The sequence below is a fragment of the Callorhinchus milii genome, unplaced genomic scaffold, assembly GCF_018977255.1.
Source record: "Callorhinchus milii isolate IMCB2004 unplaced genomic scaffold, IMCB_Cmil_1.0 Scaffold1, whole genome shotgun sequence".
Taxonomy (NCBI): Eukaryota; Metazoa; Chordata; class Chondrichthyes; order Chimaeriformes; family Callorhinchidae; genus Callorhinchus; species Callorhinchus milii.
Window position 1 is genome coordinate 31165978 of NW_024704742.1, and position 72089 is coordinate 31238066.

The 72089-nt window shown below is 42.5% G+C and overlaps 1 protein-coding gene and 1 non-coding gene across 3 annotated transcripts; one reads left to right on the forward strand and one right to left on the reverse strand.

Moving 5' to 3' along the window:
• Window positions 1–1549: 1549 nt before the first annotated feature.
• Window positions 1550–36082, forward strand: LOC103187954 (glycerol-3-phosphate acyltransferase 3-like; the record flags this gene model as incomplete). 2 transcript variants are annotated; one of them, XM_042339393.1, is given in 11 exon segments in its annotated part: window positions 1550–1616; window positions 6013–6316; window positions 7108–7182; window positions 8614–8703; window positions 14090–14183; window positions 22893–23008; window positions 25130–25185; window positions 27407–27492; window positions 28931–29059; window positions 32071–32150; window positions 35173–36082. In XM_042339393.1, coding segments are annotated over 11 exon segments (1194 nt in total), but the record flags the coding sequence as incomplete, so codon positions are not given.
• Window positions 20756–20827, reverse strand: trnaa-ugc. Its single transcript has one exon. It is a non-coding gene; the product is annotated as a tRNA-Ala (tRNA).
• Window positions 36083–72089: the final 36007 nt, after the last annotated feature.

Here is a 72089-nt window from a genome sequence, read left to right on the forward strand (position 1 = left end):
GTGGGTCACATCCAAGTTTCAGCACCAGAGCAACAGCTGATGATGTGCGTCCCACAGATACCACTGAATGCAAGGATGCTTCAGTAAAAGTAATCAATATTTTTGAATCTCCCTAATTGATTGAGAGTATTTTGCAACTACTCTGGTGTCCATTTCGGTATACATACATTAACTTGATCAGGAAACACACATGTTACATGGAAACGTATGTGGCCACTCAAATATCTCAGTTCCAATGTGTGCCGGACTAATAAATAATACTGTACCTCAATATTTGTTCTGCCTCTCCAACTGCTGCTATATAATGTACCACTTTTAGCACTTATGTACTATGCCAAAGGCATTGGCTGTACTCTGCTTAAAGGTGATAAACTGGACATACATAGGCTGTTTCCACTTGTTAGCAAGTTCATCACGGAGGAGTGTGGGGAGGCACCAGAAAATCTAAAAGAAAGTTTAGGAGACACTTCTCTATATAGACGGCGGTGAGAATGACAAACTCATTGCCAGAAGCCGTAGTTGAACAATAACTTAATAATAATTCTTCCATTTGGTACAGCGCCTTATCAAGTTGGAAGGATGTTACAAAGTGCTTCACAGGGTTTACTGTGAAATGGAGTGATTGTAGGCAAACACAGCAGCACAATTGCACACAGCAATGTTCCACAAATAGCCATGAAACGAATGATCAATTTTATTTGTGCATTTAAGAGGAAACGAGATACATGTATGAGGAAGAAGAGAATAGAGGGATATAGGAGGGGACTAGGGTTTGGAAAACACTGACTAGTATGGCTGAGTGGCCTGTTTCAGGCTGAAATCGGTAGTCAATTTGCATGGAGCAGTATTCCACAAACAGCCAAGAAGTGAATGATCAATTTTATCTCGGGGAATTGCTGGGTATGGATTCCATTCAATCCATTATTCAACTGTGCTCCTGTGAGGTGGTGCCGTAATGAGGAAGTGCAGTTGTTAATGTGTAGGGTAGCAATCAGCACCGGCTGCTTTTCCACTGAATGAATAGCTTTTAATTCTGAAATCTAAATGACTATTATCAATTTACACATTTACACACAGGCTTTAAAAGTAGCAAGTAAAATGAATTAGACAAAAGTAGACAAAAACGTTTTAGTGATGATTTTGTTTTTCTTCACGGTACAGAAATAAACAAAACGTTAAGATGATCAGGCAGGTCTGCTCTATTATAATATTCCTTGCATTTGATATAGCACCTTATCACATTGTTGAGGCATCTCAAAGAGCTTCACATACTGTAAATTGAATTTGTTGTTGTTGAATTGACTATATATTTTGTGGGAGAAACGCTTTCTCTCTCTCTCTCTCTCTATTGGCCTGATTTTGCTCTCTTTGTGGGTGTGGAGGGGGAGAGAAGAAATAATCACTTATTAAAAAAAATCCAACTGGTATGCTTCCCATGCGTTGTATTGCAGTCAGGATATGAAAATGCTGCGACAGCTTTGCAATGGGAATTTGTATTTCAGCACTTATTAATTCTTTCAAGTTTATAATAGGATCTGCTTTCTTATAGTGGGCGACTCAAAAGATTAAAAACAGAGTCCAGGAACAGGAAAAGGTTACTTACTCGACCTTTAATGGTAGGTGTATTTTGTATCACAAACCTATGTTTCTTATTTTGTGCCTCAAAGGAACCAGATTATTCAAAGTGTGACATATTCCAGGCCATCTGATCTCTTCTTCCTGGAATGTTAGATTACTGCGATCACACAAGTCTCTCAGATTCCTTAATCACTCACAAAACACACAGTCACACCATTTGACCTGTGAAGTGCTTTGAGACGTCTCGATGACGTGATAAGGCGCTAAATCAAATGCAAAGTATATTATTTATTACCTACCCCTACAGTAATGTAAGCAGAAAGTGTCCCTCCGGGGAGAGAGCGCGCATTCCATTCCAACAATTTCTCTCTGGGATTTCCATGTGTAGTTGGGATGCATAGAATTCTAAGCTTGTTTTGGATACTCTTAAGCATGGTTCTGCATGTGCCAGACATCTGGCTGACCCCAAAAATGTAAACGGGACAATTCCTGTCGCTGCAACATCTCAGGTCTGTTTTGGAGAAAGATTGGAGATCACAAGATTGGTTTGGATGAAGGAGGCCCTTTGGCCCATCCAATCTCATCCTTCCAGAACATCCACCCTACTATTCTCCCCCATCAAATCAAACATTTTTTTTATAAATGTGACCAGTGTCCTGTTCTCAACCACCCTTCCTGACAAACCTGTTCTCGTCTTTAAATATGCTCTGGGTAAAGAAAAAATTCTCACCGTCTATGCTGAAATTGCCCTTTGCAACTTTGAACCCATGATCTCTTGCTCTGTTGTCTTGGTGAATCCTAATGTAGCTAATTTGCCTCAGGCTAAAATGAAAAGTCATTCTGAGTGTCTTTAACACATCTTGTTTCATCGTGCAAGCAGTGTGATGGTGTTGGATGGGTTGCACATATTTAAAAATGTTAGCAGATTATTTTCCCCATCGCCATTACCAAACAACAATAGCGGAATCAGGTAAAACGGATGGAACCAAAGTTGCCTTACATTCAGGCATAGCTCCCAAACCCTCCTTTGCCTCTTGTTTGGTAGCAGTAATCACGAAAATAAATATCTAAGTGCTCTTGCAATGCATCTGATGTCATCGCACCACTTACTTACTTGCTTCCCCACTGGATGTGAGGCCAAGTCTACAAGTGTAAAAGGGTGGGTGCAGAAAAAAATGTTCCCTGTACTTTGGTGTGCTAACCCTTGCCTACCAGTCTTTGCCTGCCAGCAGACAATTGTAGAGGTTGTTTCAGGTCTAACTCCTGTATCTGCTGATGTAGTAAAATACAAGAGGGCTAAGCCAAGTTTCTGTTTACATATGTCATACACAAGAGATTGCATATGGGGGAAAAAAAGAGGTTTGCAAAATGAATAACGCAATAGGATGCAACAGAACTGTAGCAAGGACTTGCATCACAAAGGTGATTGGGGTCAGACAGTTGTGGAGGTTAGTGCTAGGCTATAATAATAATAATCCTTGCATTTGATATGGTGCTTTTACACCTTCTAGATGTCTCAAAGCACTTCACAGAATATACTGTAAAGTGAATTGACTGTATTTGTGGGTGAAATGTGGTAGCCAATTGCGCACAGCAGTGTCCCACAAACAGTCGTGGATTGAAATGACCAATTTATTATTGTTTTTTTTTCTTGAGGGATTATTATTAGGTGTGTGGAGTAAGGAAACTTGCCCAAGATTTTGCCCTCCCGGGAATCAAACCCAGGTCTCTCGCTTGCGAGGCGAGTGCACTAACCACTGAGAAGCGCTTTGAGATGTCTCGAGAAGTGATTAGGCACCATATCAAATGCAAGTTTAGTATTATATGTTGAGGTCAAAGAGTTCCAGGTGATGGAGGGGGATGAGAGCAAGAGAATGGTATTGGGCAAACAAAATTTTTGAAAGATGAATGAATATCAAAATCCTTAAAGTTCTTTAATTTTTAAACTACAGAGAATTTTTCATGCAATCCACCACAAGGAAATTATCATAGACCCTATTGCAATATTTCACTCGCCTTGCAAGTCCCTCATCATGAAATTGGCAATGCTCTTGCATGCAATATTTTCTGGCATTATTTTGACCTTCAAATACCTCAGAAAACCACTGCCTCTTTCGCTCTTTTAGTCCCACCTGAAAACCTACCTTTTTGACTACGCCTATGATCACCACCTCTCCCCTTCTCAGCGTCCAAACCCTCTACTGTACAGCATTCCAAGACATTATCCTATATGAAGTGCATTACTACATAAATGTTTTTGTTTTTCAAATATCCTTGTGAAGCGTCCTGTCTTTTATATTTGCTGACTGGAATCTTGTTTTTCTTATCCAGTGGAGGAGTTGTCAACATATTTTTAGCAGGCATGTTGCTTCATGCATGCTGCTCTTCATGAGTGTTCTTCAATGACAGATGGGGTGTAAAACGTAGAAAACTCAGCAGGATTTCAGTTAATTTATTAATTTGAGTTGATTTGGGATGATGCAGAATTTGTAACTATTGAATCCTACAAGCAACTGACCATTTTAGATCACAGCATGTTATAAAGTCAACCTATGAGGGAGTAGTGCACAAGACACCTTAAGTATTTACTGAAAAGGCCCTTCTCTCAACCCATTTAGTGTCAGCATGAAACACCTATTGGTAGTTTGCCAGCAAAACTGATTTACACACTTCCCAGGAAGAGACATAATGCAACATAAAGCAACTTAGGACAAAAAAATTGACCCGTGTCTTGACCTGCATGAGGACATCTCTTCAATAATTCCTAATTGTTCTTTTGGTGTTTGAAGCTGTGTAGTAAAGCCTGCAGTATCTATTATTACAAAAAAACTCTGCTCTTTCAGCTCGTTATCATTGTCATTACCTCAAAGTGCTTCACAAGCACAGGAGAGCCCCTTTAATGTGGGAGCTGAGGCCCATAAAATTGATTGGCCGACTTCCTGCTGAAGAGGTCACACCTGACATCAACTTCTGTGTGGGAGTGCCATTGGTATAACCTAATGACCTGAAAGTTTGCTTTTTTTTTTAAACGAGTAGCAAGCTGGATGTGGGAATATTTAAGTGTTTGCTATTGATAGCACTGTCTAGCAAGCCTCTGTGCTTGGCCAGCTGGGAGCATTGTACCTTGTTAGGGCTTTGGCTTGCATGGTCAACAGGCGCCAAGTGGGAAGAATCCCAGTGTCCCAAGTGACTGTTTTGCCCTTTGTAAGTCGTGCCAATGAGCCAGACTGGCTGGTCTGTCATCAGTAGTGCCCAGGAGTATTGCGGACCCACCCTGGCTCAGGAATTGGCCACAGAGGATTGACTCAATTCTGACATTGGTTGCCAAGCTCGACACCTTGGGAACAATGCAGCTGTGAGGAAACGCTTCATCCTGTCCCACACCTCACCACCATTACCCACTCCAGAAGTAGATGGCTTTGGAGAAGGAATTACCAAGGTTTGCCTGAATATACTAACGATTAGAGAAAGGAGTCCCCATTTGCGAGATTCAGATTCCTTATTATGAAAATGAAAGACCGTTGATTATTGTAAAGCAGACCCACTGTGCTGTTCCTGAAACCTGTATTAGAAATCGACTTATGGTTGGTGTAGCTGCTGATTAGTGCTTAACTTTTCTCTCAGTGACTCTTTTTAAAGCAGGTTTAGGCTCAATATCCTCTTTTCCCCCTATCTTTTTCTTTTTATAGGCCCTTTAGGAATTGACTTGAGTTATGGAGTCCGGTGATATAAGGAAAGCAAACTAACACCAGCGAGTAAAATCATTAACTCTGTGAGTGAGACATTTGAACTGTAGATGGTTAAAAAAAACTCAGCGACTATTCTCAGTGTAGAATTAATGACCAAACTAGTATCGGGAGGGCAGGATTGTGAAGTTTATTGCTTAATTGCACAGAACATTAGCCATTGTGCCAGAAAGTCTTGTGCAACCCTTTGTTTCTTTAAATGCCATTTTGTAAGATTGGAATATATGGATTCTTAAGAATCCTACAGCTTAGAAAATCTGACAAATTCTCCCCATTCGCTATATTTAGAATCACTTGAAAACAGGTTTAAGCTATGGATAGCTCAATAGTTTCTAATGCTTGCATTAGGCTGGGTCTTTCTTTGTGTTCTTATGCACAGCCAGCAACTATCAGGAAGGCAGTGCTAAACTATACATTTTATTGGTGTTGAATGCCTTTTCTCAGTATACATTCCTAACATGCATTGCATCCAAAATCTGCTTTAGTCCTTAATGCTTTGATATTAGCTTCCAAACCATTGTCTAAAAGTTTAAGATCATGCATAATTTTCAAAGTGTGTGTTTGAGCCAGTGTGTGTGAGTAATTGTGTGCATGTGTGTGAGTGAGTGTGTGATTGCATATGTTTGCTTGTGCCAATGCCAAGCCACTACTTTACTGAAATGTAATGGTAATTGCTATTGTCTTAAAGAAATTATCGAGAAGAGTGATAAAGTTACTCTGGAAGAAGAAATCAAGGATTTGAGGCGGCATTCCAACAGGAACAAATCTCTCCAGGATGGAGACTTTGAACTCTCCGATGCATTCTACTTCTCCAAGAAAGGATTTGAAGCTATCGTCGAGGATGATGTGACCATTAGATTTAGTTCAGAAGAGATGGTCAAGTGGAACCTGCTAACGAGGACAAACAGAAACTTCCAACACATCAGCGTCCGTCTGACCATTCTATGGGGGGTGGGCCTCTGTATTCGATATGTTTTCCTCCTTCCTTTACGGTAAATATGAAAAATGAGCAGTCAAAACACAAAGTGCTGCAGTTATTGTCCATCAAATTTAGTTTTACAATTTAGTTTCCCCCCCCCCCCGCCGTGCAGTTCAACAGAATGTTGTCATATGTGGAGGCTTGTTGGTTAACAGCCATTTGGCGGCTTGCGAGTGCCTGTAAAAAGCACATCCGGCAATACGCTCATGAGTTGAAAATATCATGAGGAGTGGGGGGAGAAAAATAACAATAATAATAATAACCCTTGCATTTGATATAGCGCTTTTCACGTCGGGAGGACATCCCAAAACGCTTCACAGAACACACTGTAAAGTGAATTGACTGTATATTTGTGGGCGAACGCGGCAGCCAATTGCGCACGGCAATGTCCCACAAACAGTCGTAGATTGAAAATGACCAATTTATTATTGTTTTTGGTTTTGGAGGGGTTATTATTAGGCGTGTGGAGTAAGGAAACTTGCCCAAGGTTTCGCCCTCTGCCTGGAATTGAACTCAGGTCTCTCACTTGCAAAGCGAGTGCTCTAACCACTGAGCTACAGGACTCCACAAATGGTTAAATGGTACTTCAATTTAACAGCTCCTCCATAGGACGTCACCTTCGACAATGCAATGCTCCGCCAGCACTGAACTGGAGTATCAGTCTACATTATAAGCTCAAAGTCCTGATATGGTGCTTGAACGCACAACCTTTTGACTAGGAGACAAGAGTGCTACCAGCTGAGCCAGATTGATGCATTTGTTAATGTACTGTGTTCATTTACCTTCATGCAACTTCATCTGCAGGCTCACTTTGGCGGTGATCGGCCTCAGCTGGCTTGTGACTGGGACATCCCTAGTAGGACAGTTACCAAACAGCGGGTAAGAAATGGGAATATTTGAAAGTGGGAGAGGGAGGGGGGAGCACATTGTGTCCTGGGGATGGACACCTTGTGTCCTGAGGACAAGAAGGTTTTGCTGCATCTACAGTCCCAGGTGAGAGTCTGGCACGTTGGGTAATATCTGGTGAGCAGAAAAAATGAATCTGCAGATACCCAGCTCAGATACCCAGGAGTCCTGTAGCTCAAGGCGCACTCGCCTTGCAAGCGAGAGACCTGGGTTTGATTCCCGGCAGGGTGAAACTTTGGGCAAATTTCTTTACTCCACATGCCTGATAATAAACCCTCAGGAAAAAGAAAATAATAAAAAAAAGGTCACTTCAATCCATTTCAATGTTTGTGGGACACTGCTGTGGGTAATTGGCTGCCACTTTTTGCCCTCAAAATATACAGTCAATTCACTTACAGTCTATTCTATAAAGCGCTTTGAGGTGTCTAGAAGACTTGAAAAAGCGCTATATCAAATGCAAGGATTATTATATATATTATATTATTTTGCTCAGAACAGTACACATTATAACAATGTGCTCACCTCTGATACTCCATGACTTATGCAAGTGTAACTTCAAATTTGTGTTCCCTGTGTGCTTTTAGTGTATTGGGATGTCTCAGCTCCTGGCCACCTTAGGATTTAGAACATTTTCAGCTCTTGCTGTTTGGAACATAACTACTGTGTGCCTGTCCTTTGCTATTTTGTACCTAAACAAAGCAATCTAACAGATTTCTCAGAGGATCGTGCCTATCTATAGGGTGAATCCTGATTATCACTACCAGGGAGATTAAAGTGGTGGAAGCAGTATTGATATTTAGTATTAGATGAGACATTAAGCCACAGTCCCATGCCTGTTCAGGGGATCTTAAAGATACCATGGCCCTATTCGAAAAGAGAAAGGAGTTTCTTCTGGTGTCATGTTCAACAATCCCTCCCCAAATAAAATTGATCATTTGTTTCATATCTGTTTATGGGACATTGCTGTGGGGAATTGTGCTGCTGCATTTGCCTACAAATAGTCACTTTATTTCACAGTAAATCTTGTAAAACGCTTTGAGACGTCCTCCCAACGTGGTAAGGCGCTATACCAAATGCAAGGATTATTATATCATTATTGGGATATTCCCTGCTTCTAGAGGTGGTTTTACCTGGGGATGGTCATAGGAGGAAGAGGGTGTGGGGTGGAGTTGCATGAGGAGATTGTTTTGTGTTGACATTTAGCTTGTCTTTATCTGGCTTTATGTTATGTGCAATTAGCTGTCATGTTTCGCCCACAAAATATACAGTCAATTTACTTTACAGTTTATCCCGTGAAGCGCTTTAAGACGTCTCTACGAGGTGATCGGCGCTATATCAAATGCAAGGATTATTATTTATTGGAAATTGCAGAGAAAGAGAGTTAAAGTGTTTGTCTCCCCACAGCTTGAAGACGTGGCTAAGTGAACTTGTCCACCTGATGTGCTACAGAATATGTGCCAGAGGACTGTCAGCAACTATTCACTACCACAACAAGTGAGTCAATGCACAAAGCTGTGCTTTTTGCAAACCATTAATTTTTTTAAAAAATGTTTCTGACAGGTAAGCATAATCGATGTAAAACCACAAGACAGTGGGACTGGAAGCATTCCTCTCCAATAAGAAAACCACAGCACAAATGGCAAAAAGTGATGGAAAAATAGGCCTCTGATGTAGAGTGTGTTCTTGTGCAGGTACACTCTGTGTACGTCACACTTACGTACACACAGGGTCCCTGCTCTGAAGGAGGGCTCTGCTCCAAGGTGATCTTGTGTCAAACCCGAGTTCTTGCAAGTCAGGGTGGCATACCTCACCTCACCCAGAGCTTGTGAGGGTTTCTGCTGCGCTAATGTCATGCTAATGCAGTGGGGAGTGGAGGACTACATTTTCAAGATTGGGATTAAAACATGTTGCAGAGACTGACTGTAAGGAGTTTGGCTTAGGCCTTGAACCATTCCATGCTCTCCTTCACTATTCACCCTAAACGTTGATTTCCCCAGAGTTGAATTTGATCCCAAAATTGCTATCAAGGCACCTGATGCACCAGGCTTATGTGGTTGTGTTATTTTCCCCTCCTTTAGCCAGTGGAGGATTGTGATAAATGTGAAAACAACATGGTCAACAAACAGTACTGCATTAGCAAAGTCTTCTTCAGGATTAAACGCTCGGAGACACTGCCCTGAGTGAAGGACACTATTATAAATGGAAGTTGTTGTTATATTGAGGCATATTTGGGAGGGATCTTGCTGTGTAACACTTAAGTGAAGGCTGTGTCGTGGCCACTCATACGTGTATCTCTTTATCTGAATGAATGAAATTGTGCCATTGAATACGTTTATTTTACGTTATTATCTTTTAGAAAGTCTGTACATCTGGGCACTTGGTGTACTAACCAGTTCATATTGTGTGAGCGATTTGACTTTAGGGGTGCAGTGATTAGGAGCTCTGCTAACCAGTGCCAAACCCTAGTTACTTTTTAAAAAGAAAGTTATTGTTACAGAGCCGATCAAGTGACCAGATCTTTAAAACATTAAAAAAGGCACTTTTAAAGTACTTAATGAATTGCTTTTGAGAAGAGATTTGAAATGGATTTACACTGCTGATGCTAAGATTGAAGCAATGAGAATTGCATGGGAAGGGAATTGACCAGTCCATGCTGGAAGCTGGAAGTGTACCACACTTCAGTAACCGAGGGTTCACAGGACACCCACATTATAAGCGGTGTTGCGTTCCAGAGTTATCCTTTATGACTGGGTCACCTTGTGTGTATTTATATAAGTTTTAAATGTATCAAACATCATTAGTTTTTTTAAATAGAAAAAGCTAGTCAGCATCTGGTTGTACAAGGTTTCAGATGACTCAAGTGTCTGACAGTTAATTGCTCCTCCTCAATTTAATGAAACTGTGTCAAATGGTCATATGATGACCAACAAATGACAATGTAATAGGAAAGTGTTTTCCTTGGTACCTCCCTATTGTAATATTGCAACCGTGTTTTTTTTAAACCACGGAAATATTTGTACAGAGGAAACGCCATGATTAAGACAACGACTAACTTATATATGTTGTAATATATTAGTCAACTTTAGGTGTCAACATAGTTCAGCTGGTAGCACTCACGCTCTGAGTCAGCGGATGTGGGTTTGAGCCACACGTGAGCAATGGAATTCATAGAGTCTACACTGATATTCCAATGCAGAGCTGGGAATGCACTGCATTATTGGAGGTCCTGTTCTTTGGATGAGATGTTAAACCAAGGCCCCGTCTGCCTGTAGAGGAGGATGTTAACAATCCCATGGTACTAATTGAAAAGAGAATGGAGTTTCTCCTGGTGTCCTGGCCAGCAGTCTTCCCAAATAAATTGGTCACTCACTTCGTGGCTGTTTGTGGGACATTGCTTTGTACAAATTGGCTGCTGTGTTAACCCACAAAACCCTCAGTCACTCCACTTTACAGTAATTAGTGTAACATGTTCTGGTTCCGGCTGAAGATCTCCTCTGAGCCGAGGTTCTTGTAGTTGGTGTGATCTTTAGGGGTTGTCTCTCAGAGGATACAGTTCATGATGCAAATCGGATTTGCTATCAATGAGGTAACATTACTACTACTACTAATAATAATCCTTGCATTTGATATAGCACTTTTCACGTCTTCTAGATGTCCCAAAGCGCTTCACAGAATATACTGTAAAGTGAATTGACTGTATATTTGTGGACGAACGCGGCAGCCAATTGCGCACAGCAATGTCCCACAAACAGTCGTGGATTGAAAATGACCAATTTATTATTGTTTTGTTTTTTGGAGGGATTATTATTAGGCGTGTGGAGTAAGGAAACTTGCCCAAGGTTTCGTCCTGCCTGGAATTGAACTCAGGTCTCTCACTTGCAAAGCGAGTGCTCTAACCACTGAGCTACAGGACTCCACGTTTCACTGTCCCAGTGTAATGGTTTAAACACCGAAGGGCTAGATGGTATCTTACTGCAGGCCGTGTCCCATTGTACCTTTCACAGCACTATTTAAATAATTCTATTTATTTTGTTAATTTTCCATCATTTCATATTGAACAAGGGCTAAGAAGACTTTGATATCAAACTATGAATGCCTCACCCTTTTCTTCACAGGTGTTTTGTCACCACTTATCAATTGGCCTGGAGGGAGGAGGGGTTGGATGAATGAGGGAGCAGGGAGGAAAGGAAAGGAAGTTTAGTGAAATGTTATTGGGAAGAGATGCAGCACAAGATGTTCCTGACAGGTTATGTAGATAGTTTACATTTCTAACCTGTGTTACTCTTCTAATGTTATAAGAGCCCCACAATTATACCATTTTGCTCCTGTTCTGTTACCTGTATAAACAGCTGAGTGAAGCTTTGCTGTTCACGCCACAGAGTGTGTTCTTGCTGATTCACATCAGAGGTAGAAACAGCATTCCTGCAGGGCTGGATTAAGGGATCTGACGGCTATAAACCAAATCACTTTTGGGAGCCCTTCATGAAAAAAGCATGTGACGATTCATGAGGGATGCCAGCGCCGAAAAACATAAAACAACCCACAGTCCCATTATTGGTATCATTTCCCAATTTCCTGAGTAGCCTGTCCACCCTGCTGGTTTCATATCTGGGGCCCCTCAATCCTCGGGGACATAAATCATGGTTTATAGGCTAATCCGGCTTTGCGATGCTGGTGAAGTCAGTTGTTGTGTGCAGTCAGGACAGTGAAACCATCAATGCACATATAACATACACAACACTCACACACAGAAATATCAAAAAGTATCCCAGGGTTATTGCCCTTTATAAATTTTGAATGTAATTTTCCTTAAACCTAAAATAAATATTTTTTTGAAAAATGTCTTTTTTTAACATACAGAATTTGTGAAAGATCTAATGACCTGCACTAATTCACTACTGAAATTAAATTTTCCTTCCAAATAGCAGTGAGTCTTGTTTCCCCATAGTGTTGCACTTTTGATTAGGGAACTTAGTAGATATAGCTGGCTGCCGTCATAATGTGGTGCTTTGGATCCATAAGCCCAGATCCCAAATTGTAACAGGGCCCATTATAAAATAGCCATCATTCTGGACACTGTTATCTGTTATTCTGGTTGCAGATGCAATATATAATTTGCTAATTGTCACCGGTGATACTTCGCACACAATCTAAGAATCCTTACATTTGATATAGCACTTTTACGTTGGGATGATACCTCAAAGCACTTGACAGGATATATTGTAAAGTGTAGTGACTGTGTATTTTGTGGGCGAATGTGGCAGCTGAATTGCACACAACAATGTCCCAGAAACAGCCATGAGATGAATGAACAATTTTGTTTGGTGGATTATTGGGTAGGACACCGGGAGAAATGTCCTTCTCTTTTTGACTAGAGTCATGGGATCTATAACGTCTACAGACTCGGTTTCATGTCTAATGTGAAGGACGTCACCTTCAGCATTGCAGCGCACCCCCAGCACTGCATCAGGATGTCAGACAGTTATGAGTTCCAAGTTTCAACGTGGAACTTGAACCCACGTCTGACTCTGGAGTGAGAGTGTTACCAACTAAGCTGGGCTGAACCACGATATTTATAATAATAATAATAGCAATGCTTGAGTTTGATATAGCGCTTTTCACATCTTCTCGATGTCTCAAAGCGCTTCACAGAACAGACAGTAAAGTGAATTGACCGTATTTTGCTGTAATTTAGTTAAATGTAGGTTTAAAGCGAAGGGAGTCGCAAACAGATTTCAATTTGACTTTCTAATTGTGATGGGTCTGAAGGAACTCTGACCTGTTTGGGTTTGCTAATCATAGGGGTGTGTTTGTTTCCAATGGCGGAATTCCAGGGCTCCTTATCTTCACTGGCTGAACCTAGGATGCGGATAGCTTTTGAAATAATCTGCACCCTTTGCCTTCGCAAACTTTGCCCCAATCCTAACAGCTTTAATTCTTTAGTTAATTACATGAAACACGAACTGCTTTGTCCAGAATTAATTCCAACAATATTTTAATCCATTGCAGAGCAAACGTCAGGCAAGATAAAATGTGTGAGGCCAAATCTGTAACTTAATCTGTCCGGCATTTCCCTGTTCAGTTACAAAATGCTCCAGTATTCCCCTGAGGTCAGGTTGTCCCATGGATTCCTTGGAGCAATCTTGGCCGTGCATCTGATCAAGATATTGATCGCTAAGCACTTATGGCTATGTCAGCTCGGTTTGCCTGTGTGATCACGTCTCCATCATAAAAGGTCTGTTCAGTGACTGGCACAGTTTTATGTTATTTAGGACATGCTGCTTCCTTGTTATTCCAAGGAGGATGTTTTTCACCCAAATTCCAATGTTTGAGTGAAAAATGTATTGTGTAATTTGAGCACTTGAAAGCTATCATGTCAAAAACTGCAGTCCAATTAAATCACTATTTAATTGTCATTTAGTTTTGGGTATGAACACCCTCTCTCTCAATTTTGCCACAATCTTTTAGCCTGAAGTCACCAGTTGTTACCATTGTTTATTGCTGCTTGCAGAGATTTCAGTGCTGGAGCAGCCAACATCATCCACATGGTTTGGACTGCATGTTTCACCCAACTGATAGAGATAGGATGAAAGTCAATTAACTGTCTTTGACAAAAGAATATTAAGATTGTGGTGCACCAGTGGGTACCGTGATAATTCTGTCGTGATAATCTCAACAGAAAAGTGAGACCACGTTAAATGGGTTTGTGTTTGTGCAATATCTATGTGTAACTGCATACATACGCAAAACATGGTGTAAAGAATAGCAGAGATATTTGCCGATATGTACTTGTGTAGATTGATCCCTGTGTTACCAGGATTTGTTAACTACTGTACTGTTAGTGTTACAGTAATCCTAACAAAATACTTTCTGATTTCAGGGAAAACAGACCCAAAAAGGGAGGCATATGTGTGGCAAACCACACCTCACCAATAGACATCGTTATACTAGCCAATGATGGATGTTATGCAATGGTAAGGAAAGTAACTTTTGAATCCCAATGTGCCTTACAAGGTGTATTTTGTTTTTGTTTGCAAGATTTGTGGAACAAAATGTCTTACACTATGTTCCTGCTGCACATTTGTGCAGTAATGTTGCCTGTAATTTGATGGGAAGTAACCAAGGACTACAACTGGGGGTGAAGACACTGTGATTGAAGCCCCCTTATATCACCACCTGGAGGAGATGGTTTTAGGAGCAATCCAATTTGGATATCATGGAATACTAATGCAGTGCTACTGGGCGTAGGGATTCTCAGCTCCTATTAACCCTGCAAGCCCAAACCCTAACTGTTATGGTGGTCCTAGCTGAACAAGCAGCGGGAAAGCTTGCCAGACATTATCAGTGCCAAGCTATGTGGTTTTAGCTGGTTATACTCCAACAGTACCTCAGCCCACACTCCGGGGTACCCAAACCTTGGCACTTTCCAACCTATACCTATTACTTTCTGGAATTAGGTAAGCAGGGTGCATTCAACAACAACAAAATTACATTTGTATAGGGCCTTTTGTTCCAAGGGGCTGGACAATCAATGTTTTGGACCTGAGCTGTGGGTCGGGATTGGGAGGATGGAGGGCAGTGGGGGAAGGAAGGTGACCGAAGGCAAGGTCAAAGAGGAGGGTCTTGAGACTGGTCTTGAAGGCGACATGGGAGAGGCGAGGCGGGGATCTGTGGGATGAAGTTCCAGAGGGTGGGGGCAGAAGGCCCACCAACCAATGGTGGGGTGGGCGAGGCGGGGGATGTGAAGCAGGCCGGAGCCTGCTGAACGGAGGGAGCGGGCAGGTTGGTAGGGGGTTAGAAGGTCGCAGAGATAGGGGGGAGCATGGAGGGCTTTGAAGGTGAGGACCAGGATCTTGAACTGTATCCTCTGTGTGATGGGAAGCCAGTGAAGTCAGGCGAGTATGGGGGTGATAGGGTCGCAGAGCCTGGAGCAGTAGAGGACACAGGCTGCAGAGATCTGGATGATTTGCAGCCTATGGAGGGAGGAATTGGGGAGCCCAATAAAAAGGAAGTTTGCGCAGTCGAGCCTAGATGTTATTAATGTGTATATGAGGGTCTCGGCAGTCTGTAATGTGAGGTAGTGGCAGACTCGAGCGATGTTCCCGAGGTGGGGGAGGCAACAACAACAACAAGATTCCATTTATAGAGCACCTTTCACGTCAGGAGGACGTCCCAAGGCGCTGTACAGTTGGGTCAGGACCCGAGCAGAGGGGAAATGGTCAGGGTGAGGGAAGGGAAGGGAGGGAGCGAGGAGGGGGTAGAGAGTCGAGAGGGGAGCCGAGGGCTCGGTCAAAGAGAAAGGTCTTGAGACCAGCCTTGAAGGAGGAAAGGGAGGAGGCGGCGAAGGCACTGGGGGATAGAGTTCCAGAGCCTAGGGGCTGAGAGGCTGAAGGCCCGGCCACCGATGGTAGGGCGGTTGGGGCGGGGGATGTGGAGCAGACCAGAGCCAGAGGAACGGAGGGTACGGGCAGGTAGGTAGGGAGATAGTAGGTCAGAGAGGTAGGGGGGACCAAGGCCGTGAATGGCCTTGTAGGTGAGGATGAGGATCTTGAATTTGATCCTCTGGGGGATGGGGAGCCAGTGGAGGCGAGCGAGGGTGGGAGTGATGTGGTCGCGAAGCCTGGTGCGGGACAGTACACGAGCTGCAGAGTTCTGAATGACCTGCAGCTTGTGGAGGGAGGAGCCGGGAGGGCCGGCGAGTAGAGAGTTCCCATAGTCCAGCCTTGAGGCGATAAAGGCGTGGACCAGGGTTTCAGCAGCGTGAGGGGTGAGGTAGTGCCGTAGTCTGGCGATATTCTGGAGGTGATGGAAGGCAGTGCCAGTTGTGGCGCGGATATGAGGGAGAAAGGACAGCTCAGGGTCGAACAGAACACCGAGATTCCTGACCGGCTTTGAGAGGTGGAGAGTACAGCCTTGGATGCCGATGCTGTCAGAGCCTGAGGTGCGGAGGCGCTGACGCGAGCCAATCAGGAGGGCCTCAGTTTTACGCACGTTGAGCTGAAGAAAGTTGTCTCTCGTCCAGGACTCGATGTCGGACAGGCAGGCTGTCAGGACATCGGTGGTCGTGGAGTTGAGGGTAGAGGAAGAAAGGTAGAGTTGGGTTTCATCTGCATACATGTGGAAGTTAACCCCATGTCTGCAGATGATGTCACCAAGGGGGAGCATATAGAGGGTGAAAAGGAGGGGACCGAGGACAGAGCCTCAGAGCAGAGTGGAACATGGCATGGATGTGATGTAGGAAGGATAGTTGAGGGTCAAACAAGACATCAAGGTTTCGGTCTGATCAGTGCGGTGATACTGTCAGTACCTGAGGTGTGAAGGCGCTGACAAGAGCCAAGCAGGAGGATCTCAGTCTTGTTGACGCTCAACTGCAGAAAGTTAGCTCTCATCAGGACTTGATGTCTGACAGACATTCTGTCAGGACAGCAGTGGTCCTGAAGTCAAGGGTGGAGGCAGAGAGATGAGAGTTGGGTGTCATCTGCATCCGCAGGTGGAAATTGACCCCATGTCTGCAGATGATGTGACCAAGAGGGAGCATATAGGTATTGAAAAGAAGGGAACCAAGGACAGAGCCCTGAGGAAGTCTGCACAAGATGGTTTGCGGGCTAGAGGAGAAGCCATTTGTGGAGATGAAGTGGAGACGGTGTGAGAAGTAGGATCTGAACCATTTAAGGCAGAACCTTGAAGGTTGAGGTGAGAGGAGAGGTGGTGGAGGAGGATAGAATGGTCAATGGTATTGAGGCAGCAGAGAAGTCAAAGAGGATGAGGAGGCAGGGGGAGCCCTGTTTGCAGATGGACAAAATGTCATTTGTCACTGCGACCAAAACTGTTTCTGTGCTGTGGGCAGCACTGAAACTCGATTGGAGGGGTTGTTGAAGGGAGTGGTGGGAGAGGAAGGAGCAAAGCTGGGACGCAACGATTCATTCCAGGAATTTGGAAAGGGAGGTTGGAGGTGGGCTGGTAGTTTGAGAGCAGGGACAGGACCAGGGAGGGTTTTTTTAAGGATAGGAATGATGATGGACGTTTTTAGAGTGGTGGGAACTGTGCCAGTGGACAGGGATTGTCTGAGTAGGGGAGAAAGGAGATGCTGCAGGGAGGTAAGAAGAGGTGTAGGAATGGGGTAGAGGAAGCAGGTGGTCGGTTTCATATTGGTTATGGTGGTGATGAGAGAGAAGTCGAAGACAGGTTCGAAGATGTGGAGGGAGGGATGGGTTGGAGCTGCGATGTGAGGGGGAGATGGGGAGGGGGTAGTAGACGGAAGGGCAGCTGAGTGGATCCTCTTGACTTTGGTATAGAGGAAGTCCAGCATCTCCTCGCAGTTGGTGTTGGAGGAAAGGATGGGTGACGTGTGAGAGGGTTGGTGGCGGAGCCGGTTGGTGATGGAGAAGAGAAGCCTGAGCTTGTCCTTGGCCTCCAAGATTGTCTTGGGCGTAGAAGGATTATTTAGTGAAAGTGAGTAGGCACGGTAAGATTTAATAAGGTCCAGCCATTTCTGTCGATTCACTGTTAAGTTGCATTTGAGCTAGGTGCGTTCAGCGGCACGCAACTGAGCCTTAAGGAAGTGGAGGTGGCTGGTATATCTGGATGACTTCCGTGAGTAGGAGACAGTTCGGGAAATGAAGGGGGCAAGGGCATCAAGAGTGGTGGAGAGGGAGTTGTGGATGAGAGTGACCTAGGAGAATAGGTCATTGCAGGAAGAAGCCCAGAGGGGGAGGAGTTCAGCTGATTCCAAGGTAGTGGAGTGAGAGAGGGTGGGTCATTTTTTTTTCAGGGGGTGGTAGGAGATGGGTTGGGTGGCTGTAGGGAGAGGAATTGAGAAGTTAAGGGAGATGATGTAATGGTCCGAGATGGCTTTGTTGGTGATGGTGAGGTCTGAGATGTTGAGACCCAGGGTAACCACCAGGTCAAGCGGGTGGATGTGGTGGGTGGAAGTGGAGGGAGAGGTTATGAGAAGAGAGAGGAGAAGTCAGCAGAGAGGCTTCTCCTCCAGCGGAAAGAGAAGAAGTCAGCATTCCTACCAGAAGAGCGCACACGTTCCAGACACCAAGAAATTTCCATTTGTAAGTGGCACATATATGTGGAACTCTCAGTAAAAGCACACTCTGGGGATACCAAACCTTGGCTCTTATCAACTTATGCTTAGAATTAGGTAAGCAGAGTGCTCCCCTTCAGACACAGGGAAATTACCATACGCAGATAATATACATATGTGGAATTATCAGTTTGGTTTGGATACTATTAAGCATGGTGATAGGTTTCCCTACATGTCAGACATGTGGTTGAACCAAAAACAATTGAATGCGGTGGGTGTAAGCTGAACAACCCTTTGAAATCTTTTCAGACCAAAATTAGAGTTTATTTTGACAGTCTATTCCAAGTGATGGCGAGCCAGAAAAAAAAAAGTAGGGTTTCCCAGTGCCTGCTTCCAGCAGTATTAACCTTTCTGAATAAGAGTCCACTTTTCACCTATGTTTCACGTGAATGTTTCAGTGAGAAGTAAAATTGCTGTTTTGGCCACCTTTGTTTTGTCTCGTTTACAATAAAGTTATGCACCAAAGTAATGCACATTTTTACAGAGTATTATTATCCCCTCTTCCTCTCTTTACCTTGTTTTAAATGTGGTTGATCCAAGGCCTTTGCTGCTTTGAGCTGGTCACTGCATGGTGTGCAGGACCAGAATGGTTGGCTCTTCCTTGCCCTCCTTCCTGTCCCCGTCCTGTGGAATCCACATTACCTCGCCTGGTGGGGTGGATATCTGAGCGGGACTGATTGAGAGCCCTGTGCTGATACCACAAGTTTGGCTCTCGTTTCCTAGCACCATGGAAATGCTAACTATGAAATGCAACTTGTGCGTGTCGAAAGGAATGGCTGGATTGGTCTCTAGGAGATTCTGCTGAATGCCTTCAACATTAGGATGGGGGAGGAATTTGCAAGAGCTTTGTCTTGGTTTCACCTGAGGTTGGTGACGTCCCTCAGTAGTGCGAGTGCATTTGACAGATGCCGTAGTGAAGCCTTTAACAGCATATACGTAGCCTTTGGAGCGAATGAACTTGAAGGGTCACGTATTCTTTTCCCATTACAGACAGTCTTCATATTCAGCCTCCTTCACGCCACCCCCACTCCCCCAGGTTTTCAGCCTTTCTGCCACCACTCTCTGGAACTCCATCCCTTCAACTCCCTCTCTCCCCTTGTTCAAGGTCTGTCTCAAAATTTACTTCTTTGATTGGGTTTTTGGTCTTCTCCCTACTCACTCCCCTCAGCTCCTAACCCCAGCTTGTGTGTCATGCCATTAGACGCTGTATAAATTCACATGTACACAGCGCCTTTCACATCAGAAGCAGAGAGAGAGCATCCCAAAACACTTAACAGTAATTGTATTTTCTGACCTGTCTGAGTTGCTATGGCGTGCCCCCAATTGATTTAATCTGAAATAAACGAATAATCACTGGTGAAACTTCTTTAAAAAAAACATCAGAATATGTCAGGCGAGTAAACATTCCTCTCTTAAAATTATTCCATCACTGGATAATTGGATTCAAACTCTAGGCTGCGTTGGACATTCCAACCCACATTATTCGAGCTGGACTAGTTGCACAACACAGGTGAATCTTCAATCCTCACAGGATTGGAGCCATCGCAGTGTGTCTAAATTTATTTTTCCCTTCAATCTTGTTGATCAGCTTTTTTTTTAAAAAAGGAAGCAGTTCCACAAGCCCTTTAGTTTTGTGTGAGTGTGTAGTTTGTTTAATTTTTATGCCTACGGCCTCTATTTACGTTCTGGATTAAATAATTCCAGGTGAAACAATTTGGTTACATTTATACGTCCTGCCCCTCTTGGAGTTTTAAGAACATTTTAACAATCCTTGTATTTGGTGTAGCAGCAATAACCCTCAAAATGGCTGGAATCCCTTCAAAGGGAATTGCTGTCAAGTGCAGTAACTGTATAATTTGTAATCAACATGATCTTTCCCGCCTCAATCTTTCCACTGGTGAGAAACAATTAATTTTGAATTGAATTGTTTTAAGTTGTAGGATCATGCTCACCTCCTCTGACTCCAGTGTGAAGTCATACTCTACATATCTGACCTATACTTACTTGCATTGTGGATTCCTAAGACAAATTTGCTCCAATTCATCTTCAGTCTTCATTTATGCATTGCACAATTTAATAGATCTCCCATTTCCTTATTCTCTCACACATTTCTGCCACGTCAAGACTTAAAGGACCTATCTAGCTTTCAGTAGTCTGTCTGCTTATTACACACCTGAATATTTCTGTGGAGTTTGACTCCTTTGACCAAACTACAATCATTTTTTTCTATTGCCTTCATTTCCCTTTTAGAAAGATTACAAAGAATGTACAGTACAGAAACAAGCCACTTGGTCAAACCAGTCCATGCCAGTGTTTTCACTCCACACAAGTTTATACTCCATCCTTACTCCTGTCATACTCTTCTATTCCCCTCTCCCTCATGTAAAGGTCCAGCTTCCTGCTGAATGCACCTACACTGTCTGATTCAAAACGTTGCTTCAGGCAGAAAATCTGTGGAGATGCCGGGGATTGAACCCGGGACCTCATACATGCAAAGCATGCGCTCTACCACTGAGCTACATCCCCATTTAGTTCTCTGTAGGACTGAAGTTCTGAGCTTTAAGGACTATTTTGCCTTAAAATTAAGTTGTGCGGAACGGCAGAAAATGTTTTAATCCAGTCTTAATTCAGAAAAGTTTTTTTTAAGAACTGCAGAAAAACAGCTTTCAAACTTTAAAAATGTAGTGTAGTGACTACATTTTTGTAGGTGAAGTTTGTGTGCAGCAGTGTCCCACAAACAGCCAAAATGTGAATGACCGATTTTATCTGGGGGATTGTTGGCCAGGAAACAGGGAGAAATTTCCTTCTCTTTTCAAATGGTGACACGGGATCTATAATGTTCACCTGAACTGAGCGAGAGAATATTATGTAAAACTGGATTAGAATCTGTTAAGGAATAGGACTGAGAGCTTGTAAACATAATAATAGATGATTGAATGCTTACTTTGCAAGTGAGAGACCTGGGTTCGATTCCCAGCAGGGTGAAACCTTGGGCAAGTTTATTTACTCCACACGCCTGATGATAATCCCTCAAATAAAAAACAATAATAAATTGGTCATTTCAATCCACGACTGTTTGTGGGACACTGCTGTGCGCAATTGGCTGCCGTGTTCGCCCACAAATATACAGTCAATTCACTTTACAGTGTTTTCTGTGAAGCGCTTTGGGACGTCCTCCCGACGTGAAAAGCGCTATATCAAATGCAAGGATTATTATTATTCTGTGAAGTGCTTTGAGACGTCGAGAAGATGTGAAAAGCACTATATCAAATGCAAGGATTATTATTATTACTCCAAGTATAGCATACCATTGATGGATCGTATCAGTTAAGTTTATGCAGGATTTCCTAAAGGAAACAGACTTAATGAGAGACATTTTGATGCCTTACTAATGTTCTGATGAAGTATTTTCATAGCACATGTTAACTTTGCTAAAGAGTTGTATGTATGGATTGCTTTTGCCCTTAGCATGTATTACTATATCGAATGCGTCTATGCAGTGTTCACTGGAATCATAAGGGATAATATTCCCTCACCATTTAGTTGAACGATTTTAAGGATGTGCTCATAATGGGAAAATTGCACATTGTGAAAATCACTGAACTTGGTGTCAGTGCTGAATATCTTGTCCTGCATGTTCATTCTGAGATTAATAATCTTTTCTGGTGGCCAGGAAAATACTAAATACAATCCAGCATCTGCTCCTGTGCTCTGCTTCACACAGTGTGCTGCGAAGTACAGAATTAGTGGTGCTTTCACTTCTCCCTTTGCCTTGCACTTCATTATTGGTGTATTACAATTCCTGAGATTGCTAAAATCCCTAGGGATTATAACATGATGATTACCTGCCACTCCTTCCTTGCCTAAACAGCTTCCCAAACAGCTCCTGCCTCTTTTTCTCTCAATCTAGTCTTAATTTGGAAATGGTTCTTTTTTTAAGAACTGCAGAAAAACAGCTTTAAATTTTAAAAATGTAGTGTAGTGACTACATTTTTGTAGGCACTACATTACAAATGTAGTGGATGGATATCTCTTTCTAGTCCTTCAATTGACCGTGACCATATAAACTGGCTGTACAGAGCAGATAACAGTTACCATTTTGCACATGCTATATTTCTAGTTTCTCGCCAGCATACTGCCATATTCCTTATTTTGTAGGTTGCATAAACATTTAATCCTCTAAAATTAAATTCTCATTCTTTTTCTCCTTTCTCCCCAAAAGGGAAAAACACCTCCGTTCACTCATGTCAATCTTGTACTCACACTCGGAAATAGAATCATAATATTGAGCCCGGTGTTTTTTTTGTGTGTTGTTTCTTTATTCAGAGCCATTATAGTGAGATATGTTGCTGGTGTTTGATAAATTACAGTAATAAATGTGACTATATTGTGTAAATGTTTGCACGGATTGCCTGAACTGGTGGGACGAGTTGCTTGGGTGGGAGGATGCTTTGCGGGCTGAATGCAACCTGTTGTTTGCAAGTTGAAACATGTTTTAAGAGACATTCCCTGATTTTTAATGTATATTAATATTGATAAAGTTGTTTTGGTCATGGAGAATTATGACCTGTTGGTGTCCTTGCTTGAACAGGTTGGACAGGTGCATGGCGGATTGATGGGAATTATTCAGAGGTCTATGGTGAAAGCCTGCCCACATGTCTGGTTTGAACGAAATGAGATGAAAGACCGCCATCTGGTAATGAAAAGGTTAGCCGCGGCATTGCTGCTTGTCAAAGCTCCTGAAACACTCCAGTCTTTTCGCATTCCCGCATCCCACTTCCAGAAGAAATGTTGAATTCAAGTCCGAGAACATTGTCGCAGTGTGATGAGTTTCATTGATGTATTTGATGGGTTTTGGTATGAGTTAGCATTTCAAGAATACAGCTTCAACCCATTATAACACACCTCAGTACACTGAGGATCTGCTTATAGCACGGACGGATCTACAGTACTCTGGAAGTGAGGTATGCTTCCAGTATTGACTGGTTGGCTATTAGCATTGACTGGAGGCTTCCTGTTCATAAAGGCAGACTCAGAAGGCCAGTGTCCTAGCAACCATTTGTGTGACGTCAGCCTGATAACCTGGAAATATCATTTGTATAGTGCAAGGTGTGGTTTTATAGATCCATTCATGGGTTGGACCCATTAATCTTGTTTCATTTTAGGACATTTGCAAATAGGGTTTCTTGTGTTAATCACAACTTCCGGTTTGTCAACCTTGAGTCAGTAAAGTCAAAAAAAAAAGGTTGGGCACAACTCAAAACTACCCTTGATTATTTATCCCAAACAAAGGTGTTCAATTTGCGTGTGAAGCTTAACTGTATAAACTGGTAACTGTTGCGTTACAACCATCCTTCCTTCATTGTGGCTGTTATCATACTCTGGTATCTCCTCTGCTTCACCATTGGTAGCCGCACTTTAAGTCACTGCACCTGAGACTCTGGAGCTCTGCCTCAATCCCTCTTCCTTGCCTCGTGGATGAAGATCATCCAGAACTCTGCAGCCTGTGTCCTCTCCCGCATGAGGCTCCGCAACCCTATCACCCTCATCCTTGTGAAACTCCACTGGCTTCCCATCACACAAAGGCTACAGTGCAAGATCCTAGTTCTCACCTTCAAAGCCCTCCATGGTCTTGCTCCCCCGTACCTCTGCGACCTCCTAATCCCCTACCATCCTGCTCACTCCCTCCACTCAATGGCCTCTGGCCTCCTCACCTCAGGCGCTGACAGCATCACCATCCATGGAAGCACACTCCACTTTGCTAAGACAGTCCGGAATCTTGGGGTCTTGTTTGACCCTCAGCTATCCTTTCTACTCCACATCTGCGCCATGACCCGCTCTGCCTTCCCCCACCTCCGCAATGTCGCCTGGCTCCGCCACTCACATCGCAGGCCGCCAAAACCCTCATCCACACCTTCATACATCCAGGCTCGACTACGCAAACTCACTGCTTGTCGGCCTCCCCAACTCTTCCCTCCACAGGCTGCAGATCATCCAGAACTCTGCAGCCGGGTCCTCTTCCGCACCAGGCTCCATGACCCTATCACCCCCATCCTCGTCCAACTCCATTGGCTTCCCATCACACAGAGGATACAGTTCAAGATCCTGGTCCTCACCTTCAAAGCCCTCCATGGTCTTGCTCCCCCCTACCGCTCCGACCTCCTAACCCCCTATCATCCTGCTCCTCCCTCCGCTCAGCGGGCTCCGGCCTGCTTCACGTCCGCCGCCTCACTCGGCCCACTATTGACAAGCGGGCCTTCCGCCACTCTTCCCTCACCCTCTGGAACTCCATCCCATTGTCCCTCCACCTCGCTCCCTCCCTTACCCCCTTCAAGACCCATCTCAAGACCCTCCTCTTCGACCGTGCTTTCGATCACCCTGCTTCATCCCCTGCCCTCCACCCTTCCCGACTCCCAGCTTGGGTCCATAACTCTCTCTGTCCAGCACCTTGGGATGTCCTCCTGACGTGAAAGGCGCTTTACAAATGTAATTTTGTTGTTGTTGCCTGTCTTCAGATCACACCTGAAGACATTCCTCTTCGATCGTGCCTATGGTCACCTCCCCTCTCTCCCGGCTGATGTCAAGCTGTTGACAGCTCTGTGACGCTGCCTCGTATGAAGGCGCTATATGAATGCAAGTTGTTGATGTTGTGGTTACTGTATGTATCATTACATCTTACAGACACAGGGAGATTTCCATGTGTAGGTAGCATGCATATGTGGAACTCTTATTTGATTTTGATCATCTTAAACATGGTGAAGGGTTTCCCAGCCAGACCTGGCTGACCAAAAAACATTGTCCTTTCTTTTATATTTCTTCTCTTCACAGATTAAAAAATCATGTTGCAGATAAGACAAAATTGCCGATTTTAATATTTCCGGAAGGTAACTGAGATTTTTTTAAACTATTCCAACCAAATTGTTGATCACAGTATAATTACCCCAAATAACAACAACTTATATTTATATAGCACCTTTCACATTGGGAGGACATATCAAAAGCGCATCACACAACTGACTAGAAGAACTGAGGGTAGAATGTGTCCAAAAGCACAGTTGAAGACATAGGTCTTAAGGCGGGTTTTGAAGGTGGTGAGAAGGTGTAGGGATTCTGGGATAGAGTTGCAGACAGTAGAGACACTGTGGACACAGTGGTTCGTGGTTAGCTCGCTCTCCTCACAAGCGAGAGGAATAGGGTTCGATTCCTGGGCAGGGCGACACCTTAGACATGTTTCCTTACTTCACACTCTTGTTTACCTCGCAGTAAGTAGGAACACGGTTGAAATCTGACTGGCAGATCTCTTTCTGGGGGTAATAATCCCTCAAAAAAAATCCACAGTTGTTTGTGGGACACTACTGTGCGCAATTGGCTACCGTGTTTCGCCCACTAAATACATAGTCACTCCACTCTACAATAGTTTCTATGAAGTGCTTTGAGATATCTTATAAGTGTGATAAGGCACTGTATCAAATGCAAGAATTAGTATTATTATTGTTGTTATAAAAGCTTGCCCACTGATGATAGGGTGGAATGGGTGGGGATATGAAGCTGACTGGTGTTGGCTGACTGGGGCAGTAGGATTACAGAACTAGGGTGGGACAAGACCATGGAGTACTTGAAAGCGAGGACAAGAATCTTAAATTCAATCTGCTGGGTAATGGGGAGGCAGTGGAGCCGTGTGAGAATAATCGATAAGGTGCCGCATTAAAGGTTAGTCCAAAAGATAAGGGCCCATGGAATTGGGGGGAGCATATTAACGTGGATTTGGGAATGGTTAACAGGTAGGAAACAAAGAGTAGGGATAAACAGGTCCTTTTCAGATTGGTGGGATGTGACTACTGGAGTGCCACAAGGATCAGTCCTTGGGCCTCAGCTACTTACCATCTACATCAACGATCTAGATGAGGACATCAAAGTTAATATATCCAAATTCGCGGATGACACAAAACTAGGAGGAAGTGTCAACACAGAGGATGACATTAAAAAAATGCAGCGAGACATAGATAGGTTAGGTGATTGGCAGGTAGGTGGCAGATGAAGTATAACGTAGGGAAGTGCGAAGTCATCCACCTAGGTAGCAAAAACAGTAGAGTGGATTCTTTTTTAGAAAGGGAGAGATTGGAATGTGTTAGCGTCCAGAGGGACTTGGGTGTCCTTGTACACCAATCACAGAAAGTTAGTCTGCAGGTGCAGCAAACAATTAGGAGGTCGAACGGTATGTTAGCATTCATTATGAAAGAATTAGAGTACAAGAGTAGGGAAGTCTTGTTGCAACTGTATATGGCCCTGGTGAGACCACACCTGGAATACTGTCTCCAGTTTTGGTCTCCTTATTTAAGGAAGGATGTACTTGCCTTGGAGGGGGTGCAGCGTAGATTTACTTGGTTAGCACCAGGGATGAAGGAGATGAGTTACGAGGATAGGCTGACCAATTTGGGCCTATATTCTCTAGAAAATAGAAGAATTAGAGGGGATATTATAGAAACCTATAAGATCATCAAACAGTACATAGTGGGAGATTGTTTCCCCTGGTTGGAGAAACTAAAATCAGGGGTCACAAACTTAAAATCAGATACCAGCCCTTTCGCACTGAGTTGAGGAAGAACTTCTTCACTTAAAGGGTGGTGAATGTATGAAACTCACTACCCCAAAGGGCTGTTGGCGCTCAGTCCTTGAACTTATTCAAGACTGAGATAGATATATTTCTTATTGCAAAAGGGATTAAGGGATATGGGAATAAGGCAGGGTTAGGTTATTAGCTGTAGTTAGATTAGAAGATCAGCCATGATTGAATGGCGGGGCAGGCTCGAAGGGCCGAATGGCCTGCTCCTGCATGTTATGTTAACTGCATTTTCGATTTGAGTAAATATGGTAATTCATAACTAGAAGAGTGGAGTAATTTATATTGAATATTTACATAACCATTCATTCCTTCTTCAACCAATATGCCTTATGCTGCAATTTAATAGGATTGATTTTGTTCATGGAATTATGTTGGCTATTGAATAGTGTTTGACATTCAGGGATATGTTAAGTAGGGTTGTGTGGTCTTGTCTTATTTACCCCTGAAGTAAGGCACTGCGTAACTGTGTAACTCTCTTGTAGGTACCTGCATTAACAATACCTCTGTCATGATGTTTAAGAAAGGAAGTTTTGAAATAGGAGGAACTTTTTACCCGGTTGCGATCAAGGTAACGCGATAAATGTTCTGTGTGTGATTCTTGCATACTGTCGACTTTAATAAGTTTTGCCCTTGAATTATTTGACACTGTATGTTGAAGATGGCACATATTTCTGAAAGAATTGCATGTATGAGGGAGAACACTATTCATTGTGGAATCCTGTAGTTCAGGGGTTAGAGCACTCACCTCGCAAGCGAAAGACCTGAGTTCGATTCTCAATAGGGCAAAACCTTGGCCAAGTTTCCTTACTCCACACACCTGATAATAATCCCTCAAGAAAAATAGAACAATAATAAACTGGTCACGTCAATCCACGACTGTTTGTGGGACACCCCTGTGGGCAATTGGCTACCACATTTCACCCACAAGTATACAGTCAATTCACTTTACAGTAGATTCTGTGAAGAGTTTCGAGATCTTTGGAAGACGTGAAAATCCTACATCAAATACAAGGATTATTATTATATATTATAAGGGAATAGGGTTTATGGGAGAGGGGATTAGGGGGGTGGAGGCTCATGTGGAGTATAAACACAGCATTGACTGCTTGGGCCGAACGGTGTGTTTCTGTGCTTATCTTTCTATGTATCCACGTAGAACTCATCCTATCTTAGTTTACATAGATGTACATTAATTGAAGAGCATGGAAACAGGCCATGTGTCCCAGCCCGTCAGTGCTGGTGTTTCTACCCACACATGAGTCTCCACCCACTTCTTACTCTCTCCCATAATCCTTCATCCCCTTCTCCCTTATGTGAATAATAGTAATAATCCTTGCATTTGATATAGCGCTTTTCACGTCGGGAGGACGACCCAAAGCGCTTCTAACTTCCTCTTAAATCATATGTATCTGTACTATCTGCTAACTGCTGCTATGGGCAGCCAGTTGCACATTCTCACTGTCCTATACTTGAAGACATTCCTCCTAATTTCTAGTTTCATCAATCCATTTAAATTCCCAAGATATACGTGACGGAAGAGTTCGCCATAAATACTCCTCAATGCCAAAAAGATAATCAAAAAAAAATCAGAAAATTCATTCAACCTGGCCCCATTGGTGCAAAAAGACCTGATCATCTCAGTCTAGACCTATTCCTGTAATGAGCGATGCTGTTCTTCATTTGGGTGAAGAAGATGTGTGCAGTTCTTGTCGCTCGGGATGGGATGATCAGACTCCTTAAAGCAGTTGCAGGTTGGTTTTGTGCGTTCCCTTTTTTCTCATCCTCCCCACCTTGTTTTTTTCTATTTTTTTCTCTTCGTACTGATGGTCATAGTACACAGATGCCATTCAAGAGCAGAGCATCCTCTTGACTTGCACCTTTAGGCCTTTGCGACTCCCATGTTTAACATGCAGATTCTTGGGATCTTTGAATAAGTATTTTTGAGTGCAATGCATATTCTCTTATTGCTGCCCTTGCTTGACCCTGTGCCCTGTGCTTTGTTGCAGTATGACCCTCAGTTTGGTGATGCTTTCTGGAACAGCAGTAAGTATGGAATGGTGACATATCTGCTCCAAATGATGACCAGTTGGGCCATCGTCTGCAACGTGTGGTACTTGCCCCCAATGACTAAGCAGGTTTGCAAAGATCCTAATATCCATGTATTATACTAATATCTGCCATGTATATCCTAATACCAGTGTATATCTTAAAGTCCATGTAACAGCTAACCCTCAGTGGTGATGTCATTTGCTCTTCGCAGTGTTAAAGGGGCTGTGCTGTTCTGTTGGCAAAAATAGTAGTTATGTTGTGGCCACAAGCACTTGTTAATAGTGAAGGCGCATTCGCAATGACCTAGCTTTGAAATAAAGCAAACTTCACTAGGAAGGTCATGCACTTGATGCTCTTCAGAATTAACAGTGGTTATTAAGGGATATGTGATATGTTATTATGGGGCAGCAGGTAGCGGCTACAATTGGTCTCAGTGTCCCTGGGTAAGGGAGGGGTGATAACCGGCCAGGACTCTCACTCCTGATCACCATCCAGACACTCATGAAAGGGGTGTGTGTGGGTGTGCAATGTACAATATAGAGATGGAGTCTTAGCAGGAAGAAGTGGATGGAAGCCTAATTGTAATGAAGAGCAAGTCTTGACTTCCCACCCAACCAGCCATCCCTGCCCTCAGTAACTAAGCACTTCTGTCCATCTCATTTTGGTGCAAGGTGCTTGTCTACATAGGTTATTCTGGATAGCTAGAAATTGTTCAAGCATCTTAACTGCATCGTGTACTGAATGTACTTGCAGTCCAGAGTGACACTTCAGTGCTGAGCTGGGGAGCACTGCTTTGTCAGAGGTGAGTGGGCTGAATGCCTTTGCTTGTGTGTGTGGCTCAGACTTGAACTGGGGAATGAGCCCACTTAACAGCTGTTGAGTGGAGCTCTTCAACTCAGCCCTTCAACATAAGGTTTCAAAGTATCCTCATGTAGCAGTGGTGAAAAAAAATTGAACTTTGGATCTTGGTAATATATTAACCCTCAATCGATTAGTCGCTGGCTTTGTGAACTATACAGAGTGGCTGTATAATAGTCAAACTATGAGCTGAGAAGTATTTATAGTTTAATATGTTATTAAACTTTTAAGACAGCACAGTCATAGAATTTGAACCCCAGCCTCCTGCATAAACAGGAAATCTAGCTGTAGGTGCTTCGAGGACAATGATTGTTGGTTAAATATTTTCTATTAACCAGCAATGAGAAACGAAACACTGCAGGAGGTTGTGTAAAAGTTGTCTTATAAACAAAAAGTTGCAAATATATTAATGCCTGCAAAAGAGTCTTCAGTATAATCCACATGAAACTGACCACCTACTCACTCAACCCCATCCCTACCCCTCTCCTTACCTCCTTCCTTCCTTGTCCCTCTACTGACAGACATCATAAACCTCTCCCTGTCCACTATCACCATTTCCAACCCTTTAAAAATAGTTGCAATCACTCCTATTCTTAAAAAAAAACCCTCCCTGGACCCATCCCTGCTCTCAAACTACCGCCCCATCTCCAACCTCCCTTTCCATATTCCTGGACTGTGTTGTTACTTCCCAGCTTTGTAACTTCCTCTCCCACCACTCTCTTCATGAACACCTCCAATTGGTTTCCACAGCACAAAAACAGCTTTGGTCAAAGTGACAAATGACATTTTGTCCATCAGCGACCAGGAATCCCTCTGCCTCCTCATCCTCCTTGACCTCTCTGCTGCCTTCAATACTGTTGAACACTCTATCCTCCTCCACCGCCTCTCCTCTCACCTCAACCTTCAGAGTTCTGTCCTTGAATAGTTCAGATCCTATCTCTCACACCGTCTCCACTTCATCTCCACAAACGGCTTGTCCTCTTGCCCCCTTACCATCTCGTGCAGCGTTCCTCACGGCTCTGTCCTTGGTCCCCTCTTCAATACCTATATGCTCGCTCTTGGTCACATCATCCACAGATACAGGGTCAACTTCTACATGTATGCAGATGACACCCAACAGTATCTTTCTGCCTCCACCCTTGACTCCAGGACCACTGCTGTCCTGACAGAATGTCTGTCAGACATCAAGTCCTGGACGAGAGTGAACTTTCTTCAGTTGAACGTCAACAAGACCGAGGCCCTCCTGATTAGTTCCTATCAGTACCTCCTCCACACCTCAGGCACTGACAGCACACTCCCTCCATAGGCTGAGATCATCCAGAAATCTGTAGCCTGTGTCCTCTCCCACACCAGGCTCCGTGACCCTATCAACCCCATCGTCGCCTGACTCCACTGGCTTCCCATCACTCAGAGGATACAGTTCAAGATCCTGGTCCTCACCTTCAAATCCCCCTTGCTCCCCACTACCTCTGCGACCTCCTAATCCTCTACCAATCTGGCGGTTCCTTCCACTCAGCAGGCCCCTTCTCTCCTAACCCACCATTGGCAGGTGGGCCTTTAGCCACTCTGCCCCCACCCTCTGGAACGCCATCCCGCAGTCTCGCCACCTCGCCCCCTCCCTTGCCTCCTTCAAGACCTGTCTCAAGACCCTTCTCTTCAACCGCACCTTCAATGAACCTCCTTCCCCCCCCATGCCCTTCAACCTCCCCGATCCCGATTCCCAGCTCGAGTCTGAAACACTGATCGTTGAGCGCCTTGGGACATCCTCCCAACATGAAAAGCACTATACAAATGTAATTTTGTTGTTGTTGTAATTATATAGTGGGACCTAGTTTATAAGCGTTTCATAGGAAGACTAGTTCATTTATTGCATAGTTGACTCCGACCTTTACTTGCACAAAAATATGCCAGATGCCCTTGATTACCACTTTAACTCAGGCATGCTGGCCGGTGCTGAAGAAGCTAAAATAGTTGGCAGTCAGGGTTATCAGGTCGCTACTGATGTCACTTACTGTGTGTGCTACACATGCCTGCCCTGCGCTGGAAGCACCGCTAACTTCCTAAAGTCGTCCATTTTTGCTTGCGCTGTTCTTATGATTCAACTTCTGACATCCTGCACCCAGAGAAGGCGTTATAAGAAGTGGCCCTGCATTGACGTATGTTGTAACCGTCTTTGCTGCTGCTCCTTCAGGGGTAGTGAGGATCAGTCAGTAACCAGATCTGTCTCTTGACCCTGCAGGAAGATGAAGATGCCGTGCAGTTTGCCAACAGGGTCAAAGCAGCCATTGCACAGCAAGGAGGACTTGTGGATCTTTCCTGGTGATTTTTTTTGTGCTGATTTTACTTGAATGTGTGGCTATTTGGAGACTTTGCCTCCTAAAGAATTGCATATTTGAATGATTCCCTTTCCCTGCCTCACCATCACCTCACTCCAACTCTAGGAGGAAAGAAGGGTTTGAGCTGCAGACAGGCTCTCTGATTGCTATCTGTGCTACTCTGACATTGTGTGGAAAGAGATCTGACTCACAGTGCAATGCTCTGCCCCAGAAATCTGCAGAGATGGACTAAATAGGGATGTTTCAACACAAGATACAGATACTTGAGTAGTGGAGGTCTTAATGGGTATGGAGAAAGGACAATTGGCTGCCGGATTTCGCTCACACATTATACAGTCAATTCGCTATACAGTATAATCTGGGATTAAAAGATTTGCCAAGGTGTAATAAACAGATGTGGCTAGTGTGATGGCTTGACTGGCTTTTTCCTGTTTTCCTATGTTCCTATGTGGCAATTGGAGGGGGAGGGGGAACTGGGAGGGGAAGGGAAACTGGGCCCCTATCCTGTGTGTTGTGTTGGCTACTTTCCACAAGGTTCACTATTTAACCGCTGAGAACTGGCAAAACTGTGGAGTCCTGTAGCTCACAAAGGAGAGACGAGGTTTCGATTCCTGGCAGGGCGAAACCTTGGGCAAATTTCCTTACTCCACACGCCTGATAATTATCCCTCGAGGATAAATAAATAATAAATTGGTTACTTCAATCCACAACTGTTTATGGGACACTGCTGTGCGCAATTGGCTGCCGGATTTCGCCCACAAATTATACAGTCAATTCGCTTTACAGTATAATCTGTGAAGCGCTTTGAGACGTCTGGAAGACGTGAAAAGTGCTATATCAAATGCAAGGATTATTATTGTATAAAACTTGCATGTGTTACTAGTATTCGCTCGTTCAAAAGGAATTTGGACAATATTTCTAAGGGAGAGAGGGTCATCAGAATGCAAGTCTAATCTGCTGTGATGCTGACTGCAGTGTTGTAGAGTAAATGGGATATTGAGCAATAATATAATAATCATCCTTGCATTTGATGTAGCACATTATCATGTCGTTGAGACATCTCAAAACGATTCACAGGATACACAGTAAAGTGTAGTGACTGTGTGTTTTGTGGGTGAGGTGGAGTAGAGATTCTCCTGGGAGTGAACCTGATGGATCTCTGGGCCTTTCTTCACTTGTTTCTGTCTAATTTGTGTATATTAATATACAGTGTGTAGCTCACTGAACAAGTTGAGTGAGCTTGAGGGATGGGCATCTTCAACAAAATCTCACTAGTTCGAAGTTTGGAATGAACTAGTCACCTGGTGGAACAAGTGAGCTACTATTTGTGCAGGAAACTCTTTGTGTGTGCGTGCGTGTGCGTGTGTGTGCATGTGTTGAAACCTAAACTTTGTGTTGAAATGATTATTTGAACTCCTCACCAAGTTTACACTACCTTCAACGTTCACCCTGCTGTGCAACTGGGTGACAGTACCAGTTAATCGTGACTGCCAAACGCACTTATCTGCATATTTTTAAACTATGCACTGATAGCTGTATATCAAACTGTAACCCTATGAAGAATAATCCGTGGGGAGTAATTCCACCCAGGTCTGTATTTCCTCATATTTCTGTAGGATTTCAGAGCCTCTAGAATTTAGTGAGTTGTTAAACTCACCCTTAACTTTGCAGCTGATTTTCTGTAGTTCTTAAAGAGAACTTGCAGAAAAACAGCTTCACAATTAAGATAATATTTAAGAATTTGTCAAATTCTGAAATGCGGTTTGGAGTGACATATACAGGATTTAATTCCAGTGCCCATTGTGGAGCCCTTATTGAGGACTTCCGTTGTAAATCATTGTAAGGGCAGCCTCGAGGATAATGTAGACAGAGCTGTAATTTAGGGACCAGGAGCTAGGTTTGCTATTCTGAGCCGGGGCTACATGGAGAGGATAAATTGAACCCAGTCTGCCCTGAGTTAGGGAGGAGAACACCAACCAGAGTTCCTGTTGCTCGTCCCTGGAGTGGTAATGCATGTGTGTGGCAGATGGTTGAGGAGAGGTCCTGCTCGGCTGTGACGCCCTCTGCTGTTGAGTAATTTGCCGACACTCGCTGTCATTTCTCACACATGGCCACTCAGGGGTAACCGGTGTCTGTGGATCTTTTTTAAAAAAATATATTTACTTATAAACATAATATTTATTACAACAGAAATCCAAAACACAACATCTTCTATTACAATTTTTTCCTTTTCTCCCAATATAAAGCACATTCTGTTGTTTACGGTACGTTCCTTCACCACACGTAGGTTGTGGACACGTTTTTTGGGGCCGCCCCATTGACACGGTCGGGAGTCGCCCCTGTATACACCACATCCATGTGCGCGTTCGCACACCCTGATAAGGCACACTTGCCGCACCGTACACACGTTTACCGTACATACATTTTTGGGACGCTCTTTGGTTACATCTCGAGTGTCCTTCTGTACCCTTACCGAGGAAAAGTAGGCCAGAGCAGGAACAGAGAGGCATAGACCAGTGGGGAGAACATTAGATAATAATTGAATACACTTAAAATTATATATGAATAGATCACAACAATTTGCAGAACTCGTATTGTCCCGAGGTTTAAGACGTGATGTGACTGACGACGTGTGTGAAACTCAGCAGCTGAAGGCCAAAGTATGAATATGGGAGTTAAACCTGTGGGGAAACTCGAGCCTTTGTGAGCTACCAATCCCCAGGATGGGCCAGTTGCCTGCATTTAAAAGGAAGCTTCCTCACAAATTTGGAGGAGCAATCTCCTGTTCCCAGTACCCAATTGTGCTAAGCAAACAAAGTGCTTCCCACACAGTTTAAGATGGTTCTGTGATCTAATGCATGTATGGCTACCACAAATGTGATTTTACTGTGTATATTTGTGTGTGCTTGGTTCTCTCCTGAATGACTTTCCACTAAATCAGAACCCTCATGTTGTAAGTTATTAGATCGTCGGGGGTTAAACATGCTCTTTCTGTGTTTATTCAGGGATGGAGCATTGAAAAGAGCCAAAGTTAAAGACATCTTCAAGAAACAACAGCAAAAGGACTACAGCAAGATGATAGTGGGGAACGAGAGCAGCTGAAGGGATTCTTGTCACTCGATCTTTTGTCCTCTTGGCTTCTGTCGCAGTCTTATTGTGCGGGTTGGGAGTTTGTTGAGTGTCTCTTTATTTTTGTAATTTTGAGTGCTTTGAGAGCAAAATAGAAAACTGTGTAAATGACAAAACTCCACACGTATTATTTGTAGTATTCTAATAGATCAGTGTGATCTGTTTTTTGTGTTCTCTTAATCTGATATTTCAAGATAGGGACTATCCTCTAATATTTATCCATAAATATTGCGTGTGACTTGTATTGCACAACAATGAATTGATTTTTAAAAAGAAGTTTAAATTTTTATTTGAAAGAAGAGGTGTCTGGGTTCTCAATTGGGCTGCAGTGTTCTTTAGCCTGGATTCCCAGTGCTTCCCTCAGGCTGTTCTGCTGAAAAGAAGAAGCCATAGGGGTTCTGGGAGTTTAGGCTAAGCAAAGAAGCATCATGTTTTAGCACTGAGGCAGAAGGACACCGGTTCAATTCCTGAAGTAGATCTTGAACAGGGTTATTTTGGTGAAAAATAATTTTATGCTTTTTAAATTAATAATTGAAATTAATACAGTTTTAGGTCTTTATCTAAGAGTTTTTAGTTTAGACCTGTTGACGTCAGTGACATAATGACTCAAGGTGACATTTGTTGTACAACCTACTGTGATGTGGAGTTCCAGAATGAATGAATATGAAACTATTATAATTTCAGTTTTTATAATCTCTGAATTCTGTGGGAAAAAAACTTGTTTACAGATGTTCAACTATTGAAACCAAAGTGAATATCCAGCATAAACTTTTATTTTCCAGTAAACTTATCTTAGTTCAGTGTCTCTATCTATGGGTTATAAGCATTCACTCCCTTAAAGTCTAATTGGGTGTGTTGTGTGGAGTGGAAAGTATTTAGATTGAGAATAACAGAGGCCTGAAATTCTTCAGAGTGTAGAATGCAATCTTTAATTCAGACTGAATTTGTAGGCGGGTTTTTTGCAATTCCTTTTACGGTCCCTTTAAAACCCGTGGAAAATCAGCTTTCAAATTAAGACTGAATTTGACTAAACGTTTTATGAAATTTTTCAGAATGTTAAGTTTTAAGACAATGGTCTTAAGCTTAAAAATGTGAGATGTCAGGCCTCAGGTAAGCTTTGGTGTGATACCATGTATATAACAAGTATATGTGACCATATGGGCTTGAATAGGTTTTCCTCATCTCAAGCTTCCTTTTGTATGTCCTTATGGGGATTTATACCAAATTGAGTCGATGAGCTATTTAATTTTACTACGGTAAAACTCACTTAAGTCTGATCTGTATAATCACCTAAGTCGTACATCTGCCCAAGTCCTGTTCAAGAGTTTATATTCTATGCAAGTTTGACAAAACTCATACTTTGCATAAGTCATATTAAATGTATAGTCGCAACTGATACAACTTATGTGATTGAGGTTTACTGTATCATCCTGTGGACCCCCTGCAATGTTTTATTCATGGATTAGATCAATTATTTTAGTAGTAAAACATGGGTTTAGGCAACAGGTAAGCTGCCTGCCTTTGTATAGACGCTTGATCCTATTGGGAAAAGATGCTCTTGTTGGTCCACAGAACTATCACCATCTGGGAAACATTAGGAGTGAGATTTACTATCAAATCATGAAACCCACTTAAATTGTGGAATGGGTTATTTTTTGGACCAACAATATTTGTGATGGAGCCAACTTTAGCTTATTGAGTAAACCTTGACAGGCCATTCTTGTGAGCAGTGCCAACAATTGGGAGTGACTCACAGACTGTGAAACCACTGGCTGCATCTTATTTAGGTCTTTTTACACCGATCTTCATTGGCTACTTCCAGGATCATTGCTTGAGTATATTAACATGACTGTACTTACTAACACAATGTTGCCTATTCTGACATTGAGAATGCTTTGTAATGGACATGGGAAGAGAGGGATGGATTTGTTCTGATATGTTGGGAGTCAGTAGTAATGTCAGATGATGGTGTGTAAATTGGGAAGAGGGCAGTCAGGTATTCAATTAGGAATACGTGGAAAGATGTGATGGTTCGTAGCAGGTTTGCTAACCCATTCTAAAATTAGTGAATCTGATAGATGTTACATTTTTCATCCCAATATCCTGACTCGAGGATGGACTTGATGTTGTGTTTCTTTCAATGACTCAGAGGTAAAGCCACTGCCTATATTGTGTAGCTGAGCTGTACAGACCAAGAGGCAAGGGCTTGGGTTTGAATCGTAGCCATAGCAGCTTCGGCTAAATGCCATACTGGGAAACCCAGGGGAATGCAGAGAAATTGCTTACAAAGTGGGAATGAGGAAGAGGTTTATGCTGGCAGCCAAAGTGCCAGCATAAACCATTGATCTTTTCAGTTCCTATACTTAAACTGTCATGAATCACTGGGAGCCGGGCATTCACAACCAAACATTAGTCAAGTAGGACAGTTCTGTGCTTTACACAAACTTGTGTCACTGATCTGTTTTTGAATTGTTAGTCACATGAGAAGATAGGTTACAACTGGAGCTGGGCAAAGCCTTATTGCTTTAATGACTCATTCAGCAATGTACTCATGTAAATCCCAAGTCCGCTAAGGATACTCTTTGAATGCTGCGGAGCTGCTTCTGATATTGGAAGACATTGTTACCTTCGTCCTCTGCTTATTGTCAACAGGTTCCTGGGATATTAGGTAACTCGATAGGTTAAATGTAGTTGAAATAATGCACTGCTTTTCAACGATGTTTCCAATTGATGTCAACGAATGAATTACCTTGAAAATAAGTTATTACAAAGAAATAATAAAAAGACACTTGTAAGTCTTTGGGCAAAGCAGCTATTCAAATAAATTCCTGTTCTTTCATTAAGACACAGCCTATTCAGGCATATTATTTGTTCTAGGAGTTGTGTGATTGTAGACTGAAATCTAGTCTGGAAACTCAAATTCCAGAGTTTGCAAAAATATTTAGCCTGTGAGGGCCTTAATGATTCCCTGCAAAGGAGTTAGAAGCCTTGTAATTTGAAAGGTTAATTCATCCATGATGCTCCAGTCTTGTGATCCATCCTTATCTGATGTCCTGTAGCTCAGTGGCCTTGCAAGTGAGACACCTGGGTTCAATTCCAGGTAGACATTGCCCACAAATATACAGTCAATTCACTTTACAGCATATTCTGTGAAGCATTTTGAGATGTCTAGAAGATGTGAAAAGTGCTATGTCAAATAGGAAGGTAAGTTGGGTCTGCATAAGAAGGTGATAGGAAGGTAAGTTGGGTCTGCATGGAGTTGAATTGGCTCCAAAGTTAAGTGGCCCGGCAATGGAATGTAGAAATCTTGTCTGGTTCCTGAGCCAAGCGGCTTCTTTATACTCCAGAGCACTGCTAATGACAACCCAGCCAAGTCTGGCACATTGGTAGGACTTGGAAGGGCAGACCAGTTACTGGGGCAGAAAATCATCCCACTCAACTCCTGTTAATCATGTAAATCAAAGCCCTAATGACTAGGAGAGTCCTAGCAAGATAAGCAGTGGTAAAGCTTGCCAGACAGTGCTATTAATGGCAAGCTATCTGGTTTTAGCTGGTTAAACTCCAGCTGTACCCCAACGTGCATTCTGGAGCCTCCAGGCTTTGGCTCTTGTCAGCCTGCACCTAATATTCTTAGGAATTGGGTAAGCAGGATGCGTCCCTCTATGGAGAGAGTGTGTATTCCATTCCAGACACAACAACAACAACAAAATTGTATTTATAGAGCGCCTTTCACGTTGGGAGGACGTCCCAAAGCGCTGAACAGTCAGGTGTCGGGGCCCGAGCATGGAGGAGGGGTGGTGTAGGGGTGAGGGAAGGCAGAGAGGTGGGAAGGAGACCAAAGGCATGATCGAAGAGAAGGGTCTTGAGACCGGCCTTGAAGGAGACAAGGGAGGAAGCGAGGCGAAGCGACCGTGGGATGGAGTTCCAGAGTGTGGGGGCAGAGAGGCTGAAAGTCTGGCCACCGATGATAGGGCGGGTCGGGCAGGAGACATGCCCGCTGAATGGAGGGTGCGGGCAGGTTGGTAGGGAGTCAGCAGGTCAGAGAGGTAGGAGGGGGCAAGGCCATGGATGGCCTTCAAGGTGAGGACGAGGATTTTGAACTCGATCCCCTAGGGGATGGGGAGGCAGTGGAGTCGGGCGAGGGTGGGAGTGATGGAGTCACGGAGCCTGGTGCGTGAGAGTACACGAGCTGCAGAGTTTTGGATGATCTGCAGCTTGTGAAGGGAAGAGTTGGGAAGGCCGATGAGGAAGGAGTTCTTGAGGTGACGAATGCGTAGGTGAGGGTTTCGCAGCCTGAGGGGTGAGACAGTGGCGGAGTCTGGCAATGTTGCGTAGGCAGTGCCAGTCATGGTGTGGATGTGGGGGAGAAAGGACAGTTCAGGGTCAAACGAGACACCCAGGTTCCTGACTGGTTTAGTGAGGTTGAGTGTGCAGGCGTGGAGGCTGATACTGCCAGCGCCTGAGGTCTTGCTGACATTGAGTTGGTGAAAGTTGAAGAAAGACACGGTGAAGTTTCTATGGATGGGTAGGTGGTGTATCGCGACCACATTACTCCCACCCTCGCTCGCCTCCACTGGCTTCCCATCCCCTAGAGGATTGAATTCAAGATCCTCACCTACACCTCACGGCCTTGCTCCCTCCTACCTCTCCGACCAACTATCCTCCTACTTACCTGCCCGTAACCTCCGTTCCTCTGGCTCCTGTCTGCTCCACATCCCCCGCCCCAACCGCCCTACCATCGGTGGCCAGGCCTTCAGCCTCTCAGCCCCTAGGCTCTGGAACTCCATCCCGCAGTGCCTTCGCCGCCTCCTCCCTTTCCTCCTTCAAGGCCGGTCTCAAGACCTTTGACCGTACCTTCAGCTTCCCTCTCGACTCTCTACCCCCTCCTCGCTCCCTCCCTCCCCTCCCCTCACCCTGACCATTTCCCCCCTGCTCGGGTCCTGACCCAACTGTCCAGCGCCTTGGGCATCCTCCCGACATGAAAGGCGCTCTACAAATGAAATGTTGTTGTTGTTGTACCTAGATGGTTTGGATAATCATAAATACTGTGATAGGTTTCTGCAAGTATTAGACATCTGGCTGATTTAGGGGGAAAAAATGCAGTTTCACAAGCTAAGTTTGAAGGATGGTGAGATGATGGTGTGGTGTCATTCTCGTGGCTAGTGATATCTGACTGACTGCTTTAGATAAGTTTTTGTCTTTGTGATGAACAGTCACATCACAAGTCAAGTCACATTTTTCTCCTCCGGAGCGTAAAACGTACTCGGTTTTATTTTGGCGGTTTGGACCCGAAGCTTGATTTATTGCCTTGGAATTTCCTTCGACCTTTATGCCTGTGTTTCTCAAACCCACGGGAGAATGGGTTAGTTGAAGGATGAGATCCAGCCATTGAGACCGAGGTTACCTTCACAAAGCACTAAGACGTCAGCGCTGCAGACAATGGTGTGATCTAAGCAGACACCTTGATTGGATTGCAGCTCTTCTATCGGCCCCTGCCTTTAGCTCGGGGCAGATAGATCACCACTGACCAGTCTGCTTTCAGAAGCAACTCATTTGACTTGAATTGAGTCGTCGTTCTGTCCCGCAGGGGGCCTGGTTCCTATTAGTTTCTCTATATTGTCTCTCTATAGTGTGCCCTTCACTGATGTGCTTTCCTGTTCTGTCTGACTCCTGTGCATCAAAATCGCTGGTCCAGTAATCACTGTTATTAAACCATAAATCACAACACAGGAATGTGATTTCATGGCGGTCTACCTATAGGCAAAGGCTGCCATCTGGTGGTTACTTTGAGCATTGCAGCTCAGAGCTTCACACGGTGCGAAGGTGGGTGTCATGTTCTTGTTCCTTGTGTTCTTGACACATTGCTCTCTCAGACCCCAAAATTCTCGCTGAGTCTCATCCTGTCAAGCCATTTTGTCTTAAAACGTTGACTTCCAAACTACAATCGAATTTAAGAATATTCTGTGCAATCCTGAAAATGTCAAGACGCATTTTAAGACAAAATGGCTTGACAAGTTAAATTGGAACAAGTAACCCAAATATATACTCGTGAGAAAGGTCCTCTTGGCAGAAGAAGACAATAGGATTGAACTGCACCACTTGGCCCTGAGCTTTCTTCTTGAAAAAGATGCTCTGGTGGTGGAGTGGATAGACCTGCAACACTCCCCTCTTTTCCTCCTCCCCACCCCCATGTTGGCTCCCACCCACCAGTTCAGTACTGTCGAGCACCTCGGGATGTCCTTTCCGATGTGAAAAGTGCTATATAAATGGAAATTTGTACTGTATTGCGCCAGCCTTCCCAGGGTTAGGGAGGGGAAAATCAGCCAGGGTTTCTGCTCCTATTTCCTCTGCAGTACCCGCTTCTTATGATGCTCGTGTGTGGCAGTCGAGTCGGCAGAGGTCAGGCTTGGCTGTGGTGCTCTCTCTGGTCGGGTAGCCTGCGGACACTCACCGCTGAAGCTCACACGTAAACAATGGCCTCTTGGGTGGCATACTGAAGAACAACCAGGTGCCCACTGACCCGCATCCCCAGCGAGAGCAGCCGAGATCAGGAGTGTTCACTGCTAAACCTATGTATACACCGAGTGGTTTCAAGCAAGTCAGTGTGCCAGTGTATTGAACAGGAAAGATGTGGAGCTGTCCTTCCTGCTGTCTCAAACTTTATTAAGTTTAAACACAGACTGACTGAGTTCAATCCATGTTTTAGAGAAAACCCCTTCACCGTTATCCATGGACTTGCCTCCTGCTGTAAATTTGTGTTGCATTGCATTGGCAACATGTAAATTACTGGAGTCTAACTTGATCCTGGAGTACAGACCAGATTCCTGGCTAGGGAAAGGTACGTGGAAAATAGGGAATGCTTTGGAGGCAGAAACAAAATGTTATAATAAGGAATATAGTAAGGAACCGGATGTGGGTTTGCAGCATAGAAGCCGCTGCAAATTGAAGTTGGTGCATTCTTTGACATTGATTCAAAGACTTTAATCAAAAGAATGTGTTGAATTGGCTGCTTCTTCAGCGAGTGAACTTGACCTGTGACTTTCTGCACACTTTGCAAAAAGTGCGAGCCTGAGACTGATGGTTGTGTAATGTAATTAAGAGAATCAGTCCGTGCGGAGGCAGATTAAATGCGTTCTGACTTGGGGCACGGGTTTGCACTGTTTGATATTGGTTGGCACAAGAACACAATGTAGCCAGATGCCATTGCTGCAAGGACGGATATCTGGTGAATGTGACCCCGGCGATGCTTACAACGTGGAGGGATCGTGAACGATGGTATCATTAGGTGAGGGCAACATTTCAGAATCTTCTCCAGGGGCCTTGATTCACCAAACCATGGTTAGCCTTATAAATCAGATAGAGTTCCAGTAACTGTGGCATGTCAAGCTTTGATACAGGGATTTGGGGAACTTTTTGGAGTGATTCAGACATTGAGGTTGCTCCTGCATCTTGGGGCTTGTGCGTTCCTCGAAGCTGGAATCTATATTGAAGTCTCAAACTTGCGAGTATTTATGTATTGAAGCGCTGACACTGAAAGTCATCCCCACGCCCACACATTTTATCGCAAACCAACTTGATATGGACTGACTGACTACCTGTTCTACAAAATGGCCACTTTTAGGACATCAGGTCACTACTGACATCACTTCCTGTTCAATGCGCAGGAACTGTTGCGTATGTCATTTCCTGCATGCTGTGCAAGTGCAGGAAGTGACGCAAGTAGCACCCCTGCAACGGAAATTCGCCATTTAATTTTACATGCTTTATTTTATTGAGTTTTTTTTTAAGCATATCGACTCAACAGAATAGACAGCAAATTCCAGAGGGGATTAGATAGAAAGTTGGCGAAGAATTCAATTGAGTGGTGGGGAGAGCTTGAGCAGTCGCCATATTTTACGGAATCGTTGTGAATAATTTTTGGATGTTCTTGGCGTTATCGGCTTTATGGCAAACACAAGGATAATTATTGTTATTCTTGTTTTTTTTAAAGAAAAATACTTTGGGACCAGCCAATATGGCGCAAGATTTACCCAACATTCAATGGTCATTCCCGACCCTGTACGTTCCTGTGAATCCAGTAACTAAACAGTGCTTTACAACAGGATATTCAAAGCAGTTTTCTTCAGCTAATGTGGGTCATGGTTAAACAGAATTCATTTCAGGAAAAAAATATGTAAATTGGTGAATTCATGTCTTGCAATTATACCCTGCACTACAGTAAATTACGTTTAATTGCTGAAGAAACTACAGAGCATGGTTTAAGGAACAATATTTCAAGTCGACTCTTTAATTACTCATAAATAATGGACCATAATGGAGAATACTTAAAAATGGATGGGGAAAATCCATGAAACATCAGCAGACTTTATTGAACACTGAAAGCAAATCTGCAGAACAGCTTCCCCACATCATGAATCATTTCCAATAAGCCCTGGTCATAAATTCAAGCAGAGAAGGAGGGAGGTCTGCTGAATCTGTTTTGCGCATGCCTTGTTTTGAAACAAAAAAGGCTTTTTATTGGCGCATCTTATCTTCTGGTAAAGAAACCAGATGTGATTCACAAAACACTGCATCTATTAAACCTGAACAATACTGTCATAACTCAGGGTAGGGAATGGAAATAATTGGCCTTCAGTCCTAAGCTAATTCAATAATAGTCCAATGTCATTCTACTAGATACACCAAGCTATCATTTAAACATCTCTGCGGTGTATTCAATGGCAGAATGCCATGATGGCCATGTCTGGTTTGTAATAATAATAACCATTAGTTGTTATGATCTGGAATGCATTGCCTGAAAGTGTGGCGGAAACAGATTCAACAGCAACTTTCAAAAGGGAATTGGAAAGGTACTTGAAGAGGAAAAATTTGCAAGGATATGGGGAAAGAGCGGGGGAGTGGGATGATTCGATAGCTCTTCTAAAGAGCCAGCAAAGGCACGATGGGCCGAATGGCCTCCTGTGCTGTAATATTCTATGATTCCTTGATTCTATAATTCTCGCATTTGATAGAGAGGAGTCCTGTAGAACATTGGTTAGAGCACTCGCCTCGCAAGCAAGAGGACCCGGATTTGATTCCCAGGCAGGACGAAACCTCAGCTAAGTTTCCTTCTCCACACGTCTCTTTTCAGCCAGCAGTAAGTAGGAACCCAGTTGTTAGTTGGTTAGCAGATCACTTTAGGGATAATAATCCATTCAAAAAAATAATATTAAGAATTTGGTCACTCAATCCATGGCTTTTTGTGGAACACTGCTGTGTACCCACAAAATATGAAGTCAATTCACTTTACAGTATATTCTGTGAAATGCTTTGAGATGTTTCAATGATGTGATAATGCAAGAATTAATATTATTATTATTGCCCAATGGTGTCAAGCAAAGTGCTTCACACTGTTCTGAAAACTGATGAGCATTTGATTGCAACAAATGTGATTACTGTGTGCGTGCGCAAATTGAATTATTATATGACATAGTAAATATTATTACAGTATTTATTATACACTACCTTATCTATTCACTTTACAGTATATTCTGTGAAGCGCTTTGAGACGTCTTGAAGATGTGATAAGGCGCTACATCAAATGCAAGGATTATTATTATATTATGACCTGGGACTGATAGTTTTAAGGTCACATCAAGGACTGTCACATTGGACTGCTCCTACAAGTGTCAGCTTGGCTCAGTTGGTGGTACTTTGAGGCTAAGGATTATTTGTTAAAACCCTACATTGTAACAACAAGGGGCAGAAAACTCTAGTGGGAGTAGTTTATAGACCCCCGAACAGCAGTCACAGTATCTCTCAAGGTATAAATCAGGAAATTAGCGGAGCATGTAGCAAAGGAAAAACATTAATTGTGGGTGATTTTAATCTGCACATAGATTGGGACAACCAAATTGGGAAAAGTAAGATAGAGGAAGAGTTTATAGAATGTATTAGGGATAATTATCTAGATCAGTATGCCAAGGAACCAACCAGGGAACAGGCCACATTAGACCTTGTTTTGTGTAATGAAGCTGGGCTGATCAGCAAACTGGAACTTAAGGCTCCTCTAGGGCAAAGTGATCATAATATGATGGAATTTAGCATTAAGTTAGAGAGAGAAGTAGTTAAATCCGAGAGCAAAGGTCTTAAATTTGAGTAGAGCCAACTTTGCTGGTATGAGAGAGGATTTAGCTAAAATAAACTGGGAAATTAGACTTAAGGATTTGACAGTAGACCAGCAATGGCAGACGTTTAAGGAGATTTCCAGCGAGCATGTATTCCTTTGAGGAATAAGAAAGCCACGGGAAAGGTGGCCCAACCCTGGCTAACTAGAGCAATTAGGGAAAGTATAAAGTTAAAGGAAGAAGCCTATAAAACAGCTAAGATGAGTCGTAAACCCGAGGATTGGGAGAACTTTAGGGATCAACAAAGGAGAACCAAAAAAGTGATTAAGAGGGAGAAAATGGAATATGAGGGCAAACTAGCGAGGAACGTAAAGACAGACGGCAAGAGCTTTTACAAATATATAAAGAGGAAGAGGCTATTTAAGGAAGGATGTACTTGCCTTGGAGGGGGTGCAGCGTAGATTTACTAGGTTAGTACCAGGGATGAAGGGGATGAGTTACGAGGATACGCTGACCAATTTGGGCCTATTTTCTCAAGAATATAGAAGAATTAGAGGGGATGTTATAGAAACTATCTACTCTATCATCAAAGGGCCTGATAGAGTAGATAGTGGGAGATTGTTTCCCCTGGTTGGAGAAACTAAAACCAGGGGTCACAACCTTAAAATCAGAGGCCAGCCCTTTCGCACTGAGTTGAGGAAGAACTTCTTCACTCAAAGGGTGGTGAGTGTATGGAACTCACTATCCCAAAGGGCTGTTGACGCTCCAGTTCTTGAACATATTCAAGACTAAGATAGATATATTTCTTATTGCAAAAGGGATTAACGGATATGGGGATAAGGCAGGGTTAGGTTATTATCTGGAGTTAGATTAGGAGGTCAGCCATGATTGAATGGCGGGGCAGGCTCGATGGCCGAATGGCCTACTCCTGCTCCTACATATTATGTCGTTATGGGATTCCTGGAAGACCATAACAAGATTAGGCAGAGTCAACATGGCTTTACAAAAGGGAAGTCATGCTTAACTAATCTTTTGGAGTTTTTTGAAGATGTATCTAGCAGGTTAGATAGGGGGGAACCAGTAGATGTATTATATTTAGATTTTAAGAAGGCATTTGACAAAGTGCCACACAGAAGGCTATTGCACAAGGTTAAACCCCACGGGATTAATGGGAACATATTAGCATGGATTGAAGAGTGGCTAACAGGTAGAAAACAGAGAGTAGGGATAAACGGGTCATTCTCGAATTGGTAGGATGTGACTAGTGGAGTGCCACAAGGATCAGTGCTTGGGCCTCAGCTATTTACAATTTACATCAATGATCTAGACGAGGACATTGAATGTAACGTATCTAAATTCGTGGATGACACTAAACTAGATGGGAGAGTAAGCTCTGAGGATGATGCAAAAAGATTGCAATGGGATATAGATAGGCTAAGGGAGCAAAAATAGAAAAACAGATTATTTTCTAGAGGGGGAGAGATTAGATAGTGTTAGTGTTCAGAGGGATTTGGGTGTCCTTGTACACCAGTCTCAAAAAGTTAGTTTGCAGGTGCAGCAGCCAACTAAGAAGGCGAACGGCATGTTAGCATTCATTGCAAAAGGTTTAGAGTACAAGAGTAGAGAAGTCTTGCTGCAACTGTATAGGGCCTTGGTGAGACCGCACCTAGAGTATTGTGTGCAGTTTTGGTCTCCTTATTTAAAAAAGGACATACTTGCCCTAGAGGGGGTGCAGCGTAGATTCACTAGGTTAGTTCCTAGGATGGAATGACCTATGAGGATAGGTTGAATAAACTCGGGCTGTATTCTCTAGAGGACAGAAGAATTAGGGGAGATCTTATTGAAATATATAAGATTCTTAAAGGGCTGGATAAAGTAGACACTGAGGGTTTGTTTTCTCTGGTAGGAGAATCTATAACCAGGGGCCACAGTTTTAAAATTAAGGGTCAGCCTTTTAGAACAGAGTTGAGGAAACATTTCTACACTCAGAGGGTAGTGAATTTATGGAATTCACTACCCCAGAAGGCTGTAGATGCTCAGTCTTTGAACGTTTTCAAGGCTGAGACTGATAGATTTTTAAAAATTAGAGGGATTAGGGGATATCGGGATAGGGCAGGTAATTAGAGTTAGGTCAGAAGATCAGCCACGATCTTATCGAATGGCGGGGGAGGCTCAAGGGGCCGAATGGCCTACTCCTGCTCCTAATTCTTATGTTCTTATTGTGGATGGAACTCGCTTTATGTAAAAATACTTCAGTTAAAACTTCTAATGTGAACTGAAAACCATGTTCCTGGCTTACACCAGGAAACTGAGTACATAAAGTCAGTTTATTGGGTTTTCTCTAATGGCAAGTCAACTGCGAGGAAAATGGAAGTTAGGAGCAGAACAGTGAGGAAGCTAAGTGCTTAATTTTTTATTAACTTATCCTGGGATGTGGGCGATGCTGGCAGGGCCATGGTTTATTATTTATCCTTGGTTTACCTGCTCTGAGAAGGTGCTGGTCAGTCTTCTCTTTAAATTAGCAGTGAAGGAGCAGTGGCCTATTGACCTGATTTCTTAAGGTGCTGATTAATGCAAGGAACACCCTAAAGAATACCACAAATTCTCTCCCATTCTCTAATGTTTTCACCCACAAAACACACACAGTCACACCACTTACCAATAATATCTTGTGAAGAGTTTTGAGATGTCTCGATGATGTCATAAGGCATATCAAATGCAAGGATAATTATTATTATTATAATCTGTTACCAACTTGACAGTGGATTAAATATGGCCTGGACATTATCAAATAAAAACAGAATGCCATTGCTTTAAACAAAATTCTGTTCTCACTGTCAGATGTACAGGCATTTAGATACAGAGTGCATGAGAGTCGGGGCTTTTGTAACAATGAGCCCTTTCAGGTTTCGTAAAAGTAATATTTAAAGCTGTTGTTCTGAACCCTTGCCAAATCCAGCACGGCAACTTATCTCTGTTTCAATAGCTGTCTGTTTGTTCATCAAGTTTATTAGATTGCCGGTATTTTCTGAACGGGATCTGTTTAAAATGGTGCTTAAGTACACAATGGAATTAGAGGCACAAATTACTAAATAGGTTTTATAATAAATTATTTTGTTGAGAGGCCACTTTATAAAACCCTATATTTAAAAATCGCAATACAGTGGGATCAATCTCTTAATGTAAACTGTCAATAAAAATAGCCCAATGCCTTTCTCTTAACAATATAACCGTTTTTTTTCTCAAGCCTTTATTTTGAAATGAGCCATTTTAAAACAAGCAGAAACATTCAGAAAAAGAATGGAACTGGTATGTGCAGAGAGAAACGTCTCAACTTTAATATTTAGATTGTTTCCTTTTGTTCTATATTTCCCAACTGGAAGGAATTGCTGAAAACCATGCACTTTGCAAGTTCTCTACATTATCTTGAACATTTCAGTCCTATGGGGTATAAGGAAAGGGCAGGTAAGTGGGACTGAAAGGATTGCTCTTAAAAGAACCAGCACAGACACGACAGGCTGAATGGCCTTCACCTGTGCTGTAAATTTCTACAGTTCTATGGATATTCACAAAATCCTGTTATCTTGTTTTTTTTAAACAGTGCACTGACCAACAACTGAAACATGTGGAAGAATGATGATAATTGTATTTGGAAGTACTGTACTTAATTGTGTTAAGTGCAAATGCTTAACTGTATTAAGAAGTCCAGAGGATCAGCGTGTGTGAGCTTTCGTGGCAGATAATGATCGATCGCCATGTTCGGTGTGACATCTTCTGTAACATGGATGGAGTGACAAGGATATTACTGGTATCAGACGTTGTTACACTCGACTCATCTCCAACAGCAAATAAAAATTCATTTTAGGAAAAGAAACATGGTGGGTNGGGGGGGGGGTAACCGGTCTTTGTGAAACCCTCTTTAACCTCTTTAATGCTACCCAGAGTTACTTGCTGACGACTCTTGAAGCATGGCTTCAAGTCAGAGAGCATATAGTAGGAGTTGGCTGGTGACCAGATCCTAAGAACTGCTTCCTATAGCTCCAGCACTCTCACTGCGATCAATGAGCTCTCAGCCACTACCAAACTGAGCCGAGAGCTTTGATATCTCTTCACCATACATTGCCTTCGCACACATATGAACACCCCCCACCCCCTCCCTCACCGTGTCCCAAGTTAAATCTTATGCAGTGGATAATCTGGAGATGAGCAATGGCCAGGACTGTTCATGACACACACAGGAGGAGGTGGTGAGACTCCCGCTTTAAAAGGCTGTCATGATGGTGAGCTCTGTCTCCAAAGGGTGTGCATTTCATTCAGTGCAGGACTTTCAATGCATTTCTCATGCTCTCTCCAAATGAAAGTTCTGAATTAGGGCCAATTTGTGTCAGATCTGAGTTCTGGTTGATATTTAGTGCTTGCCTTCAGTGGCAGGTAGCGAGCACCCGTCACGTTTCCTGATTGACAGGGAAAGCTTTTGCTTCCCGGAGATGCTGAACAGCAGCTGCTGCCTGCTGTCAGCTTTTAAGCCCTGAATTTCAGTGGATCGAGGTGGAGCTGAACCTCAGCAACAGCTTCCTAACCCTCACCCGACAGAAGAAAGTGGGTTAGTGGGGAGGGGGTGGGGGGGGGGGGGGTTTCACTCCCAAACCAGTCGATAATTAAAGGCTTGGATTGCACTTTTGGTGCTAGAAACAATTCCCCATTGGTCACTCACTCTATGGTTATTTGTGAGACATCGCTGTGTGCAAATTGGCTGCTGCATTCACCTACAAAAATGCAGCAAATCAGGCAACCCCACTATTCCCACCCGTGATCAACTAGATAATCATCCATGAATCTGGTATAGCACCTATAACATCGGAACATCTCAAAGCACATTGCAGCAATTTGCTTAGGCGCAGTGACTGTATATTTGTGGGCAAATGAGGCAGTCAATTTGTCTACAACAATATCCTCACAAACAGCCATGAAGTGATTGACTAATTTTGTCTGCAGGATCATTGTTGGGCTATGTCACCAGGTGAAACTCCCTTCTCTTTTCAAGTGGTGCTATGGATTCTTAAACATCTACCTGAACAAGACTTGAGTGACTCACATGAAGGTTGGCAATTCCACTTGATGCAGTAGTTTCCCAATACTGTACTTGAATGTCAACTTAGATCATGAGCTCAAAGTCCCCTAGACAGGCCTTGAACCCACAACCTTTGACCCAGATATGGGAGTTCTACTGAGTTAAACTGACCAACTAACTCGAAAGACACCAGGGAATACTTGGAACATTGCTGGCCGCTGTGGGCAACATCTTTAACAACTAAGTCATCGGTGGAACATAAATACAATAATAATAATAATCTTTACAGTTTGCATAATGCCTTTCATGTCGGGAGCGTTTCTCAAAACTCTTCACAGGAGTATACTGTAGCGTGTAGTCACTGTATTATGTAGGCAAATGCAGCAGCGAATTTGCACTGTAGAACTGGCACTTATCACATTCAGAAGACTTACTTGTTACGCTCAGGCATTTTGGAAGGAAATTCACATTTTGAACATTGACATTAATTAGCAAGTAGGAGCATAGTTACTTTTTGGCCTAAGTAAAGTTTCCTGGGTCGTGTGACAATGAACAGCTCATTTTCGACATCTCCTATTTGCATAGTCTAAGAGTAGGTCAGCTATAATTGGTCTTTATTGATTTTATTTTGATTGAGCTAAAATAGAGTCAGGACTTCTTAAGGTAAAGAACGATTGATTTGTGGTGGGATTGCAGACTATTCAATTCAGAAAATAATTATGTACTTATTTGGTTATCACCAGAGTTCAAATTTATTCCTTCAATGCAATTACATTATACATGCAAGAACCCAAACCAAAGGCTAGTGTAAAAACAAGTGGCACGGAATGAGCTGCCGACTCCGATCACTCCCTTCTAGACACTCAGAGTTGCTGTCCACCACTTCCAGTAGAGGAGCTGGTGAGGCCATTCAATGAGAGAGACCTCTTATTTCCCAGATCATTGGGAACATTCAGAGGCCATTCAGCCCATTGAGCACATTACATTTATTGGGGTGAAAATGCAATGTTTCATAACAAATTCAATCACGCATTCAATTAAGTTTCATAAAATCTGTTATTGCATTTTTCACCACAATTGTACCTGGAAAGCCAATTCTTTGGGGGAGTTTGTTTTAACTTGGCTGGGGTAAAGGTAGAAACCATTTACCCCCCAAAAAGACACACTGATGCTCTAGAGGGCGCCCTTATGAGTTTGAGGCAAGGCATCTTATTGGGGACAATGTAGGCTGATCTTTACTCTGTTTTTGGACAATGTATTTTCATTTTCCGACGTTAGCAGAGTCAGAGAGTTGTTGGGATGTGGAAAGCCCTCTGGGAGTGGTGGGGCAACAGGATCCATATTAGCTTTCCTGCCAGAGCTATGAGTCAAAGGAGTGCAGGATCTACAGTAATAATGAAATAACACAGCTTTGTAGGTGTTGAAAAGCCGTAACGCACTGACTCTGCATTTTTCCGTGTAAATCAATAAACTGCAGGATGTGTTACATTTTTAGCTGAACTGCACAAAATAAATTCTCAACAGATTATATACCAGTATTTAACATACAATTTAAAATGAGTTTGAAAAAAGCCAAGGTGCTAATCCAATAACAGTGTAATTCTATCTAATCCATTCTCCTGGAAAACACAGGGCCCAAGCAATTGCACTGTTCTTACCAGCATAGTTGCTCTGTGCGGTGCTTGCAACCCATGTACAATTTTCTTTAAATATCACATCTACCTTTCCTTACTTTATGTAGTTCTCTTCAAAAATGCTTACAGTGTCTGCATTTTCACAGGAACTTAAAGAGATTAAGACACATTAATAGCTTTCATGAGTTACAATACACAAGCAATGTTGGGACTTTGAGCTCACAGTCCAGGTTCACATTGCAGTACAATGCTGGGGTAGCACTATATTATCCAAGGTGCCGTGCTTTAGATTAGACATGAAACCAAGGTCCCATCTGTGTATGTTAAAGATCCCACGGCACTATTTAAAAAGAGAAGGGAATTTCTCCCAGTGTCCTGGCCAACAATCCCCCAAATAAATTAGATTTTTCACTTCATGGCTACTTGGGGGATATTGCTGTGTGCAAATTAGTTTCTGCATTTGCCTACAAATACACAGTCACTGCTCTCTCTAATCCCGTGAAGCACTTTGTGATGCCTTAACAACGTGTTAAGATGCAATATCAAGTGCAAGGATGATTAAAATAAAACTTAAAACATCTATGCAGCAGTGTGAGAGGAGTTCCAAAGCAGGACTTTGTGATGGGCTCTCAGTGTGGAGAGAACTCGAGTATGAAGACTATCAAAGACTATCTCAGCTTCAGTGCACACTCCTTTCTAATTTCAGCATTCCTGTAGCTGTTTGATTGTGGACAGATTGAATCTTGTTTTAGGTGTGTTGATTTTAGTTGCTTGGAGAACCTTCATTTCGGATGGCAAAACACAAACACAATTGGCTTTCTGAGATATATGTGCAATTTCAAATCCGTTTGTGTTCCTCTGCCCGCAAACATAGAAACCTGTTGACATTTTGGAGCAAAATAACTAAAGTTTGCAGTGGTTTGTGATGTTAATTAACACAATGAAGACGTTATCAAGCACCGCAGAATTAATTCCTTCGATTTATGCCAGTTGGTCAATCAGACAATGCTCTCCATGCTGATTCTGATCCCACCGGCTGCCACAAATGAGACTTCAAACCGAATTTCTATGTTCTTGTTCAGGTGGGCATGTATATCACCTTGGTTCAGTTAGTAGCACTCTCACTTCTGAGTCAGAAGGTTGTGGGTTTAAGCCCCTCGAAGCGCTCTGAGACGCTGCCCCTTGTGAAGGGTGCTATATAAATGCAAGTTGTTGTTGTTTGTTGTTGTCAGGACTTGGAATCACATAGTCTAAGATGACAGTACTGGGGTGTGCCGCAGTGTCAGGGGTGCAGTTCTTCATGTTAAATTGAGGTCCTGTCTGCCTGTGCAGGTGGCACTATTCGAAAAAGAGAAGGGAAGTTTCTCCCCGTGTCTTGGCCAACAATCCCCCAAAAGAAATTGGTCACTCACTCCATGGCTGTTTATGGAACATTGCTGGGCGCAAATTGGCTGCTGCGTTCACCTACAAATACACAGTCACTCCACTTCTCAGAAAACTCTGAAGTGTTCTGAGATGTATTGACATGATATGGTCAAATGCAAAGATTTTTATTATCATTATTAAAAATTCACAGATGCCACACAGAGCACTGTAGTACACAATGAATGTCTGTCTATTTTACAGCCTCTCTGCTTGTTTCATATGACGGAGCTGGAGTAAACAGCTGCTCTGACCTGCTTGAAGGCTGGTAAAACTGTAAGGATATTTTATTTAGAAATGTTAAACACATTTTATGAAATCACAGCAAACTTTATAAAATCCAATGTACGGTCCATTAAAATAAAATTACATTAAAATTATGATTAATTAGATTAAACTTATGAAACTGTGTATTAGTTGCATCAGAAAAAATGGAATGATGGATGAGGAAACCCAGTGATAAATGAAGAAAGCGGCCGGACTAAATTGAATGTGTATTCATCCGTTTTCCCTTCATAAGTAATGATAAATTGAGCATGTCACATTTAACAATAGACGTCTGGGTTTAAATACAATCTCCACTTCTGGTTTCTAATGTGCAGTGGCAGGGAATTCAGTTTTGTGTCTGTGTGACCGAGAGACTCAAACTCTTCGCAAATGTAAAGTTTTCACTGATCTCCCTCCCTGCCCACCCCCAATACACACAAAGCACACTCATGCAATCAGGGAAGCTCTCTGGGTGGCTGCTATCCATATATGATGGTCCCCAATGGGTTAAAGCGGTCTTTTAGAAGGTAACGGGGTATTTTTCTTTGCTTAACAATATGTTTACTGACCCTGTGTCAGAGTGCGCACACAATGGATAATATCCAGTGTTAACCAACACATCAACAAGGTTGGTAAATTGTCTGACAAGTGAAAAATAATCCCTCATCGTGTGAGATCAGGGCAAACAAAATACTGTAGTAAAGTAGTAACGTAACAGTCTGTCTATTCAGGATGGACATTAAAGATCACATGGCGCTATTTGAAAATGTCTTTCTATTTCTCCCAATAGCCTGGCCATCAAGACCCTCATTCACTTTATAGCTGCTCGTGAGACACTGCTGTGCACAAATTGGTTTGCCTCCAAAATACACGGCCCCTACACTTTCCTGTGAATTTGCTGTTGTTGTTGAATCCTGTGAAGCGCTTTCAGATATCCTCCCATTCAAGAATGAATCAGAGTAGATACAATTTCTGTCTGCAGAGGTTCACTGAAAGCCTCGTCTTATGTTCACCTCTCTCTGTGTAACATCAGTAGATCGTTTGTTTGCAATACTGTACCATCAAGATACAAACTACAGCTGGCTGATCTGTTCTCTGTTTCTCAGTAGCTTCCCTAAGTCAAATATAGCCTTAATTTTAGAATAATAGAGCAAAGTGCGACAGATATAATTGTACACAGTATTACAATCACATTGCTAGAATGTGATTCTATGCACTGCTATAATGTACACTTTTTATCATCTAATCCTACACAAATACACTTTTAATAATAACAGTAGGAACCCTTGCATTCATTTACATAACGGCTATCACGCTTCACAGGAGATTACAATAAAAAGGCTATGCATTTATAGGCAAACGTGGCAGGCAATTTATGGGACAGCAACATCCCAGAAATCAAGATCCCATCTAATCTTGAATGTTCACCTGGCAGACGGACCTCTATTTAAAAAGGCGTCATCTCTAACAATGCAGGATTATTATTTATAGAATTCTATACAGCGTTAAATTGTTACATTTATGTACAATTTTAAAGTCTTGCACTTCTACAAATGGTTCAGTATTTTTAGACTAGGTTTTTGTAAAATGTTAGATGGAGTTTTTTTAATATAAGAAACTCGGATATGAGTAATATCCCACAAACAGCCCATGAAGTGAATGACCAATTTTATCTGGGGGATTGTTGGCTGGGACACCAGGGGAGACTTTATTTTTTTTCTCTGTTCAAATTGTCCTTTGAATAAGACATTAAACCGAGGTCTTGCCTGCCTGTTCAGGCAGATGTTTGAAAATCCCATGGTACTACTCGGAAAGAGAAGAGAGTTTCTCCTGGTGTCTTGGCAACAATCCTCCATATATATAATTGATCACTCAATCCATGACTTGGTGGGACACAGCTATGCGCAATTGGCTGCTGTGTTTCACCCATAAAATACACAGTCAATTCATTTTACAATATATTTTATGAAGAGTTGTCGGACATCTCGAAGTGATAAAGCACTGTATCAAATGAAAGGATTATCATTATCATTATTATAAATAGAGCTATTGGTTCTTTAACATCCACCTGAACAGACTGGCAGAAATTTGGTTCAACGTCTTATCTGGAGGACAGCCTCTCCAACAATGTAGTAAACCCCCAGCAGTGCACTAGTTAGCCTAGACTGTGAAATCCGCCAGAGGGTGACACATGCACAAAATCCACAAAGAAAAAAAGGAAAAAGAGGAGTGGAGCATCAACCTACACTTGTGAGTTTGTACATGGGCTTCACAACCTGCAGACTGATAGGCAAGATTACTACCAACTAAGCCTGGCTGACACCTGGTGGAAATCAATGGGAAAGGGGAAGAGGAGAGGGAATTAGAGAACATGTAAATTGGTAAATGAAGAAAGAATTCATATTCAATTCATGGCTATTTGTTGGTGAACCCAGTGCCAAAATGGCTGCTGGATTCGGCTATAAAACAGACTCACTCTACAGCAAATCCTGTGAAGTTTTGATCGTGTGGTAAGCTGTATATCAAATGCAAGGATTATTATTTTGTTATTAAGAATATGGGAGGAGGAGAAAATGAGAAATTTCACATCAGAAGCAAAAGTTCCTTTTGTTTAACCCAATTCTATATTTTAAAGGCAGCCTCAAATCCTTATTTCTGACACAAATATAACCCTGAGCATTCAGCCTGGAGTTTTTCATGGGTCTCAGATACTTTAAGGCATAAAAACATATGTTTATGCTGCGAGTCTGGAATGAAGCCATTTATATTAAATGCAATAGGAGGTGTTTCTGGGAGATTCTTAAATAATATATTTATTTCATTTGTATTTTGACGTGCTGCTAAAATACAGAAATCCATTTTGTCTGTCATTATCTAAAATGGGTCCCCGCTGTTAAATCTATTTCAGAAGCTATTTCTAGACGGCGAAATAAACAGGGTTTAGCCTGACTGTATCATCACCTAGTAGAAGGCCTGTTTGGTGAATTACAGGATTTAAGTTGGATTTAATGCAAAATCCATTGCATCGCAGCTTGAAATCTTCGAAAAGGCCTTTTACTCATCCTGCAGATTCATCTATGCACACTGAGTCCCCAGGGAACAGTTTGAAAATGGTATTCTTACCATCCAGGTGGTTATTAGTCCCTCCTTCTAATAACAGTGTTCTAGCTGCTTGGAAAGTGCTTTTTAATGCTGGAGATGTACTTCAGCACTGCCACTCGGGTCACTCCTCCAGTCACATTTTATAGTATTGATTAAAGTTTAGTACTATAAATGTTAGTTTTAATGGGACCAGGCAACCGTTGCAGAAAGCCAAAGCCTGTGGAAAATATGTCAAACAGATCTTCACAATCTAAGGCAATGATTATTTAAATACATCCCTGCTTTTTTTTTTGAGATGCTTGATAATGAGGTCATTTCTCTTTTTAAAGATGCCCTCCTGTCTCTATATGAATTTCTGGCTGTTTCGAACTTAATATCCATTTGCTATTATGCAGGAAGCGATGAAAGAGTGAAAACCTTGCATCGCTATAGAAATACACGCTAGGAAGCATCAAGCTACAATAGTGCCTACGGAACTCTGCAACATTTGAGGGATGAAGCCATAACAATAATTATAGTGCCTTATCCTCTCGATATATATATTGTTAATATCATCGAAATGTTTCAAAGTGCTTCAAAGGATTTACTGAATAGGGACTGTGTCTTTTGTAGGCAAACATGGCAGCCAATTTGCACACAGCAGTGTCTGACAAACAGCCATGAAGTGAAGCCTTGACCAAATTTAACCTGGAGGATTTTGGGGTTTTGGGACAACAGGAGAAACTCCCTTTCTTTACGATTAGTGCCTCGCAGTCTTTAACAGGCAGATAGGACCTCGGTTTGAAGTCTCGACCAAAGGACAGCACCTCTGATAATGCAAACATGGCTAGCATTTTATCGAAGTGTCAGTCTAGACTGTGATTTAAAAGTCTCAATGTGGGCCTTAAACCCACGACTTTTTGGTCTTACAGACAAAGACGCTACCATTTGAACCAGGCTGACACACCATGAATATGTTTTGGGGAATGTACTTAAGAGATGAATATAGCATAGTCTGTGTTACACGATTTTCATTTTTACCAGCAAGTCACCAGTGAAACAACAACAACAACAAAATTACATTTATAGAGCGCTTTTCACGTCGGGAGGATGTCCCAAGGCGCTGGACAGTCAGGGGTGTGGAAAGAATAGTAACTGGGTCACGAGAAGGTTCACAACATGTAATGGATGTAAGGATAGAGGAGCGGATGTTCTGGGGGTTTGAAATTGGATGGGTTAAAGGGTCTTCTTCATCCACACTACTTGGAGTTAATATCAGCCGCATCACCTCTGGGAATCCATGTTTTTTAACAGCTCCCAGAAGGATGATCACCTGAATCTTTCAATGTGTTGTAGTTTCAAACAAACTATTATTCCACTTGTGATCCATTCGAAACCTATTTTCTCTCCTTATTCCGATCCTTTGAAAAGGGAGTTTCTTACGGTATCCTGGCCAACACTTCCCTAAATAAATAGTCACTCAATGCATGGCTGTTTGTGGGACACAGCTGTGCGCAAATTGGCTGCCACGTTTGACCACAAAATAGGCAACTTTACACACCACTTTACAGTATATCCTGTGAAGCACTTTGAGACGTCTTGATGACATGATCAGGCACTATATCAAAATCAAGGCTTCTGCTTATTCTTCTTCAAGTATTTATAACACAATGAGTGACCCGATTCCCACTGGTTGGGATTTGTTGAGCCACTCCTCCCTGCCTTTCCAAGTGGAGCCATTGAGATCAGGAGCTCAGCACGAGCACAAACCACTCAATACTGGAGTCCTGTAGCTCAGTAATTAGAGCACTCGCTTTGCAAGCGAGAGACATGGGTTCGATTCCCAGCAGGGTGAAAACTTGGGCAAGTTTCCTTACTCCACACGCCTGATAATAATCTCTCAAGAAAAAAATAATAAATTGGTCACTCAATCTACGACTGTTTGTGGGACACTGCTGTGCGCAATTGGCTGCCGCATTTCACCCACAAATATACAGTCAATTCACTTTACAGTCTATTCTGTGAAGCGCTTTGAGACATCTAGAAGACATGAAAAGCGTTATATCAAATGCAAGGATTATTATACTGTCACTGAATAGGGCAAGTTGCAATAATAGAATAGAAATATTGTAACATAGAAATTTACAGCATAGAAGGAAGTTATTCGGCCTACGGTGTCAATAATAATAATAACCACAATCCTTGCATTTGATTTAACACCTTATCACTTCAAAATCTCTCAATGTACTTCACAGTAAATACGGTTCAGTGTAGTGATTGTGTATTTGGCAGGTCCCTCACTTCAGAAAGTAAATAGCGTACCTTGTATTTAATATCAGAATAATTTCCTTTAAAGTCAGTTATTTGACCTAATCTTAGAAACAAAGATCTGAATTACCGCACATCTGCTAGAAAAATTAATAGTGAGCACCAGCTTGTGTTGGTGTAAAGATAGCACACCAAGGCACTCTTTGCGCTGATAACCCTATAAGGACGTGTCTTAAATCTTGATGGACTTCAACGTGTCAAATGTTCTCCTCAACATCTGTACCTATTCAGTATTCAATAAAGTGTTGAGAAAACGAGAGATAAACATCCCGTTTTGATGCCTATGAAGTGAATATTTTTTGGGGCAGTGTTTCAACTATGTAAAAGACTGAAATATGAAATAGTCACTACAATTGGCAATAAAATTTCCTTGAGACATTTCAATCTGCTAACGGACCATAAAAACATACAACCTTTAAGTTCTTACATCAATAATCCTTGTTCTTGAATTGTATGTAGCACCTATAACATTAGGAATGCCACAAAGCACTTCACCATATTTTTGTAAAGTGTACTGAATGTGTTTTTGTGGGAGAACTCACCAGTCACATTTCCCCTTAGCAATGGCCCACAAACAATCATGAAATCAATGCCCATTTTTTAATGTGTAGGATTGTTGGTCAGGAGACCATAAAGAACTCTTCTGTTTTCGAATAGTGCCATGGGATCTTTAACAGTTACCTGAATGGCAGACAGGACCTCAGTTTAATATCTCATCCAAAGGACCTTTGAACATACTGTAGAATGGCTCACCCTGGTCCAATTGACACAGAGTCGGATCGTTATTTCTAAGATTAGGTCAAAGAACTGACTTTAAAGGACATTACTCCAATATTAAACACTTTCCAAAGTGAGGGAGCTGCCAAATACACAGTCACTACACTGAACCATATTTACTGTGAAGTACATTGATAGATTTCGAAGTGATAACGTGTTAAATCAAATGCAAGGATTGCTGTTGTTATTAATGACACGGTAGGCCAAATAACTTCCTTTTGTGTTGCAAATGTCTATGTTACAATATTTCTAACACCTCTAACAATGTAGCACACCCAGCACTGCACTGGAGTGTGAGGAGTAGCAGTCTAATTTGTTCCACGTTTATTTAAAAATGTTCTCTCCTTATAGACTTCTCGTCACTGCCTGATAGGGTGGTCTGTGTGTGTAGATATCTCTGTCAATGTAACTCTGTGTCAATTGGACCAGGGTGAGCTATTCTACAATATGTTCGTTCTTTCTCCCTTTCTTCCAGCAGAGGATGTTTTGGCTCAGCTGTGCCCTGTGACGTACAGTCTCAGCTTTGGTGTGTGACAAAATAATAATAATCCTTATAATAATCCTTATCATTTCATTGAGACGTCTCAAAGCGCTTGATAGAAACATGCAGTCTCAACCAAAGTGTGTGACATACAGTCTGAACCGTAGCCTGTGATGTACAGGTTCAGCCAAAATTAGACAAAAACTCACTCAACTGAAACAAGTGAGTTAGGATAACAGGCAGCCCAGGGACTTGAACCCATGACCTTCTGCTTAAAAGTCAAGTACTCAACCGCTTGAGCTGTGGAACTGCATTCAATTACAGTCTTAATTTAAACTGCAAAATGTCTGTCAGATTCAATACTATGTATGTCAAGCTATTATGCAGAGCAAAATTTAATTTGCCAAGGAATGAAGATTAAGCCAGGGAAGATCAATTTAACTGGCACGATTCTCAAATCTGGACTGTATCAAACCCTGCAGCAAACCTCCTTAACTCCATGTCAGCTGATGCCTTTGGATCTCTGCACGTGAGAAGTTGACACAGTCAGTGCTACGTGAGCCATTGATGGAGACCGGCGATTATTGATAGACGTGGTGGTTGATTGTTTGCACTTGCTTTGTTTTCAGCCCATCTTCTGCTTCTACTAAATAACACAGGCAATGCCTCCCCTGAGCTGATGTCCACAGGTACATTCCTTCTCACTCGGCCTGTGAGTAGGTATCAATTAGAAAGCAACTGCGGAAAAAAAATTGCGCCCTTCTCCCCTTTCCTCTTTGAGTTCGGCTACTCAATGAATATTGTCCCGATTTTTACAGAAATAACACACTTAACTGAAAAAAAATTGCTTTCTCTTGTTTCACTAGCCAGAGATTTTGATTAAGTATGTTGGAGCTATGAATACATTAAAAGCAGTAATGTTGTAATTGGGATGTCATGACTGTGTATTGGCGCATTTAATCGCCAGCTTCGTTGCACTTGGTAACCTTATTTTTTAATACTTCCCCCTATCCCCCCTCTCTCTCGCTCCCTGACACTCGAAAGCTATCTGTCCTGTAAGCTTCACAAGTTCCCGTTAAAATGAATGCTTTCTTTTAATTTCTTTGGATGATATTGGCCCGGCTCTGGGACGATTCTGATGGATGATGTTTTAATGCAGCTGAATGTTATTCCACTGAACCAGAGAAACGATAAATTTCGCTTCATTGGCACTGATCACACTATGCATAAAGTACTGTGGCTTCCATTGCCTGTGAATAATCACCCCTCACAGCAGATGTTCCTTCAGAAACCAATTCTTTGGTGAAGAATTGTGGAAGATTAATTGTCTACAGCTGTTTCATGGCCCAGAGCAATCTTGATACATTTATGATAAGTTTAAGAGCTCACCAGAGGCAACACAAATTCCCTGGTGTGTGGGGAGGCTTTATTCTAACACCTGGATTCATATGTCGTGTCTGCTTCATTACAATCGTTATATACAAGTATAATATCTCGAGTTTTAAGCGATTGTGCAAAGGTGTGGTGTCTGCCCGAAAAAAAAAAGAGAGGGGGAATTATTCAAATTTGTGCAAATGAATTTGTTCCATTTTTTTTCTTTCTTTCTTTCCCCTCCGCTGAATTGAAATTGAAAGTCACCTGCCACGACCTTGCTTTGTGCGAGGCATTGGCAATTGAGGGCTTGCTGGAGCTCGGATCAGCAGGTACGCAGAGTAAACTCATAAAAGCCAGGCTACAGCCTCATTAGAGAGCCTGTTACTGTGAGCCCTCGCTGTGCAGGATTCATTTCAATTATTTCAAAGAATACAAAGATGCCCCGACCCGCTGAAGTCTACAATATGATTTATTCTGTTTGCACTTAGCTCCCTTCGTTGCGGGTTTTGCCGACAACAGTGGCAAAGAGACGGGGTGGGTACAATGTTTAACCTTTTAATGAGGTGTTGAGTTCAGAGGTCTCACCCCACCATTTCCAAATTGACAGGATACTTTTTTTTTTAAAAAATGGCTTCAAGGTAACTTGAGACGTCGCGTGTCCGAAACAATTTGATATTGAGATTATTGAAATAATCCTTTCAAAAAACCCCTAAAATAAATAATAATTTAGTCACTCAATCCAAGACTGTATGTGGGAGGGACACTGTTGTGCGCAATTGGCAGCTGCGCTTCACCCACAAAATATACAGTCAATTCACTTTACAGTATATTCTGTGAAGCGCCTTGAGACATCTCAACGTGATAAAACACTATATCAAATACAAGGATTATTATTATGAATTCAGACTGTGGGTTAGTATGTGGGTGAAATCAGTTTCCAGCTTAATATCGAATGTGTTGTGAAATTTAGCAAATCTAATGATGTTAATAATAATAATAATCTACCCATATTATACATTGAATTTCACTATCAAAACTGATGTCCTCTCCACTTTGGGTGGTTTCAGCAGTTGCATTTGGGCCTTTTTGTGGATATCGCATGTCGAGGTAAAATTTGCGATGTTCGCTAAGTATCCCTGGCATAAAAGTACTCCAAGGAAAGTTAGTGATGCTACATAAGATGTTTAGCGTGAGACAGACACTAGGTGGCAGCACCCTTCACCCAGCATGACCCTATACGGGCACGGGGTTTCAGCTCTACCTTTGCTGTGAATCCCAAGAGGATCTCAAAGAAGTTACAGGCACGGTGTGATCGTTAAATTGTTCGTTCCCATTTCTACTTGTATTTTTACCTTAACATTGCGAATCACAGAAAAATTCACCTTCTCTCCCCAAGTAATTCTTGTGCCACTTTGAGGTCTTAGGCTATTCCAGACCTTATGGGACAGAGGAATTTGGTCACTCCAGAACCATTCTCATGAATGGAGGAGACCGAGGGAGACTCACCACTGTACAACGCTCTGAGACGTTATCCTGTATGAAGGGTGCTACATGCAAGTTATTGTTGACTTGATGGAGTTATTTAGCCCTATTTCCAACAATTTCCAGTCCATCTTTGTGAAGTGCTTTAAGACGGTTAAGTATATGAAAGATGCTATATAGGTACAAATTGTTAATATTTTGAAGTTTTGGAAGATTTGGGTTCAGATCTTTTTTTTTTGCCACGTATCGAGTTCAAGAACAAGGCATGTTCCAATTGGTAGAGCAAGAAACCAGAAAGGTTTAAAAAAGGAAATGGACATCTTCCTGCCAGTGGAAAGGATTTACCGTTATTTTGTTTGGAGTCAGAAGGAAAGAATTTTTTGTAGATAATTATAATAATCCTTACATTTACATTTGATATGGCACCTTATCGCCTTGGAACGTCCTCCCGACACGCTGTACAATTGTAATTTGTTGTTATCACATTGTCAAGGCGTCACAGAATATACTCTGCACTTCACAGGTTATACTGTATCTGGAGAAACTCCCTTCTCTTTCCTAAAAGTGCTATGGGAGATTTAATGTCCATAAGAACAGGCAGATGGGACAATCGGTTTAATGTCTCACCTCAACAATATCACCCCCGACATTGCAGAATGTCTTCAGCACTCCGCTGGAGTGCCAGCTCAGACTATGTGACTATATTTAGATAGGTAGATTTGGTGGACTGATGGTCAACTCTTGCCTGATGCTATTACCAAGTAAATGTTATCATGATCACTCTGTTGAGGTCCAATATGCTCATTTTGAATGGCTTTCATGTAATCACTGTGAAAAGCCAATTAAGGAAATGACATCCGTTAATTCAGAATTAAAATGTGTAATTGCTCTTTGTGTCACCTGGGATCATATTTACGTCAAACACAATTTTTCTTTGTTTGGCTTGAGCAGAACGGAAGAAAATAGAAGAGTCACACATCATTATGTGGCTGCAACAGATAAAGAAAATTTATTTTACAAAAGGGAATTTTTACTCTATAAAAACTGTTATTAGTTTTGCTCTCTCCTGAGTGACTATTTCAGAGGTTAGTCACATCTTTAGTATCTGTCAGAGAGTGATGGAGGCTGGTAATGCAATATGTCCTCACTTCTTTCTATGCCAGTGATAATCTAGACCCAGTTGAAATTTGTCACACATAATGGCAGATGTGTTTTCAGGAAAGATAAGATTAATAATATTAATCCTTACATTTGATATAGCACCTTATCATGTGGTTGAGACATCTCAAAGAGCTTCATAGAGTATACTGTAATGTGGATTGACTGTATTTTGTGGGCAAAACATGGCAGCCAGTTGCGCAACAGCAATGTCCCACAAATAGCCATGGAATAGTTATTTTGACACCATTGACCACGCTATGCTCATCCACCTCCTCTCCTCTTATCTGAACCTTCATGGTTCTGTCCTTGAATGGATCAGATCGTACCTCTCACACCACCTCCACTTCATCTCCACAAACAGTTTCTCCTCTAGCCCCCTCACCGTCTCATTCGGCATTCCTCAGGGCTCTGTTCTTGGTCCCCTCCTTTTCAATATCTATATGCTCCCTCTTGGTGACATCATCCAAAGACATGGGATCAACTTGCACATGTCTATGGATGACACCCAACTGTACCTCTCTGTCTCCATCCTTGACTCCAGGACCACTGCTGTCCTGACAGAATGTCCTGGATGGGAGCTAACTTTCTTTAGTTGAAGGTCAACAAGATCGAGACTCTCATGATTGGCTTCCATCAGTGCCTCCTCACCTAAGGCACTGACATCATCGCTATCCATGGATTCACACTCCACCTTACAAAGCCAGTCCGGAACTTTGGTGTCTTGTTTGGCCCTCAACTATCCTTTCTACCCCACATCTATGCCATGACACCCTCTGCCTTCCCAACCTCTGCAACATCACCCAGCTCTGCCACTGTCTCACGCCACAGGCCGCCGAAACCTTCATACATTCATTCATAACATCCAGGCTTGCCTATGCAAACTCCTTGCTTGTCGGCCTCCCCAACTCCTCCCTCCACAGGCTACAGATCATCCAGAACTCTGCAGCCCGTGTCCTCCCCCGTTCCAGGTTCCGTGACCCTATAGCTCCCATCCTCGCCTGACTCCACTGGCTTCCCATCACACAGAGGATACAGTTCAAGATTCTGGTCCTCATCTTCAAAGCCCTCCAAGGCCTCGCTCCCCTCTACCTCTGTGACCTCCTAACCCCTTACCATCCTTCCAGCTCCCTCCGTTCAGCGGGCTCCGGCCTGCTTCATGTCCTCCGCCTCGCCTGCCCTACCATTGGCGGATGGGCCTTCTGCCACTTTGCCCCCACCCTCTGGAACTCCATCCCATTGTTCCTCTGCCTCGTCTCCTCCCTTGCCTCCTTCAAGACGTATCTCAAAACCCTCCTCTTCGACCGTGCTTAAGATCACCCTGCTTCCCCCCTGCCCCCCCCACCCTAATCCCGACCCCTAACTCGGGTCCAAAACACTCACTGTCCAGCGCCTTGGGACGTCCTCCCAATGTGAAAGGCGCTATACAAATGTAAATTTGTTGTCGTTGTTATGGGGGATTATTGGCCAGGACACTGTAAGAAACTCCCTTCTCTTCAAAGAATAGAAGGGTCTGCTTCATCAGAACCTCTCTTGTGATCTTGTGAGATCAAGGAAAGTTGATTTCTATGCTTCTGAACAGCTCTGCTCTGCAGTGCCAAATGACAGTCAGTTTTATTAAGTTATAAAACAACTGAGAGAATGACTGGGTCTCTATTAATGCTAAAAACCTAAAGGGTAGTGCAAAGCACTGCCCAGGAATTTTTAATCTCACATTTTGCAATTGGCTGCAATAAAACTGGAGTTACAGTCCAGACATTCTCATCAATTTAGCTCTGAAACCACCTCCTGGAATCCAATTCATGTCACTTAACCAGGAATTATAATGTACTTTTAGTGTTGATTTTATGCAGAAACTGCTTTAAATAGTCATGCAGTATATAGCATGAGGACTTGGCTCACTTGACAGAAGCACTCTCATCTCTGGCTCAGCAGGTTGCAACTTCAAACTCCTCAAGAGGGATATAACATTTTAAATGGAATGGAAAAAGTAAATCCTGGTCTACACTTTGGATGCAACAACAAAATTACATTTGTATAGCACCTTTCACGTCGGGAGGATGTCCCAAGAAGCTGGAGACAATGGAACAAAAGGACATACGTTTAGAGTTGTAAAGGGCAACTTCAGGACAGATACCAGGAAGGTTTTCTTTTAAGGGAGGGTAATTAACGACTGAAATAGGTTGCCAGGAAGGATGACCATAACAACAAACTACTTTAATAAGCAGCTTAATGTTGTGATGGGAGGACTGTAGGGTGGGTATTGTGGAAAGATAATAATAGTACTGATCCTGACATTTGATATAGTGCCTTATCATGTCTTCAAGACATATCAAAGTGCTTCACAGAATATACTGTAAAGTAAATTGACTATATTTTGTGGGCGAAACGTGGCAGCCAATTGTGCACACACAAGATCAGATGGGCCGAAGGGCTTTTGTTATCTAAACTAATCTTGTGAACAGGACTTGAGTTCAAAGTCTAGGCTGATTATCCTGCAATCTTGGTGGAGTGCTGTGCTGATAGACTCTTTTCTATGAAGTGGTGAAGCGATTATCAATGCTGTTCTCTGGGAAACCGTTTTAAGTCGACTTTAATAATAATAATAATCCTTGCATTTGATACAGTGCCTTATCACATTGTTGAGATATCTCAAAGCACTTCACAGAATATCCTGAAAAGTATTGACTATGTATTTTGTGGGCGAAACGTAGCAGCCAATTGCGCACAGCAGTGTCCCACAAACAATCGTGGATTGAGTGACCAAACTTTGTTCTGATGTCCCATGAAGCAGCACTGAAATGCAAAAGCAGCACAGTCATCAACCGTGATAGCAGTGCTGAAATGTTCAACCATTCTCTCTAAGTCGGTGAGGATGGCAGTGGTTCAGGTGGTTCAATGTTTACTAATCATCAGAAACTGCAGTGTTTCTTTAACAGATTTGTGAGGAGAAATTCCATCTGCGCCTAGGTTTACCCTATTTGTGTAGCATTTTAGAGCATTCAGAATTTGGAAAATTGACGAAAATTCGGTCTTAACTTTGAATTTGTTTTTCTGTTTCTTCTTGAAAGAACTTAGGAACAAACAACTTCAAAATTATGGTCGTATTTAAGAATTTGCCAAACTATGGCCACTCTGAATTGTTACATAAACAGAGTAAATCTAGACCTAGATGGAATTTTGCTCCACACATCTGCTAGGAAACATCACAATTTTCATCCCATGAGTCTATGATTCATCTCTTCCCCTGGAGGTTGTCTCCCTATAGAAGAACATGTAGATTAGAGGGGACAAAGGTCATATCTAAGAACTCTGTGGACCTGTTCTCCTACTAAGGTTCCCCTCAGTCCACATGGATTATTCAATGCACATTTAAAGGATAATGGTAATAATATTCCTTGTATTTCATATTGCTTTATCACGTCGTCGAGATATCTCAAAACGCTTTACAGGATATACTGTAAAGTGGATTGACTGTGTATTTTGTGGGCGAATCGTGGCAGCCAGTTTGTGCACAGCAGTGTCCCACAAACAGCCATGGACCAATTTTATTTAGGGGATTTCTCTTTTAAAATAGTTAAGCAGTTCTCTTTTAAAATAGTGCCATGGGATTTTTAATGTCCACCTGAACAGGCAGACAGGAACTTGGTTAACGTCTCATCCAACACCGCAAGCACTACACTTAAATGTTAGCCTAGATTGTATGTTCAGAGGACCAATATGGGGCTTCAACCACAACCTTCTGATGCAGAGGCGAGAGTGTTACCAACTGAGCTAGGCTCACATTTATTCAGTAGGAAGAGAATCTGATTTACTCTTTGTCATTGTTATTTTGTGCACTCTCTATCCGTGAGATGAGTATTTCTGCAGCAGTATGATATGGCTGTCTTCTCACCGGAGTTTGGCCCAAATATTTTTTTATATAGCTTTAATTGTGCCCATGAGAATTGATAAATTACACTTGCTGCTAAGTAAAAGGCAGTGCAGCATATGCTTCAGTCTAACTCCATCATTCAGGCAGTCTTACTGTATGATATAAATTTATATCCATATACATAATCAGTGCGTTTAGAGTAGCTTCAGGATTGAACAATTTGTAAGGTACAGGAGGAATTGTGCTTCATGGTTGATGTTCCTGGCATAACAACATTATTGGCATCAATACGTTGTCAATTGGCACATACTCGTGTAATCCTATAGCATAGTGGTTAGCGCTCTCGCCTAGCAAGTGAGAGGACCCGGGCTTGATTCCCGGGTGTGGCAAAACATTAGTTTTCTTACTCCACACGACTCTGTTTATCTAAGAGTAAATGGTAACCTGTTTTTTAGTCGATTGGCGGATCGCTTGCCGGGGGAAATAGTCTCTCAAAAAAGAATATACAACTGTTTGTGGGACACTGTTGTGTGCAATTGGCTGCTGCATTTTGCCCACAAAATATACAGTGAATCCATTTGACAATATTTATCCTTGAAGAGCTTCGAGACGTCTCAAAGCCCCAATAAGGCGCTATATCAAATGCAAGGATTATTAGTAATATTACTCTTTAGGGAAAACTAAGCTTGGACCAGCTCCTTTTCTGAAATGGTTATATATTATTTGCCCAGGAGGGACTGAGTGACCAGCACCACGAGAGATGTGGTGGTAATACATTGCAATGGAGATAGAGTGGGATCAAACTCTTTCAGGAATGTAGTTGATGGATCTCAGGGCCTTTTATCGCTCCTTCCTGTGTGTGTATCTATAGTCAACAACAACAAATTACGTCTGGAGGACGGCCCAAAGTGCTGGACAGTCAAGGATGTGGGGGTTGGGATCAGGAGGGGTGGAGGGCAGTGTTAGCAGTTAAACCTGTTCAAGCAACCACTTCCATTCAGCAACCATCCCCTGATAATAACCACCTGGCACAGCCCTTTCAGCATGTGTTCACACATCAACAAACCCTTACTCAGAGGCCACCCTTATACGAAGGTCACTTTGGCCCATTCTCCTGAAGACAGATTTCACTGTATATGTATCAATGGAACTGCTTCAAGTAACCATTATCATAAACACCCTTCACTTGGAGATCCTATATGTTCTGACAGTTTTGCATTTCATCTGTGACCCTTGTTCCTTTTCAAGTAGAACATCTTGGAGTTGTTCCTTTTATAAACAGGACACATAATCCCAACAATTTCCAATTATCCATTAAAACCACAGTTTGTTAATCGAATAAGCCAAGACTCCTCTTTGTATTGTAGTAATCTTTCCAGCAAATAAATCCAAACAGTCTGGTTTCATTAGCAAAGCCATAATAAGGTAATGTGTTTGACTTTGAAGCATCCTGCATTCCAAAGAACATCAATATATTAGAAAATATTGCTGTAGCTGCCAGATTGTTCAAGGCAGACAATGCAAGTGGCTAGACAGCTGAGGAGACATGCTCCCCATCACGGAGATCACTAGTCGCAACCTTGCTTGCACTTCAGCCTAATGGCTTGAACAGTTTGCCAAGATGTGCCCACCGCTGCTTATAGGCAGTCCTGTAATTAGGTGGACTGTGTAGAAATAATGGGCTGGATGACCTCCTTCATTGCTGAAAGTGTTGTGATTTTATGGTTCTGATGTTTCACCAACTCTTTTCAACTTTGGTAGTGTCCTGCACCATGAGAACATCTGAGTGCTTACAACAGTGAATTGGCCATAAGACACTAATTAAAAAGAAGGAAAGTCAGGTCAGTTTTTAATTAGAGCTGGGTTTCCCTTGACCCAGCTTCCCTTCCGTATGTTATAATAATATAATAATAATCCTTGCATTTGATATAGCGCCTTATTACATCATCGAGATGTCTCAAAGCGCTTCACAGAATATACTGTAAAGTGAATTTACTGTATATTTTGTGGGCGAAACACGGCAGCCAATCGTGCACAGTTTTTGGTTGTTTGAAGTTGAGTAAAAGAAAACGGCTTCAATCCGGTCTAACTCTACCTTTTGATTTTGACTAAATTGGAGTTAGTTCACCCTTGTTAATAAATTGACAGATCTCAACAGTGTATACTTAGGATGGGATTTTCCCACTAGAAGCCCTCTTTGCCAATTACAGTAGATTTACTGATCAGTGGAAAATAGCCCCCAATGAGTCTTTTTCCTGGAAGAATGATCTGAGTGCTTACACCAATGATTTGGCACAATAGATGCTGCTTGTTTAGTCAACACTCTCTGTTGGGTCGTGTTGGTTGCTGATGTGAACAGATGGCACAATAAAGAGTTGGCAGAAGCAGCTGCAAGTGTTCTCCTGATTAATAATGAGTTGTTAGTGTGTCGTTTCAGCTCTCTCAGTGGCATGGAGTAATAGAGGAGAAAATACATTATTTGTTTTATAATTTGGTCGGATTGTTCTGCTTTGGGATGAAACAAAAATTAAAAAGACAAAACTTCTCTTTAGTGAAGACAGAATGAATTCATTACTGCAATGCCCCTGCGATTTCTTGTGCCTGTAATTGAGACTGATAATAGGACCAGTATCTCATTTGCACGGGCGAGATGGAATGAGTTGATGGATGAATACAAATGAAATAAGAGAAATTTGAAAACAGCATTGAAACATTAACATTTTCTTCATTCTCTTGCAGTCACTTCCTGCTAACTCACCACAACTCGTAAGCTGGCAATTCAAAAGCAGGACCCTTTGTGACATTACAAGCTTAGTGATGGAATGGTATTCTGTTGCAATAAATGAGGGTCTAATTTGTTTTTTTTAACAGGACTTTAAATCACCTAAAAGGGGACTCTTATTGGTAATTGTAATTATGTCATGCTGGCCCATGGGTTCTCCTCTTTTTTTTTGGTCAGCCGGGTGTCCGACACTTGCAGAAAACCATCACCACGTTTAACCAAATCAAAACTGAGAGTTCCATACATCCCACCTATATATGAAAAATACAGAGATATTTGTTGGAATATTTCTTTCAAAGCACCGTCTAGGCTGATATTTCAGTGCAGTCCTGGTGATGGGTGGGTGGGTGCGGGGAGCATTGGATTGTCAGAGGTGTCGTCCCTCAGATGAGATATTGAGCTTACAGCATTGAAAGGGGTCATATAGCCCATAGTGTTTGTGTGGTCCTCGCTTCCCCTTGGAGTTAACTATTCTGCAGTCCTGTAGCATATTGGTTAGAGCACTCACCTCGCAAGTGACAGGACAGGGTTTGATTCCTGGGAAGGGCAAAACCTTAGGCAAGTTTCCTTAGTCCACACGCCTCTGTTTACCTTATTGTATGTAGGAACCTGGTTGTTAGTCGATTGGCTGATCGCTTTCTGAAGGGAATAATAATTGCTCTCCGCCCCCCAAAAATGTGGTCACTGTGCGCAATTGGCTGCCGCGTTTCCCTACGAAATATACAATCAATTCACTTTACAGTATATTCTGGAAGTGATACGTCTTTGAGAAGTCAGCATGACATAATTCCAATTACCAATAAGAGCCCCCTTGTAGGTGATTTAAATTCCTTATTAAAAAGTTCTATTAAGAAATACTTAGAGATGTCTAAACAAAGTAATAAGGCGCTATATCAAATGCAAGGATTATTATTAATATTATTATTATACCGAAGTCCTGACTACCTGTTCAGGTG